Source organism: Ceratotherium simum, chromosome 9, assembly GCF_057802395.1.
Source record: "Ceratotherium simum simum isolate JZ-2026a chromosome 9, ASM5780239v1, whole genome shotgun sequence".
In the NCBI taxonomy this organism is placed as follows: Eukaryota; Metazoa; Chordata; class Mammalia; order Perissodactyla; family Rhinocerotidae; genus Ceratotherium; species Ceratotherium simum.
Window position 1 is genome coordinate 39,096,154 of NC_141908.1, and position 72,089 is coordinate 39,168,242.

Sequence of the window (72,089 nt, forward strand, 5' to 3'; positions counted from 1 at the left end):
CATATCATCAATCCCAGGGAGGTCCTGGTGGGGCTGTGGGGATGAATTAACTCAAACCAGAGCTTCTAGGATGAGTGCAAAGATTTCCTTTCCTAAGCTATCTTCATGTGCATGTGAGAAAACATTGTGTAGCAGCATTGACTTTTTATTTGCACTCTAACTCAGAGATGCAAAGAAATTTTGGCATATTTATTTCCTAAAATGGGTCTAAACTTCCTCCTGATTTCCACTCCACCCCCACTATGGGGGGTAGGGGTACAGCAAGTGGTAGGGTTGGGGCAATGGATGGTGACATCTACATTTGCCAACAAACAGCATCGCTGTCTCTTTCCTTTAAACTGTCTTTTAGGTCATTTGGCTTATTTGGGGTTGGTCTTTCAGGTTTCTTCCCTCTCGCCCTGCTCCTTCTTAAGATGGCCTTGAGTCTGTGTGCACAAGTCTACGTGTTATCCTATGGTGTTAAGTCTGGTCCTTGGCTGATGTCTGCTGAGTTACACTGGGACCTGTACTGCCTTTGGGTGCACAGACAGGTAATTTGGTCCTATCCTGGGGCTCCACTACTCCACCAATTCTTTCAGTTGCTCCTGTCCCTTCACTGAGGCATGTGGGAATTTTTTGGATTTTCTAGAGTAGGGATGGGCACACTGCAGCCCTCATGCCAACACCTGTTTTTGTAAATAAAGCTTTATTGGAACATGGCCATGCCCATTCATTTACACATGGACTATGGCTCCTCTCATACTACGACTACAGTACTGAGTAGTTGTGATGGAGACTGTCTGGTCTGCAATGCCAAAATATTTATTATCTGCATCTTGAGAGAAGAAGTTTGCTGACCACTGCTCTAGATCAGTGCTGTCCAATAGACCTTTCTGTGATGAGAAAAATATTTCATGTCTGCATTTTTCAATATAGTAGCCATCAGCCACATTTAGTTATCGAGCACTTGAAATGTGGCTCGTGTGACTAAGGAACTAAATCTTAAATTTTATTTAATTTTGATAACTTTAAATTTTAATTTAAATAGCCTTATGTATCTAGTGCTACCATATTGGACAGTGCAGCTGTAGACACCCTGAACAGACCTTGGGGAACCAGGAGTTCTGCCTCAGGATCTTCCTGGCCACTTCCCTTGGCTTCTGCATTATCGCTCCTGGGACATGTGTTCACCAAGGTTTTTAACCAAAGGTGTGGTTTTTTGTTTTTTTTTTAATAATTTTTTTCCCCCAAAGACCCAGTAGACAGTTGCATGTCATAGCTGCACATCCTTCCAGCTGCTGCATGTGGGACATGGCCTCAGCATGGCCGGAGAAGCGGCGCGTTGGTGCGCGCCCGGGATCCGAACTTGGGGCGCCAGCAGCGGAGCGCGCGCACCCAACGGCCAAGCCATGGGGCCGGCCCCAGGGGTGTGGTTTTTAACCAAGGGTTTGCAGCTTTCCTTGGGCAGTGAAGAGGAACATGCTATTAGTCTCTGTTGTTCCACATTGTTCTACAGCTATCAGATTTTACTATCCAGCATCAGTCCCCCGTACCCCAGGTTTTGACTCAGGGATAGGCTGCAAAGACAAAATGCTGTAACATTCTTTCTCTTCCACAGTCAACTGGGTCTGGGAGGGCAGGTGTTCCCCCCTTTCTCACGCGGCTGGGACCTCCCTTGCTACATCCTTCTTCTCCCTGAGATCACATTCATTCTTTTCCCTTCCCAGGACCACCAGATGGATGAGCTGCAGAGACAGAAACCGGCTTAACTATAAGGGAGATTCATCACACTGACATTCCAAAATACTGTTCTTGATAGGACTGCTATCTTAGCTTGATTTATATGAGGTTAGAAGCTTGACTATGCTCAGATTCAACACACATTTGTTGAGTACTGAATGTTTCAAGCCCTCAATCCATTGCTAGAAAGTTCCCAATCTGCTTCGCTCTCTTTTTCCTCTCTCCCACCCCCAAGTTGACAGTTTCACAATCATCCCTTTGAATCTGCTTTAGCAGTTTTAGAGAGAATGCTTGCAATATAAGAATAGCCTTTCCTTGAATAATTTACATTTTGCTGGGCTATTACCTTTTCTGGAAGGCCTTTCCTAATCCGCTCACTTAGAAACTCATCACTCGCCTGCCTATGGCAGCACCCCCATCCTCTTTCCCTGCTTCCTTGTTCTCTATAGCACTTATCACCTGTCAAACTCTGATTACATGATTAACGAATTTCTTGTTTTCTCCTTTAGAATATAGGCTACGTGAGAGCAGAATTCTCTGGTTGACTACTGTATTCTCAGTACACAATTTGTGCCTGACAGAAAGTAGGTACTCAAATTTTTGTTTGTTTGTTTTGCTGAGGAAGATTTGCCCTGAGCTAACATTTGTCACCAATCCTCCTCTTTTTGCTTGAGGAAGATTCACCCTGAGCTAACATCTGTTGCAAATCTTCTTCTATTTTTTATGTAGGTTGCTACCACAGCATGGCCACTGACCAGTGGTGTATGTCTGTGCCCGGTAAGCGAACCTGGGCCGCCTAAGTGGAGTGCGCCAAACTCAACCACTACGCCATCGGGGCTGGCCCTCAAATATTTTTGAATGAATAAAAACCTCAAGGTTATACCTCACAATATAACTTTGGTATTTAAAAACAAACAAAACTCCTTCCCTACTAGGAGTGTCAATAGTGAAGCCAAAGGAGATAAAGGCTAGAGAGAATCCCTCTTTACTGCCTTCGTGGGGATAGTGGGGGCAAAAGCTTTAAGGGAACTTCCATGGAATTCCACCTGCATCATCAGTTAAGAAACTAAGACTTTGAGACGTCAAATGATGACATATTACTGGCAAGAAGATATATAAACCCACATACCCTGTTCCCCAAATTCCAAGTATTCACCATACCCATTCTTTACTCGATTATAAATACTGCAACCCAGAATAATTTCTGAAACTCATTTATTTACCTAAAATTTCAATAGTTATCAACTTCTGGAGGTGTTTTTTATTTTTTAATAAAATAATTAGGTTGGGAGATTATTTAAGTTTTTGTTTGGAATTAACTGGAATGTTTTCTTAATTATGTTTTACCTTAGCATCTTTAAGCTGCAATGTATCTTTAAATTAGGCTTCTTTCTTAGAAAATAAAAGGGTACTGGCAAATAAAGTTTCAGAAAATTTATTTCAAATGAAGTAATGTATATAAAAGCATATCATAAACCATGAAGTATTCTGCATTAGGAAGGCATTGCTACCATCATCATTATCAGCAATTTTAAGAAAACTTTGAAATAAAGTGTTTTTTTCCTCACCTTGCAAAGAGTGTGAAATTATTTAAGATTTGGAAATCACCTAATATTTAGTTACTTAACAAAAATAGCATAGATTTCCCGTTCTGGTCAAGTGATAGGAATCTCTACCACTTCATCAGGGGGAAAGTAATGGCTTTGAAAATACAGGAGAAGGGATAAAATGGGAATCAATGGAATTATTTTCATAGGAGTAATTACAGATTGTGAAGTGCTGATTTGGTTTTAAGAGACTTTGAATGTGGTTTTACATGACGGCATACTTAATATCAGGGTAGTTAACCAAAGGAGGGATAAGTCTGGATGACCTCTTTGCTATTTTCTTGCCACAGAGAATTACCTGAACACATTTCTTCCAACAATCTCCTCATTTTATGTAAATGAGCAAAGTCTATGCAATACAAACAGCCCAATTTCAGTGCAAATATCCAGGACAAATCAGCATTAAAGACAGGTTTATTTATTACCTCCAATCTGTATTTTGTTTGAATATGACAGAGATGGGAGCAGGGACAGAAGTAGCTAGTTTAAGCATGTCCTTTCATTTCTCTGAGCCTTGGTTTCCTCATCTGTAAAATGAGCAGATAGATGGTCAAGGATCACAAACTCAAACAGACTTAAAATCACTCATCAGGTACTCCTCTGCCAGGTCCCTGTGATCATTTGACGAATACAAATGGAGCTGGTTATAATTATTGGCATGTATTTGTGTGAAGCCTGCTGCTGGGGTTAAGATTATATTATTATTATGATGGAGTTACTGAGGACTGTGGTAAACCAGAACATGCACTGCCTTTCCTAAAGCATTCACATACAAAATTTTAAAACTCTTTGCTGTCCATAGGGCCTGGGTTTGGTCAGCAGGCCTCTGGCTGGCTGCCTCTGCAATGAGTGATTGCCAAGGTACAAGAAGTCATAGTCTATGAAGCCATGTTTTTTATTTTAGGAAACTGCTTTTGATGTCCATCTGTGCAAGTTACTATTGCCTCTCAGCTCCAAATTTTCCCTTTTTGCTTGTTCTGTGAAAACTGAGCTGGGCCCTTTAAATGGTTTTCCTATACCAGCTGGCACAAGATTGAGCGATGGCAGTAGGTGGTGCTGGAGAGACATTGCTGGAGAAAGAGGTTTGCTTCCTGATACGGATGCTCTCTCTTGGTGGGCTGCTGCAGCGTGGGCAGCTTCCCCAGTGTGCAGCTCCTGCAGGTGCACAGCTTCTCCAGCACCCGTCTCCCGTAGTGCCGGTGACTCCTCAAGCATTTGGCTCCTGCACTGCATCCAGCTTCTCTAGGACCAGCGACTGCAGGGCAGTGACTCCTTCAGTGCCCTTCTCTGCATTGTGGGCGATTTCTCAAGCATCTGGCTCCTGCAGCATGGCAGCTTCTCCAGTGTCCAGTTCCTGCAGAGTGCGAAGCTTCTCTAGTACCCGGCTCCTACAGAGTGAGTGACTTCTTAAGCATCTCTCTGCTGCAGTGCACACAGCTTCTCTAGTGCCTGGCTCCTGCAGTGCTCTGTGGCCTGCAGCTTCCCCTGGAAGCCTTTGGGCACTTTTGTAGCAGAATACCTCTGGCAAGATACCTCCTGTGGACAGCTTTCTCTGACACCCTAGAGGGAGGGTTTCCATCAAGTTCCACTGGCATGGCACCACAGTGACTTCTTTGGCATTCTGTAAACCACAGCCATGCTCTCCAGGATCCATGGATCACAGTCTTTGGTGGAAGGGCTCTTTCCTGGGTGTTCTATCTTAGCCCTAAGTGTAGTGGCTGATTTTAATATCTGCTATTTCTATATTCTTTAGTGTTCATTTCTTACTAGCTAATCCTTTGGTACTCTAACCTCTTTTTATAGTGAATAGTTCTTTATATTAAACTGTCTCTTGTTCAAATTACTGTGTGGTTTCTGTCTCATGGATGGGCCCAAACTGCACTATCCTGGAGCTCTCAGCTGCTCTCCCGTTTGGGTTGGCGTCCTTCAGAGAGGACATCCCTACCCATTCCAGATAAGATGTCTCTACCTATCCCTTCCTAGAAATCAGACGTGCCTTATAATTATAGTATATGCCCAAGTCTCTTGACTTGAGTGAAGAATCCAACCCCAATTAATAGATGAGATACCTGAGCACAAGAAAAGTTATATGATTGTCTTACGATCACACAGACAGTTAATTATGGAACTGGGACTAGAACCCTAGTATCCTGACTTCCAATCTGGTGCTCCTTCCTCTCTGCCATACTGACATTATTCATCAAAAATATTAATTAAGCAACTATTTGCATATGGCCCTTTAACATATTCAAATTATAAAAATTTGATCCTAGATATTCTTCTCAGGTACAATGAGTAGGGGTTGGGGAACGAGAGTGGAATTTATGATGAGAGAGGCATGGGCTATTTACCACCTGAGGGTCCTGTGGCAAAAGGACTAACATTGTTGTGAAATAGAAATATCTACATTATGAAGCTGTTGTGAAGAGGAGACTAGATCACATACATGGAGCACCTATCATTAGACACATTTAGGGCAACCAGACAAATAAAAAAGCAATTAAATCATGCTGAATTCATTCCATTTCACTCAATTATTTTCCTCACTTGCATATTTCTTCCACATATATTTTATTTTATTTTTTTAATATTATAAAGGACATGATTTTATTTACACTGACACAGTTATATGATTTTATGTTAAGAAAAATTAGAGATACTACAAGTGTCTTCAAGAAAGAGGGCATTTTTTGGTACAGGAACATGTTTATAAGGCTACATTCTTTTTTTCCCCCTAGCTTTATCGAGGTATAATTGACAAAGAAAAATTGTATATATTTAAGGCGTACAACTTGATGTTTTGATATACATACACATTGTGAAATAATCACCATAATCAAGCTAATTAACATATTCATCACCTAACATAATTACTGTTTTATTTCTTTCTTTTTGTGGTGAGAACATAAGATTTACTCTGTTAGCAAATTTCAAATATTCAATGCAGTATTATTAACTATAGCCACATTGGTGCACACTTGATCTCCAGAACTTATACATCTTGTACAACTGAAACTCCCTACCCCTTGACCAACGTGTCCCCATTTCTACCCTCCCTGAACCCCACCCCCAGCAACCACCATTCAACTCTCCGCTTCTATGAGTTTGACTATTTTCGATTCCACATATAAGTGAGGTCCTGTAGCATTTGTCTTTATGTACCTGGCTTATTTCACTTAGCATAATGTCCTTCAGTTTCATCCATGTTGATGCAAATGGCAGGATTTTCTTCTTTTTTAAAGTTGAATAATATTCCATTGTATGTATATACCACATTTTCTTTGTCTAGTCATCTGTCACCAGACCTTTAGGTTGTTTCCATATCTTGGCCATTGTGAATATGGCTGCAATGAACACGGGAGTACAGATACCTCTTCCAGATCCTGATTTTACTCCCTTTCGATATATATCCAGAATCTCATGTATATTTTAAGAAAAAGAGTTGAAAAAAGGCTTTTCTAATATTGTCTCTCTTACCTGCCACTGTTTCTGCTCTCCAATAGTGAGTGGACACATAGTAGAGAAAGGCCAAATGAGTCAGAGTCATTGAGAGAGGGGTAAGCCACATGCTGCCTGATTCATTGTTCCTTCACATATCAGTGTGGATAAATGGAAAGCTACCTGTGTTCAGTGAAATGTATCATGGGAGTCACTTCCCTGTATGTCAGGCTCTATTTGCACAGAGCCTTCCAGGTCATTCAGTGTAATCACCTTCTGTGTTGAAGTCTGACTCTCTGAGGCAGTACAGCCACGTAAACACGTCTGGTCTTAGCTCTGCAGCTCTCCTGGACTCTCCCTTTCAAAGCCTTCTTATTTGACTAAGATTCACATTCCATTTCACATTTCTTTATTTGCATGTTCCATAATTTTTTTAAAAAAGAGTATGTTAAGATAATAAGGTAATAAATGGTATTAAGATAACAATTGCCATCCTTTATTATGTGCTTGTAAACCAAGTGTTTAATATTTATTTTCTCATTTTTATTTTCCCAACACTCCTGCATGGTAATTACTATCATTTCCACTTTACAAGGAAAAAACCAAAAAACTAAAGTTTGGAAAGATTATGAGCTTGCCCAATGATAAATGGACCCATTTGGCTTAAAAAGAGTTATCTTTTCAGTACACCATATTGCCTCTGTAGGTGCAATTTGTTAGTCTACCATTTTGAAATAAAACAACATCCATATTCTGTGATAGAATTGTGTTTACAGTTTCCTTCTGCTTCCAGAGCCAAGAGTATGGCTTTTTTCTGAATACAATGACTCGCCATTTATCCACACACTGATTATATTCAAGCACAATGCATCATTTGGTATATTGTTGGTCTATTTTTATGTCTTGATGCTCTACTCTCTTCAAGCTTCTCTTTCCTATCTAGGTCAACTCAAATCAAAACTTGCCAAACTTTGCAAATGTTTTTTTTTTTTCCTACTTTGAAACAGAGTTGGGACACTTTTCCCAAAATCCCAGCCTCTACATTTTGTTCACCAGACTACGCTTTCACTGGTGTGGGAAAGAAGAAGAGATTAAGGCAAAGAAGCAGAGAATTAGAATTAAGAAGGAACATCTCTGCTCCTTGTTTTCCTGACCCTTCCCTCACTCCCACAAAGGAGAAAGAGCCAGGCTCTGACAAGAAGAGAGAGATGTCCAGTAACCGGGTTATTTATTAGGGAACCACATGTGATAGCATTTTAAAAGTACTCATTTAAAAGCACTTATTTAAAAATATTTTCAAATAAAATTTAGTGTTAAAAAATGTAGTGTGCCATGCCTGTATCCTATTCTAAATTTTGATTTGCAGTGTTGTTATACCTCAAATGAGTTAGAGACATAAAAATCAAGCATTACTGGGAAAATAAAAGAATAGATACATTCTGATAAAGTAAACCACAGAAAATACTAGAATTGTGTAAAATGCTGATATTGGAAAAACATGATCATAAGTCCCAAAACTGTTTATGCCAATTCTTTAGTGCTTACCAGAGACAGAGGCTATTTTTAGTGCTTACCAAAAATCAAGGCAATTTTAAAGAAAAATTTGTGCCCTAAACCATATTCGTTGTATTGAACCATATTTTTCTTTTGCCTGAGGACCAAGTCAGTTAAAAAAAATCCTTCTCTAATTTTTATAGTATTGTCTTTGCTTATTAAACAAAGCATGTGCAAGCAACAGGAAATACTGAGTCACGTGGATGTCGCTTCTAAAGTAAACAAGAGAAGTATTGTGTACCAGTTAACATGGGTGAGCTTTAAGGAATGAAAGAGCCAACTCAAAGTTTCAGAAATGAAGAATGTCAGTTCACGAGCTGATGCCATCGTGGCCTAGCGAGGATCACCCTTGGAACAGACTCTCATGTCAAGGCCCTGGAGTTTTGCAGGACGCACACTCATGGTCCTGGCCGTTAGGAGGCGGAGTTGGACCTGAAACCCTGCTGGGAGCTTGGAAATTCTGTACCTTCAGCAAAAGAGGATTAAACATTGCGATGACCAGTCTTGAAATGCAAAGGAAGTTTGTCTCTGTCAGCAAACATGGATAGAAAAACAGTTTCTAGTGAGAAACAGAAGCAAAGTATGACGTGTGGCTGCAGAACGACAATTTTTGCTGGCTGCGTGGTGCTGAAATCCTCAGGATAAGAAGCTAATGTAAATCTGGTCCTAGACTGGGGATACCCTTGGGAGCTCCTGGCAGAGGCAAATACAAAACCACTCCCTAGGGACACTTTCATAAACGAACGCATACTGGACACACATAGAAAAAAACAAATATGGGCTCAAAAATAAAAATTATAGATAAAATGAGGAAACAATCTCTTATGAGAGAAATCAGCAGACACAAAAAACAGGAAGATTAGCACCCCAAGAACTTGAGATAATTAAACAATATGAAAGAAATTATAAAATAGCTATGTTTAAATGATTAAGTAGACAAACGATGGAATAGAAATAATAGGTCACAATTTAAAAAGAATAGGCAAATTTGAAAAATTAACAGACTATCTACAAATGAAAAAACATTCATTGAGAAGAAAAATCTCAATGGATGGTGTATCAGTTATCTATTGTCACAATACTGTTATTGCCTAGGACCTGAGAACATACAAGTGTTTGTTGCTCATGTGCCTGGGGTCAGCTAGGGCTGGCTAGGTGGCTCTGCTGCCCTTGGCTGGGCTTGCTCACTTATGGGGTCAGTTGGCTGTTGGCTGATCTAGGCTGGCCTCAGCTGGGGTGACTGGGCTCTGTTCTACATGTTTCTTACCCTCCAGCAACTAGCCTGCACATGTTCTCACGACAAGAGAGGTGCAAGGGCATGAACAAAGGGCACACTGTCACTTCTGCCCGATTTTCATGATCAAAATAGTGACATGGCCAAGTCCAAAGTCAAAGGGTAGGGTAGGTCACCTCATATATGGTGAGAGGGCATTGCATTGCACAGTCATATGGAAGAGGGTGTGGATATAGGGAGAAATGAGGAATTGAGGATGTTACTGCCATGGATTGCTGACAGGTGAAACAGCTGGTTAAACACACCTACATAGAGAATGAATGAAGAAGAAAGACCTGAGAAAGTCTCTCAGTTGGTAGCAGAGAAGCAGAGAGAGAGAACATATGAGAAAGTTAAGACATTAGGAGGACAGACTGAGATGGCCTAACATACGTCTAACAGGAGTACCAGAGGAGACATATATTCAAGGAAGAAATAGTGAGAATTTTCCAGAATTTATAACAGACATGCTTTCTTGTAACTTGGAAGCACAATGAGCCCTGAGAAGAACTTATTTTTAAAAAGTCACACCTAATCACACTTGACTAAAACTTCAGAACATAAAGAGAAAATCTAAAAGCCACCAGGAAGAATAGACAGATTACTCATGAAGAGACAACAAGTAGATGAATGCAAACTTTTTATCAGCAACAAGAGGTACCAGAAGACAACGAACTAATATCCTATGAGTGCTGAGGGATAATAACTGCCTATCCAGAATTCTATAACCTACGAAACAATTACCCAAAAATGAGGGCAAAGTAAAGATGTTTTTCGGACAAAAGCCCATGCCAAAGAACTGTTATATAATGTGATTTAGAAAGAAAGATCTGAGAAGCAATGGTAATCAAAGACATTGGCAGATGTGGATAATTTAAATTATTATCAACTGTAAATCAAACAGTAACTATAATAATGACTAATGGGGAGGGAGGCATGAAAACAGAGTAGATTAAGTTACTTCACATGGAAACTGTGAAGTAGTAACAAGAGTTACTGTTCCAAGTTCTTGGTGTTATTCAGGAGAAGAATAGAGATACTAATTAACTATAAACTTTGTTAAGTCAAGTAAGCTTGTTAAGATGTAAGAGTAACTATTAAACTAGTAACTATATATTCTATATATTTGTATATTACATATGAATATATATTTAATATATATATTTATATATAATTAGAAACACAAAACAAGATAGAAGAAATGAATAAAAATATATCAGTAATCACAATATTTGTAAATGTATAAAACTCAGATGAAAAATGCTTAACCTCACTAATAACCAGGGAAATGTAAAATGAAGCAAAGAGATACCATTTTATAACCACCACATTGGCAAAAGAACTATATGGCTAATAACACCAGATTTATTGCCAAGGATAGTGGAAAATGGGGCACATTATATGTTGTTGGCACAAGTTTAACTTGGTAAAACTACTTTGTAGGGCAGTGTAATAATATGTAGTAAAACTGAATACATGCAAACATACGACCAGAAGTTAGAGAAACTCTCAGGTGCATACTCAAGGTGATATACATGAGGATGTTCTCAGAGAAAAATTGGAAGCAACCTAAAAAAAACTAAGTTATAAAGCAACCTAAAAACAGCAAGTTATAAAGAATATATATTGTATACTCTCTCTATTTACACACACATGCACACACAAGCAGGTTTAAGGTATAGATATACAACCTGCTCATGTAGTTATAAGTACATACTTACAATTAAAAGTTTTAAAATGTGCCCCAGAAGAATCCACCAACTTCAGGGCAGTGGTTTCCTCTGGGAAGAAAGCAAAAGAAATCTAAAGGTAAGGAAGGTGAAGAGAGCTTCAATGGATTCTTTTTTTAAAAAAATCTATATTAAATATGGCAAGATGTTAGCAATTGTTAAATTTGTGTGGCAACTACACAGGCATCTGTTCCAGCTGCACATTTCTATACATTTGAAATATTTCATAATTAAAAATTTGAAGAACACTGACTAACATAAAATACTGAGAGAAACACCAACAGTCATCACAACAGAACATGAAATGCAAAGCCACAGTGAAATGTTCAAAGGACTCACACTTTCGAAAAGTCATGACATTCCTGAGGTGAGGCATTAACAGGAATGTGAATGGGACCCTGATTATGTACTCAAGATTTTCTACTTCTTTAAAAAAAAATTAATGTTTAACTCAATGTATTGCACTTAATAGCATTAGGAGAGCACCGTAAAACACGCTGTTCTCTGTCACTCAGCAAAACCCAAATTAGAATCAGTCAGCTTTGAAATTTCATGACTTTCTGGGCCTGCAATTCACCACCTCCATGATGTATTAGTGTTATTTTCCCATCTGAGTCCTCTTGGGCAGCAGCAGTAATAACCTCAGATTTTTGTTAGAGGTTAGGACTGAACATTCCTTGAGCTGAAAGGAAAACAACCCCCACTCTCATTCAGTGCGAGGTTTGTCAGACTCACAGAGCTTCTTTCCCACTGCGAGTCTGATTTCCCAGTGCGGTTCGCTTTCCAGTTGGGGCACTTTCATCGGGGGCTGAAACACAAACACGGGCTTTAATCTTCCAGTCACCGGGATGGGTGAGCCACAGGCAATTAGGAAACTCTCAGCCTGGTGCCTTTTAATTCCCTTTTCAGGGACTGCTCAGGAGCAGACAGCACTTGCTTCAGGCAGTGTTGAATCGGATCCAGCTTTTGGGGTAAAATCATAGAGAAGTGGTAAGCCAGAGATATTTGAACTGTAAATGTGTGTTTGAGGCACATTTTAAAGGTCAATTTCAATTTTGGCAGTGAGATGATTTTAAAATCAGCATCAGGACTGGACTATCATTTTAATGGGGCTGTTTCTTCAGTGGTATCCACAAAGCACACTCCTGCCATGGCTTAGCTATGAACTACTTTCTCATAAGTGAATGAAATCAACAACCCTTACGACCGGCAGGGTAGGATGTTGCAGAGAGACGCTCCTCACATCCCAATCCTATTTCACCTTTAAGACCCACATCAAACCCCCTTGTCTTGTTGATGCCACTCTCCTTGGACTCTTGTCTTCCTTAAAGCACTCCAACATTTAGAAACAGCGGTGAAATAGAAAGGGCTCCCCTGACTTTGTAGCTGCGTGGACCTGGGTCTGAATTCCAGTCTCAGTTTACTCATTGTAGGGTCTCAGGCACCTCATTTAACCACTCTGGGCTCCAATGTCCTCATCTGAAAATTAAGGAAATAATAATACTCATCTCGAGGTATTGTTGTGAGAGTTAAATGAGATAGTTCAGAGCCTGGCCTGGCATAATGCTGAATTAATCACTGTTATGAACAATCTTCATCTTACTGTTCTCTCAATTATTTTTCCTTATCCTGCAGACTTCCACTCTGAGTTCCATTCTGAAATTAGAGAAAGGCTTTTTAGTTTTATTCCGGACTGCTATTGATTCAAAATATCATGCTTCATTTCCAATAAAATAGCTTTTCTTGAACTTTTGTTTAATATCCTGCACCTCATATTTCGTTTTCTCAAACACGATTAAGAGCAGAAACTGTAAAAATTGAAGTGAAGCATATTCCCTTTTTTTTTTTTTGTGAGGAAGATCAGCCCTGAGCTAACATCCGTGCTAATCCTCCTCTTTTTGCTGAGGAAGACTGGCTCTGAGCTAACATTTATTGCCAATCCTCCTCCTTTTTATCCCCCAAAGCCCCAGTAGATAGTTGTATGTCATAGTTGCACATCCTTCTAGTTGCTGTATGTGGGATGCCGCCTCAGCATGGCTGGAGAAGCGGTGCGTGGGTGCGCACCCGGGATCCGAACCCGGGCCACCAGCGCACTTAACCGCTAAGCCATGGCACCGGCCCGAAGTCAAGCATATTGAGAAGTCAAGTGTTTTCAATCTTAAGTGCCTCTGTCGACCAAGCCACTTGAGGCACTGCTGACCTTCACTGGCTTCTCAGAGTGGTCTGTTGACTCGTTGAGGCACTGGTGTTGGGTAAGGTCAGCCATTGGGGAACAGGAAGTCTAAGCTTTGGTCACATTGTGGGAGTCATATTCCCGGTAAGAAAAGCCACCAAAGCAGCCAGGGCAGTTGTAAGTTAAATCATTTTCATTTGGAGGTTGCCAGAAGAATGAGCCTGAGAACAAGGACCGTTCTTTTACATCATCATGCAACTTCAAGCATGACCAAACTTAGCGCATAGCACATGCTTAGTAATCCCTTACTGTGTGATAAGTATGACACCTCCCATGTGGAGTCTTCATTTACCCCATAACAGATTATTATGGACTAAATGTGTCCCCTCAAAATTCATGTGTTGAGCCAAACCCAAGGTGATGGTATAAGAGGGGGGGCCTCTGGGAGGGGATTAGGTCATAAGGGTGGAGTCCACATGAATGGGCTTAGTGCCCTTATAAAAGGGACCCGAGAGAACTCTCTTGTCCATGTTCCACCATGTGAGGACACAGGGGGAAGACAGCAGTTTTTGAACCAGGAAGCGGTCTCTCACCAGACACTGAATCTGCCAGCGCCTTGACCTTAGACTTCCCAGCCTCCAGAACTGTGAGAAATAAATGTTATTTAAGCCACTCAGTCTGTGGTATTTTGTATAGCAGCCCGAACAGACTAAGAAATAGAATCTATCTAGAATGCTTGACAATAGTCTCGTCCTCCCTGCCACCCAGCCACCAAAAGCCCTATGAATAAATGTCCATACAACTTGAAATTTGTTCTTTTATCCATTACGTTTAATCATTATCCAAAGAGATATTCCTGGTTATATATACTTTAAATATTAGGAAATATAATTCTGGAAGGAAAAACAGATCAATGAAATTTTGTATATCAAGATGAGTTATTTTCCTAAAGCAAATTTCAACTTTATAAAGATCCCAGATGTTAGTGCTCTGTGGGTTCTGGAAAACGTGTCGTTGTTTTGTATTTTTAATCTTGTACACAGTTACTGAACTTTTAAAACATAACCACAGTGACTCTAGCATCCCCTGGGACTGAAAACAGAACGCTGCAGTGCTCTGCAAGGATTGGGGGATGCTGTCATCCTCCCCAGGGTCTCAGCATGGGTCACCCTCCACTAGAGGACACTTCAAGGGACCCTGCTCATGGCAAAGGCTTCATCTGCCGCCTTTCTACATGGCCTGCCTAGAAGAGTCTCATATAGACTGAGTACTGCATTTTAACAGAATCGTGGTGGAACAAGCGCTCCAAAGAAGAACAATACAAATACTGCAGTGTTTCTGGCATTTGTATTAGGGATTCAATTCTTATTGCTTATAATTGTAATGGAGATAGCACTTTTGAAACATATTACTAAGCTCTTTTTGCCTTTCTGTGTACATGACCATTTTCATATTCCATTTCCCACTTATCTGCTGGAAGATGGTAGTTGGAATAGGGAATTGGGATTCTTTGAATAGGAATTTTGAGTCCCTCCCTAGTGAGGCAATGTGAGGAAAAATAGGGATTTTAAAAATGTTTATGTTTCTATTAACATATCAAAAGCTAGGTCCAGTGGACTTGAACATGGCGATTGCTAAAAGCCAAAGAGAATTCAGGATTTGACATAAGGGTATTTCATATTAGTCAGGGAGAAAACATACAAAGAGGTCCTCACCTTCTAGTTATGAGAGTAAGATGGCAGGAGTAGTAGAGCAAGAAGGTCAGACAAGGGTCCTTGGTCACCATCCACCCCTGCAGATGAAATTCAAAGGAGAGAGTGCTATATAAATATCCAACTAGGAAAAGGTCAGCCTGCGAACACTGGAGCCAGAGGAAGCTCCATATTTGACTCAGGCCCATAGCCAACATGGTGTGAGGGAATTAGTGCAGCAACGGTGGAGAGAGAGGAATGGGGAGAGACAGCCAGAGACAACACCAGTGGCTTCCCAAAGCCTAAGTCTAGCCTGCGGTGGCCTGAAAGTTCCTAAGTGCTCTCATGAGAGAAGCAAAGTTTCTTGGATGCCAGTGGGCTGTCAGAGGCCTGGGGACTAAACAAAGAGACCACATGGGTGGGGGCTTTGAGGCTGGAGACAAATAGTAGAGGCCACAGATTTCTGAGGCGGGTGCCAGCATGATGTTCTATTAGTGCTAGATGGGATTAGCCACATAGACCACAGATTCCTCACAAAGGCACAGTGGACATCACCTGACCTGCCACCTCACAGTGGAGCCAAAGGACAGTCAAGGAACCAAGGACATGGATCTGGGAGCCCCCTCTTCCTCACTGCCAAGAAATCAAGTAAGCCCCTCCTCACCCTGCCAACTGAGTAGGTGTCATCTCAAAGAGGAGCAGTGGGCAGAGGCAGGAAATCGAAGAGACTTAGTGTGTATCTGAAAGAGAACAAGTCATCTAAGTGAGACTCTTTAAACCAAAGACAGGAAGATGCTGTTGACTGGCAAGTTTCAAATCACCACCCTCTGCCCCAAATTCAAGACAGTGGGCAAAGTGAGAAAGACTGGATGGCTAGCAGAAAATAAGATACATTTTCTTTGCATGTATGTGTAAAAATGGTAAGCTGCAATACGTCTACACCAAAAAGAAAATAATTGTGTAATTTTTAATACCTCCCTTCTTCAAAAAAGGATTTGAGGCAGCTACAATCTATGTACTATTGGAAAATAAACACTTAAGGAAAGATTCAAAAATTCAGTAAGTTTTAGTCATTAGGCATGAAGAATAGAATGAGGAAGATACACTTAATATATGTGTTTCAACGTATAGAAGGTTAGCATGAGAAATGCGGTAATTTGTGTCTTCTCTATTCACACATGTCAATATTTTGGTGGAAGAAATCAGAGAAGCAAGAGCTGTCTTAGCATACCTATGTCTTCAGCACTTCCTAGACTTCCTGGAGCATAGTGTATGCTCAGGAAATATTTGTTCATGAATAAATGAAAAAATAAACTGCTTAGCATCAGAATGGATAACTTTAGATATTTTTGAGCTCTTCCAAGCCATTGATGGTGCTATGGGCCAAATAGTGGAGCGAGGGGATCTGGTGTGGCAAGAGATAGGGGCTCTTTGTTACCTCATCCCCACTCTGAGAGACCTGCCACAGAAAGAGGATAAAGGAAGGAGTGGATGTGAGGACTTTGCTGTGCATCCCACCCCTCTCTCCCAGAAGCTGTGAGGTTGGCTCTGGGGAGGTGTGTGTGTGTTTGTGTGTGTGTGTGATTGTTTCCTGGGCAGGGGTGATTGCTGCAGCCTTAGGTGAATTGATACGACCTTCGGTGGGTACCTCACAGAGAGGCACCCTAAGAGCAGAGACTCTGGGTCCGGGGCAGAAGGGCTCAGTCTGGAAGGAAGAGAGCACCCAGGCATGGCCTCAGAGAGGCAGGCCTAGCCTGGTGGACCCAGGGGGCTGTTTGGTCAAAAATTGGACTTTATATACATATCTACATAAAGTCATTGAAAGCACTGCAAGAAGGGGAAGAACATAAAATGCCTTTAAACTTGGGTTCCGTTAAACTAACAACGTGTGATGAATTAAGAAATATTTTTTATAAGCCCTTCAATGTCTTTGTGAACAGCACAATTTGACTGTATTGTTTATTAAAAATGTGAAGATGCAAATTCATTATAAATGTAAACATTTAAAGTAAATTACAACCAGTATAACTCTGTTTTGGCCTTTCTTTATCTTTTAAAATACCAGAAATCTCAAAAACTAAAAGCCACCAAGGCCCCATCTGAGACATCCTGGTGCAAATATGTGGAAGTAAAACCACATAGTGCTACTGATAGTTCTCTAAATGTGATGCTTTTTCTGTCACTTCTGTGCATTTTACACACTGTTCCCTGGACCAGGAGCACAGACTTCTCATATTCACCACACCTCTACCCTCAGCAATATTTTGGGGGGCTACATCTTTCTTCAAGACTCAACCCAGGCATCACGTCCTCCCAGGAGCCCCCTGCAGCCGCCATTCTGGGTTTGAGGCCTCTCCTCTGAGTTTTCACAGCACCTGTCATATTCTTCACTAGTCATCTCTCTCCCCACTAGAGTGTAAATCCCTTTAGGGCAGACACCATCCATCTCATCCTCTGTGTTCTCAGAATTGGGCACAGTGTGTGGCATGTGGTAGATGCCCAGCCCTTACACAAAGGCTCTGGGAGCCCCACATTCCTAGCTATGCCCCTCCCCAGAGTGATAGTAGCACTGTTTTAGCACTCGTGTAAGTCTACACGAGTGAATCTCAGTGATTCAGCAGAAAGCATACCAACTGGGGAGAGACCCAAATGCCATCCAATTGCACTCCAGGACTCTGATTTCTTTTTTCCACCATTGGAGTTTCAGGGGCAAAATTATCCAGATAGAAAATTGTCATGGGTGCAAGAATATGAAAATGCTGGTACTGTGGAGGAAGACAGTGGGAAGTGAAATGTTTTGTCTGAGGAGACACTGTGGAGCGTGGATTTGGCAGAACTGAAGCAGCCCCCACTGATGTCAAGGCTGTGCTGAGCCATGGGGCTCTGCCTGTCACATGGCCTTCTTTCCACAAATGCCCAGTGACAGACTGAGTTTGCTTTGTGTAGTCCCGCATGCATGCTTTCTGAATACGAAAACTTTTTCCATTCCCATTCAGGTAACTGGCCTCTCGCAATATAGTCAACAATGACAAAAAAATCATTAAGGAACAACCTGCCATAAGAGTAGGATAAAGTCTCTAAAAGATTGAAAACAAGGGAAAATAATTTAGATTTAGACTGAAGATATTAATTAGTACTCTACTTTCATAGATTCTACAAGACTATTCTGCACTTCACCCAAGTGATGCCCACTAGCCTTAACGTCCTGGGGAGTTCTTATACGGAGGCCATAAATCTTTGCTGGCATTACCTGGCACTGTTCGTGATCAAGATCTTTGGCTGACAGAATTTGCACTGGAAATAGGCATGTTAATTCATCTAATTAATTCACTGGAGCAATTAATTATCTAACACTTATCTAATTAGCTAACACTTTCACCTGTCGGAGCCAGAGGTAAATGCCAGACTGGAATTTGGTGGTCCTCCTCATTATACCCTAAAAATAAACTGAGAGATACAGCATGAAATGCCAAATAAAAGTGTGACGCCTCCAGTGGTGGTAAGTGGGCATACTGAGTCTCAAAATCGCCAGTGGTTGCTGGGGAAGAGCAGGAGGTAGATCAATTTGAGGTGAGTCATGAGGTAAGAGACATATGGACTATTATAAACTACGAACGCAAACAACTGTCCCCAGGTACAAAAGCAACACACATGTGCAGGCCTAGTTTGCCTCAGAGTTGTCCTTACCTTTACCAAGATCATTTTTTTGGGAGATTTTTGGATACCCTGGGCAAAGTTACAAATGTCTATTTGGTGGTGGGAGTGGCAAGATTGAGGCTGCTACATTGGTTCCCTATCTCCTTTCCTTCTCGTTCTGTAAACTTTGCTAGCTGGCCAAGATGGACTGAAGGAGGCCAGCATGGAATTTGAGGAGTTTGTCCAGGGTGACTATCACCGGGAAAAGGAGTATCTTCCAACAAGGAGATCTCAGTTGAGATATGGGCATTTGATTCTTCACTGTTATGCACCTTCTTACAGAGAAATTCATGCACACTATGAAATGCCTCGTGTCTGATGCTGTTTGGGCATTTATAAGCATTTTAGGCTCTGATTTGCTTGAAAGCCATGAGACTATTGTTCTTTTTTTTTTTTTTTTTTTGGTGAGGAAGATCAGCCCTGATCTAACACCCACACCAATCCTCCTCTTTTTGCTGAGGAAGACTGGCCCTGAGCTAACATCCAGCTGATCTTCCTCCACTTTTATGTGGGACACCGCCACACCATGGCCTGACAAGCAGTGCCTCGGTGCACGCCCGGGATCCGAACCCAGGCCACCAGCAGTGGAGCGTACGCACATAACGGCTAAGCTGTAGGGCTGGCCTGAGGCTATTGTTCTTGAAGCTCTCACCAGCATAGAACTTCAGCTGACTGCCATGGGACCTTACGTAAAAAAGGAACAGGATGAAGTTCCTCTCAAGTCTTAGATTTTCCATCCCATAAGTGTAAAGGGAGAAGCAACAGCAAAAGTAGTGAATTCATGGATTTCTTAACAGAGACACTCTGTTTTTTGAAAATATTAGGTTGTACTTTGTTATTCTACTTGGATTGGCCTCCCACACCCAGTTCATTGGATTTTTATAGGCAGCCTAGTGTTTAGCTAAATGGAGCCCTGGGAAATAGGTCTTGTTTAATTATCTGACCCTCTGTGTAAATTTGAATGGGCAAAGTTCAGATGACGGGTATTCTGAGGTTCCGACTTTGATGTTTTTCTCACTTGTGATCATAAAGAACGAAAACAAGTTGGTGAGGGGTAGGAAGGGGTGGAAAATTGAAATGTTTGGTAACTGAAAGTTCTCATGTGTACTGGACTCATTTTTGAGACAACCGGGTGAAGTTGTTACGGCAACCAGTGGAGGACTTGCATCTATATACAGCTGTCCCAAAGTAAATCAGTCTGTGTGCTACTCCAGACGCATGCTGGGACCAAGACCAGATGCGGGGGAAAGGCTCACTGGTCAAGTTAACAAACTGACTAACCTAGTCAAGGAGATAGGATGCTGTACCTTCAAAGGGAGCCTGTCTTCTTGGAGAACTGTTGCTCTAAGAACTTGGCTGTAATATAAAAGGTCATGTCAAGGAGGATATTTTTGAATTGATAAAGAAGTTTAGAACACTAAGAGAAAAGTTCCATTAGCAATTTCAGAAGACAAGCTTTAAGGGAGGATGTCATTCTAACTGGGAGCTGAACTATTATGATTCGTTCTATAATTTAACAGCAAATCACAATTTTTTTCTTTCCTAACATTGACTTAAGAGTGGCTATCCACATAGTACAAAGGATGGCTTTGATTTTACCTGCTTCCAATAAAGCCATGAGATCTGACAGGAATACATACATTGAGTGAGTAACTTTGATTTTTTATTTGTTTTGATCAGATGGATGTTCCTTGGATTTTATATTAAATGCTCAGAAGATGGACCTCTACAGTTATGTAAGTTTCTTAAGTTTAGGGATGTTGTAGTTGGAACACAGCTCATAATACAAAACAAAATAAAAACAATGCAAATTTTCTTCCCAATGGCATTTTCATTCCTTGGTTCTTGGAGGGGGGTTGGCTCATCTAAGAAAGTGAGGCAATATGTCAATTATATTCCACAAAAAAAAAAAAAAAAAAAAGAAAAGAAAATGGGGCAAAAGAAGTCACCAAAAACATGCAAAAGTTTAACCAATCTGCTTGAGTGAATAAATTCAAAATTCAGCCTGGAATTCAGCCTGGAGTTCAGCCTTTAATTCCAAGACCATGGGCTGTGTCTGAGAAATAATTAAAGGGGCCTCCCAGTGCCTAAGGGAGATTTAACTGTGTTGCAGCATATTATGAAGTGAGCTCATATGCTTTGTGATGGACTTTACATAGAATTCACTTCTAAAATCCCGTGTATGTTATTCATCTCAGGGGTAGACATAAATCTGCCAAAGCTGTCTGCAAATTTAGCTCCAATTCTTGTCCCAGGTTCACAGAACATAATAGAGCGTTAATCTTCATGAGGCTTAAGGAATTTTTGTGAATTCCTTCTGATTTGCTGAGAGTTGTATGAAAGTTCTGGCTTAGAGCCTCCATTATGTCAGCATTTCAAAAAATGCTCCACTTACCTTCCCAGACAGAGGTAGCCCCCTACCACCTTCATTTCTTCAGGGAAGCTAAGGAGACAGAAGAGGGAAAATTATGAAAATGAAGGTAATGGTAAAATGGAAAGACTTCTTCTCAGCCAGCACTTTTCTTTGGTTACCAATATTTAATACTGACCATGCTGTGTAACTTGTCATGGTTTGCTAAAAGACTTTATACCCAGCCCCACTTTTCACCCATGTTTTAGGAAAAGAAAAGAAAATGCAAAACAAGGCTGAGGAGGAAACAGTACACCCAAGTCTATTTAGTAAAAATTATATATTTTGGAAAGATTGAAGTATTGCAATTGCCAGATTGATGCTGGGTTGAAGTTACCCCAAATTAGTCTTTCCCTTGGTCACTGATACAGTGATCATGTTAGAAGTGCTTCTTGATGAGCCTAATGGGATAAAAATCATCTACAGACATGTCCTCCAATTTTTTGAAGAAGGGTTCATCAGACGTTGGGATAGACATCACAAAAAACTAAAGAATATCCCCTAATGAATTAATATAATGAGTATTATAATTAACACAAGAGAATATAATTAATGGTTATGCTGGTTTGAAAATTTCTTCTTGAAGGTAGGAAAAGTGGAGTAGATCAGTGACTTTAAAAATATCAAGGTCCAGATCTCCTTGACCAACTGAATCAGAATTTCCAGGGCTGGGGCCCAGGTATCATTACTTTTTAAAGTGCTGCAGGTGATTCTGATATGTAGTTAGAGTTTAGGATCACTGCAGTAGATGAATGACACTCTTTTATAGAGTAATGATTCATGGATTCAGTTGAGAATCCCAAGGAAAATCTCTAGGTAGTGACAGATAGACAGTTTGGGCAGAGTAAAACAGAAAGTGTAATAGAAGTTGGAAGAGAAAGTGAATGGCAGTGTTTCTCAAACTTTCATGTGCACAGGAATCACATGAGAGTTAGTTAAAATGCAAATTTTGATTCAGTAGGTCAAGAGTGGGGCTGGAGATTTTCCATTTCTAACAGGCTTCCCAGACAACGCTGCTGATGCTGCTGGTTCATTGACCACACTTTGTCTAACAAGGGACTATGGGTAAATGTCCTCTTGCCTCTTCCAAGAGAAGAAAGGAGATGTCCTTTTGCTTTGAGGTCTTGAGGCTTATTCTGAAGTAGTAAAGTGTGCTAATATCATGAAATATTTTATTTTTGAAACCAGCTATGATCCGCTAATTAAAAATCTGTTACTCTAAATGGTTTTGAGAAGAAAATTAATAGTATTTCTGTTCCACTTCCTGAACAGTTAAATTTAATTCAACAAATAGAATTTGTTAAGACTTAGGGATTAAAAAAAGATATATGAGACAGCTTGCATGAGGGAATTCACGATCTTTCTGGAGAGACAGAAAATTAACATGCAAAATGCTATCTATCAGCTTAACATGAAAAAAATGCTTTAGGAGCACAGTGGGAAAGGGGGGCGGGAATTTATACTGACTGAGGGGGAACGATGCTTGGAAAAACCTTCATGGAGGAGGTGATATTTGAATTTGACCTTGAAGAATGAGTAGGATTCCAATATATGAAAAACAGAGGGGAAGGGGAAGGATGTTTCAGGAACAAAGGCCTAAAGAGGGGTTCTCAACTTTGCCTGCATATCAGATCGTCTGAGAAGATTTAAAAAATACTTTCAGAGTCTACATTCATTGGGGCCTGTGCACCAGTGTTTTTTAAAAAGCTTCCTGGTGCTTTTAACAGTCAAGGATCACTAGAGATATATAAAGACACAAGGTTTTTGTTAAGATGTTTAGAGGTATTTCGTAGGAAATGGGAAGAATGTTGTGCAAAGAAGTCTCAGATGTTTCTTGGCAAAGAAGGCTTGACCCACTGTGGTGTGGGGTAGATAATTTGTTATCACTAATCATAGAGCAGTAGATAATTATTACTGAAATAAGCGAAGGCTGTGGATGATGTGCTTCCTAAATATGAATTAGGTTGAATTAATGTCATTTCTGTAGCAGCAGTCAGCTCACTGTCTCACGTTCCATGACTTACACTACTTTACTGAGAGAGATGGAGGAATGGTGGCCCAGCTAACACTGCTGTGATAGAGGCCTGGGTTGGGGTAGTGGCCACTGGGATGGAAAGAAGGTGGTGTATTCAGCATGGTTGGTGGAGTCCTCAATGGCAGTGCTACTCAAAGTGTGGTCCTCGGATCAGCAACATCAGCACCAAGAAGGAGCTTGTTAGAAATGCAAATTCTGACACACACATCTCCAACCTGCTGAATCAGAATTTCTGGAAGAGGAGCCCATGAAGTCTCCAGTGATTCTTATGCATGCTAAACTTTGAGAAGCACTGGTCCAGGGAGCTGAAAGAGACTATGGGACCTAAAGATTATATACACACATACACTCAGACACAGACATACACAAAACCTCCTGGAAAGCCGAAAAGGAGGCAAAGATGTGCAGAGATGTAGAGACAGCGGTGAAAATGGGAGGAAGAGCACGTGGAAGGATTGCCACTGGAGCATAAGGCTGTCTGTGCAGGATGCAATGTTCATGCAGTAGGGAGGGGAAGGGGCAGGAGGGCCGGCAGCCACAGTACGGCTGGAATGGATGGTGTGGGCAGTACTGGGATGTCACCAGGATGAGTGGGAGTGAATAGGTAGTCACTGGACTGCACGGGGTAAGGAGTCACGAGGTGACACCAAGAATGGCTTCAAGGTCTTCTAGCTATAGCCCTTGCTTTTTGGCAAGCTTATCTTTCCATTGGCTCCTTAGTAATCTCTCCCACATTCTCTTCTAGGCATCTGGTGGAAGGATGCTGCTGGACAGAGGTTCTACATTGAAGTGTCCTGCTTTTTATCTTACCTTTTGTTTTGAAGTTTCTTTACCTTACTACAACAATTTTGTACTCTTATGGTTTCATGTCTTTACTAAAATCAGGTCTTTCACTTTATCCCTCCCCCTTTCTCCAAGCTCTTTAGTCTCACTTCTCCTCCTTCATGCTTTTTCTTGAGCATTCCTTCTTTTGATAAGCTCTAATTCCTGTTTCTCCAGAACTATGTGTCCATTCATTCATTCTTTGCCCCTATTATACCTGAATTCAGACTCTCCAGGTTCCTACTCAGCTGTCTGCTTCCACCCCATCATCTTGCTTCATTTATTTCTCACTTAAATCTTCTAATGGGACAAAGATCCTTTCCAAGTATGTTGACCAAACTGAGAACCTCTCATTGGTTGGGTAGGCTAATGCTGTTTAAAATATCAGTGCCTTCTTGCTCAATCCAAAACAGGTTGTTAGGGTAAAGAGGGGTGTCTATTCCACGCAGCCATTCAGAGATCCAGAGATTTCCACCTAGTGGCTCCACCATCTTCTGCATTTGGCCAAAAGACAAGGAGAGAGAGAGAAAGAGAGGGAGAGAGGGAGAAAGAATCAGATTTGAATGAGATACTATTTTTCAGGAGCCAGGCCTAAAAGTAGATGTGTCATTCTCATCCACATTCCATTGTCCAGAATTCAGTCATATGTCCTCTCCTTACTGCAAAGGAAGCTGAGAATATAGTTCAGCATTGTGCCCAGGAGGAAAAAGAATTGGAGTTTGATGAACACATCGCATTCTTTGCCACATCCTACTTTTTCTTGTCAGTCTCGCTAAAGCTAGTACCTTTCAGGTTTTCGATGTTGGGAGGTGAAATAGTGAGATCTGGTTATTCTGTGTTCACTGTATATCAGGTGTGTTACAGAAATTATCTCATTCAGGCCTCAGGGCAATCGTACAAGCAGTTATAATTTTTACTATTCCCATTTTATAGATGGAGAAACTAAAGAACAGAGATAAAATGACTTACCCAAGGTTGCACAATTAGTATATATATGGTTGAACTGGTAGTGGAATCCAGGCAATCTGACTGTAGTAGTCCAGTAGTTTATGTTATACAGCCTCCCATGCAAAGAAAGAAGATGACTGTTACAGCCAGACAGAACTGGATAGAAATGACTATCCGGTAATCCACTGGTGGTGTAATCTTGCACAAGTTTCTCAACTTCTGTACGCCTCAGCTTCTTCACTTGTAAATTGGATTGTTAATGTTACTTACCTAATAGAATGGTGATGGGATTAAATGAGGTAATATAGTTATTACATGCAGTTTTCATGCTATCGTGCAATTTTCATGCTTAGTGCTCTGCCTGGCCCATGGTAAGTGCACAGCAAATATTAGCCATTATTGTTATCATTATTATAGCACAATGCTTCCTGACAAATCAATTTATATTTACTGCAGGTTTGTATCCAATATTTGGGCTAGCAGTGATCATAGGTGTAGACTGATATCCTTTCTATTTTGTGTGCTTTCTCTCCAAATTTCTTTTTCTTATTTGTTTTTCCGGAGTAAGAATTGTTCATGTTAAAAATCCTTACCTGATGTGCAACTATGTCATACAACTATCTACTGGGGCTTTGGGGAAAAAAAAAAAGGAGGAGGATTGGCAATAGATGTTAGCTCAGAGCCGGTCTTCCTCAGCAAAAAAAAGAGGAGGATTAGCATGGAGGTTAGCTCAGGGCTGATCTTCCTCACAAAAAAAAAAAAATCCTTACCTGGATTCTATGGATAAAGACATTCTCTATCATTTGGATTTAGGAACAAAAACACACATCTACCACCAATGCATAGAGACAGAGATTGGATTGGTAGTTACCAGAGGGGAAGCGGGGAGGGAGGAGGGTGAAAAGGATAATTTGGCACATGTGTGTGGCGATGGGTTGTAATTAGTATTTGGGTGGTGAACATGACGTAATCTATGCAGAAATAGAAGTATAATGATGTACACCTGAAATTTATACAGTTATAAACCAATGTTACTGCAATAAACAAAAAATTTAAAAAATAAAAAAATAAATAAATAAAAAAAGAATACCACCAATGTCTGGGGATATAATGGCAAAAGTATTTCTAACTTTAGGGAAAATGATTGAGTTTCCTTTGCTAATATTTTTTCTTATTTTCCCAACACAAACTTATACCTTTGGCTAGAAAAATGTCAGAGGTCCCAATAGGAACCGAAACCACATTCATTCTCTGAAACAATTTAGAATGTGTACATCATGAACAATTATTTCCACCCCAACAAGACATAAAGGTTCCCAACCTAAGTCTAATACAAACATGATTATTTGGCTGCTCTGGGCCCTAGAGATAAATACAATTTTATTGACAATGTTGCTGGGTGTTCAGAATTCATTATGATTCAGTTCACTGCTTAACGTCTACATTTACAGCTGAATCTCACTAATTCTCATTGTATTAAATCATAAAGTAACTCAACAAAACTAACAACAGTATATTATTCCACTTCTTGAAAATAACCACCATCCAATATTTCGTGTTATTAAGATTTTTGTTATTTCATAAGAAATATTTAATGAGAAAATTGTTTATAAAATACTTCTAGGAGCGTTGTACTTCTGTATTTGTTTTATCTTAAATATATTTTAATTATAAAAGTGGTCCACACTTATTTAAAATTGAGAAAATGTAAGAAAGAACAATGATTTTTAAAAACACACCTAAAAAAAGTCTACCACCTAAACATCAACCTGTTTTCTTTTCTTCCAATTCTTTTTAATGAGTAGATTTAAAAATAGTTGGAATTATATAACTTTGCATCCTGCATTATTCACTTAACTGTATGTCATTAACATTTTTCCATATTATGAAATTTTCTTTGAAATACATTGTTTATGGATGTCAAGTGGCTGTGCCATGTATTATATAGTCTATTACTGACTTTTATATTGAAGTATTTTCCATTAATAAATAGAACTCAAATGGATAGTCTCCTCCCTAAAGATGTTTCACATTTAAGTCTATTTGCTTAGGATGATTCATAGAAATGATCAAAGGCAATAAACTTTTAAAAGAATTTTTTTTTTTAAATTTTTGATTTTTTAAAAAAAACTTTTTAAAAAAAATTTTGAATAGGCCTACACCTATTCAAAGTCCCACCAGTAGAGAATTGTGCAGTTTTCATCTGACTTTTATTTACTTCTTTGCAATTACAAGAACGAAAATAAAAGCTCTCACCTCCACTATCTTGATAAATCTTTCACCTTAGCTCTTTTAGGTGGGTTTAGCAGATATTCATTTCCTCCATAAAACAAGGAAATTGAGTTCAGAGAGGTTAAAGTAGGTTAAATTATATCATACACTGGCAGAGCTAAGACTTGGACCAAGGACTTGCTTCTTCTAAGTCCTATTTCCAGGGTTCTTGCCCACTGCACTAGGTGGACTCTTTGAGTCATAGTAACTGAGAATAGTTCATCAATTGGGAAGGGGGGTTGAAGAGAGGGGAGGAGGAAGAAGAGGAGGTTAGCAAGAAGAAGAAGAAGAAAGGGAAGGAGGAGGGAGGGAGAGATAGGAGAGAGGGAAGGAGGAAGAGAGAAAGAGAAGAAATAAATCTAGGGTGTTCATTAACAGTAGGTGCTACAGTGCTTCCTCCTCCTCCCATCTCTCCTGGGTTATGATGTGTGAGGGTATAGGCTGATTTCCTGGCAGCAACATGACTCACTCCTTTCTCCACTCCCTTCCAGACTGCTGCTCCTTGCCTTTCAGTGGCCTCCTTCTATCTTTTGCTCTATCTTCTCAATGTAACGTCTCCTCCTACTTCTGTTTCTGTTGTTTATGCTCCAAGATTCATTGAACAAGGCTGTCTTTGATACTCATTAACCAGACTTTACCTGAATTCAGATGTTATATTTGAGGTTCATGCTTCACAATGATTTTCCACAGACCCTTGTCGGCAGATAACTCTGATTAATTAAAAGACTTGTGATAATTAATAAACATCTAATTAATAAACTAAAAAGACTTAGAATATGTTTTTGACACAGAAAGTGATCTATTATCTACATATCTAGGTATCTATCTCTCCTCTACCATTGGTGGAGCACTTTCCATGTATCAGACTCAGTATTAGGCATATGCGTATGGTATATCATCCAATCCCCATAGCAACTAAAGTAGTTAGTTATTATCCCCATTTTACAGATGAGGAAACTGCGGCTCAAACACATATGTAGTGTTATAACATACAGTGTTATAACATATGTCTGTACATATGTATGTACACATGTACATATATGTTACAATATATATCTGTACATATGTCTATAACACTATATACATGTATCTCCACAGATATATATCTATAACAGGTATAACACAGCTTCTAAGTGAAAGAGCTGGGATTAAACCTTAGGTTTCTCTGATCAAAAAAGTAATGGCTTTTTCTCTATTTGAAAGAAAAAGCACTACATTTTGGTACTTCAAGGATTAGTTTCTAGGAAATCATTGGGAGGGGCAACTTTGTTTTCGACATGAAAATAAGGCGACTTGCACACACACACACACACACACACACACACGCAGAGTTGTTTCATGTCTGTTACAATCCCAGGAATCAGGCCTTTACCTCTCTACCTGACTAGATTTTATCAGCACTTATGCTCACACTCAGTCTATCGTAACCACTGTCCAACTTTATAAGCTCACCATCCACCTGTTTGTGGACCCCTTCAGTAGATTCTCTTTTGGATAGAAAAACATGCTCTGGTTTAGAACCTGTTTTGTCCCACTAGAGAGCAACTCTATTGATTGGGCCATTTTGATGGATAGGAGGGTGTGTGTGTGTGTTTATTGGGGAGCAGTTAACGTCATTCCAAATGATCAGACCTGGCTGCTTAACCTATACCAGGGTTATTCAGAAGCAGCAGGTAAATTCTGACTGATATTTACAGATGCTTTTCTCAGAAACTTGCCTTCTTCTAGCCATGTTTCTATCTTTGAATGGGAACATGCTAGGCTCAATTTCTTGACTCCCTTAAATCCCAGGGCAGCAATCCCAGCTAAGAAGAGAGAATATAATTCACCAGCACCTGAAAATTCAGCCTTGTCTTCACAGAGGTGATAATAATTATTAAAAGCATTATCTTCAGAGGAAAGGAGGACTCTGGGTGTGTAAAATTTAAACCCTAGAGATTCTGACAAAAGGTATTGCTAGCTGCTATTGCAAAATATCAGTGGCTTAACACAAGGTAAGTTTATTTCTCACTCACATTGAGTACAAAGTGGGTGTTCCTGGTTGAAGAGTGGCTTTTCTCCAACTGATGATTCAGGGACCCAGGCTCCTTCCATCTTGTTGCTCTGTCACCTTCAAGGAGTATCTTGCAAAGTTTCTCTGGGTGTCAACACCCATCCAGCAGATGGAAGAAGACAATCTGGAGGATCACCAGTGGGAGATTCCTATGGGCTAGGACTGGAAGTGGCACCCATCACTTCCGTTCACATTCTAGTGACTGGAACTCAGGCATATGGCCTCATCTAACTGGAAGAGAGGCCGGGAAGTTGAGTTTAGTTGTGTGCCTGGAAAGAAGGGGAGATAGCTTTGGTGAACAACTAATTAGTCTCTGCCATGCTAACTGGAATTGGTCAAACAATTGAAAAATATAGTGGAGGATCTTTAGAAGTTATCTATTCAAACTCAACATCCAGATATGTCTTTTATAACGTCTTTTATAAAATTATTAGCTGGTACCCTCCAATCTTTCCCTGGAAATTTCAAGTAACATGGAAAAGCATTACCTTGTAACACTCTGTAATATGCATTTTAAAAGTATTTGTATTTTCTTGTTAACATATAAAATACATAAACTGTAATAAGACCAGATTAATACAACATGGCAAAGTTAAGTCTTTTAAGACACTAGGCATATTTGAAAGTGAGTTCATTCTGGCAGTCATTAGGCAAAGTCCTTATCATATTTTTGTAATACTTCAGACTCTTTCCCAGTACATTTCTATCTTCTTTGATAAAACCAGGACAAATGATAATTTTGTTTGTGATGTAAATCACAGAAAGTGTCACTTAAGGTCAATGTTTGTTGGTGGTCTTCAGTCATATTTTACTTCTCATTAAAGCAGCAGACTAAAAATTGTGTCTAGAGGTGATATTTAGTAAGTCTGATTTAGGAGGAAGGATTCAAGAATGAAAATGCTTCTGTCTATACATATCATATTTATGTGTACAGAAACATTCAGAAATTCCTGTTGATTATAGCAATATCTACAGTTCAAAGAAGAATTCAAACCGCAAGCTATTCTAACATCTGTTTCGGTTTTATGGTCAATCTGAAGAGTTGTAATTTACATTCACTGGTACCACACAATGAGGTTATTTTCAAACTACTGTTTTTTGTAAAAAGAAAACCAAAAAAAAAAAAAATATATGACCTCATTGTACTTAGATCTTGAGCCAAGTCTTAACTATCCATACGAACAGAGGGAAAAATTTTATGAATAATCAATAATAATTTAAAAACTCATCTTAGACCATGGTCTTATCCTCTTTGCTACCCAGCCGCATGGCTAATGTTCATTGCGGTTCACTACCAACTTTAGGCCCATCAGAGAAAATCATAAGAAGGCACAGAAAAGACAATAACGAGGGTAGAAGAGAAGCAGAGGGCATGGATAAAAAGATAATTACATCCCATAATTGAGAATGAGTGTGGCAAAGGAATTATTGCTAAATGGAAACAGAATGCATCATGTAATCAGACCACCCAATAGTCATAGTAAATCGTTTGTGAATGGAGGCGCCTACTCTACAAACTCAGTTAGGTATTTCCTTAGACAGATCTTCTTTATCCCTGTGAGGGACCTCACCAGCAATCCTCTGATCCTCTGCCTAATGCTGCCCACATCAGTTGGGCACCACCAACTGCCTTTTCCTTACTGGATTTGAACAGCTTCATTTATACTAGGTTCTGCAAATACAGAAACAATAAGAAAGCTCAAAAGCAGGGCCAGGAAATTGCTATATGATATTAAAAAGAGTAGTTGATCACTCAGAAGGTGCCTGGCTTTGTGCAATGTCCTCTGCCATATTCAGTCCCATTTTATCCTTACAAAACCCTCCAAAGGGTATTGTGTTTCTCTATTTTGGAGATGATGATCTGAGGCACGTAGAGATTACATGCATAACAGTGAGCAAGTTACTTATCAGTGATGGGTTTGGGGTGCAAAGCCAGATTTATTGAACCTCAAAGGGCAGGTCCTTAACCACTGTCAACTTATCTTTCTGACTCAGAGCTTCTTCAGACTCTGTGCACCTCATTGCTTAGCTGAGATTCCCAAATGGCTTTGAGCCTGGCGCCCTTCTGTGGGCTGTGCTTCCTCGGGTCTCTAACATCTGCTGCTGCTCATCCTCCACTGCTGACCCCTGGTACTCGCCCAGCTGGCTGCTTATCCACCTGCTGTCAAGCCACTCCAGTCCTCTCTCTGGCATCCTCCTCTCCCATCCCTGGGGCTGATGTACCCCTAACAGGCTATTACACAAGCAACCAGCAGACAATTTTATTACCATATTTTATTAGACTTGACACCCTTGACTTGCAACACTTATTGTAATTTCAGAGATGCTAAATATGAATAAAACAAAACTAAAGTCAAATCGTTGGAATTGATGAAATACCGTAGTGAGATTTGCAGTCTACAATGATAAGGCTAATTCCATGAGAATTTCCTCTAAATGAGAAGTTGGAAAGTCTCAACGTGATTTCTTTAAAGCATTAAGTTAACATAATACATTTCATAACAAAAACTTATGATTGGGGATGTGGAATCAGAAAACATACCTAAAACTCATAGCCGTCCTTTTGTTCTCATGTTACTTACACCCCACGTCTTTGGTACTTACACACCTCGCATACAGCCTGCTAATGCCCCACAATAGGATGTCTCTATTAACTTAAGATGCTGGTTGATATGTTCGCTGTAAACAAGAACACCAGGAAACACCTACTGGAACAAGATGAACTCTTACTTTGATTTTGCGATTATCTTTTTCTTTACTAATTATGTACATCAAACTTTGTGTCTGGTTGCCTTATTTACAGGTTAATGATGCAAATTAGTTAACTCCTGAACATTACCTAACATCTACACATACTCTTAAGTAAATTACTGAAAAATAAAATAAAAACATTAGCGTTGAAAGCTGACCCTTGGTTCTTATCCTGGTTACTAAGGCAGGTATTGTTTATTTTTATTAACAGTTTGTCTGCATTTTTGGGAGCCCCAAGAGAATGAAAGTGTTTGCACTGTTTACGCACAAGGAGCTTGGGTTGGAGGAAAGTGTAGGGGACATAAGGGACATCTGTGCTCTGTATCTACACCCTGGTCCCGTGCTCTCCATCAGAGTAAGCACTCAATGGTTGCACTTCAGGTAGTCATCTCAAGCTGGAGAGAAAAAGTAGGGACTTCTGAATATAGGAGTTCTTTCCCCCCTGTTTTGCATTCTTACACAATCATATTAAGTGTCCAGGTGTGACATTCATTATTGGAAAAAGTCCTAGGGGCAGAACATAGCATTCAGTGTCACTTTAGTTTAGCTGATTAGTTACCACTTAGCTATTCGAGTTAGGAAAAAACCCTCAAAGCACACCTCCTCTCTCTTTCATTTATAACTGATTAAGCCACCGGCAATTTTCTTCCTTCTATTCCTTACCCAGCTTTGGGAATGTTGAGCTTTTAGTACACAGGGGCCAATTTTCAGAATTGCCAAAGTGGTGCCGTTTAACACTATAATAAGCCTGCTGAAAAGCTGCTAATGCGTGTCCACGGAGCTCTTGTGAATTGCTCCCCTATATTTAGAATATGTTAACGGCTCTGGACACACACAGTGTCCTAACACAAAGTGAAATGATTTGCAATTTTAGGGAACACGTAGACCATTTGCCCCTTGGACTCAGGGTTGCATGCAGTTAAGTTATGAGAGTGTGTATGCATGGGCACCCAGTTCGCCTAAGTTTGACTTTCTGCACAGGGCTGTATTCTGAAACAACAGCTCTGAATTTGTCACATATCTGGACACTGTAGCCCTCTTAAGGGGCACAGCCAGGCATGCCAGGGGACAGGGGAAGAGTCGATTGCAGAGATGCGACAATTCCAAAGAACTGAGTTATAAGTGGCTCCTGCACTGGGGAATAGCCACCCTCCATCGATAGCTCTGTAGCTGGTGAAGGAAGAATGGATGATCATCACTGGAAGCCGGGAGTAAAGAAGGGAAAATTATGCAACGCTGACGGGGAAGCTAAGCTGGTCTCCTCACTGGGCCAAGCATGCCTGAAATTTGCTTTGGGCTCAAATGGGAGAATCCATTCATTTATTCATTTGTTCATTCAACAAACAATTATAGAATATCTACATTAGACAGAAACTGAATATCCTCTGATCTTGGCAAATTTTGTCTTACTAAATTTTGCTTGACTTTTAGACTACAACTGTTTGTCTTTTTTTGCACAGTAAATGGGTAAGGACAAAAAAGCAAGGTTTACAAAAGTATGAAACTATCATAAATAAACAGTAAAACTTGAGAGTAAGATCCAAAAACAGCAGTAGACTGATCCTGCTGTCCTGTCAGGGAAAAAGAGCTGAAATATGTATCAGGCCCAGAGGTCAGCCAATTAGGAATGGGCCTCACTAGGCAGAGGATTTCCAACTGGGACACTTTCTTTGAAAATTCTTTCTCTCCAACAGCTGTTGAGAGGCGTGTGAGGGGCCAGGGGGAAGAGAGAGAGATTAGCAGAAACACACAAGCACATTTGGCATTTTATCACTGTGTGGCATAATAAGTGATAATCTTAAACCTATCAAATATCTGATTTAGAAGGAACCTAATAGATCAAACAATGGTTCATTCTCTTAATTTACAGTTGAGGAAAATGAGATTTAGAGAGTTTACTCATTAGTGGCAGAGCCAATGCCAAAGCCCAGACTTGTTAATCTCGGACATACAAATTAACACGGGTTTGATTTATGTCTCCAGAAGACTTACAATGCATTTGGACATCAGGACATGTTCAATGGAAACCAAAAATGGGGAACCCAGAGGTGCAAAGTTTCCATAGTTCAATATTCTTGGTGCGAGAGGGAGGGAACTGAGGAGAAAACATCATGATCATGGCTGCAATGGTTTTCCAGATTTGTTAATGAGAGAACTAGTGACAGACATCACCTAACTGCCAAGATTCCCCTGGTGTTTTCCTGCACGCAGAGTCTTTGTGCCCAAGAGTAGAATACATTGAAGAACACATTTGAGTCTCTGATGTTATGTTAGGAATGAAATCACCACTGATTCTAAACTTAGCTCCAGCTACTACAAATTCCAGCATAGAGGATCTTTCTGGAAAGTTATTAGGATGTACTGTAACCACCAGGAGTCACTAAGTCCTCTAACCTGTGTTGACCCCTATTCTGGTGACATTGATTCTACCATTCCAAATGCTGAACCAAACTGGAGTTATGGTCACGATCTATAGCAACTTAACCTCCCCTACACATTTAGCATACGCTCCCAATTGTTAGGTGTGGATGTAACCCACGTTTCTACCCTTGTACCTCTCAGAGCTCACACAGAATTAGCACCAAATGAACGAGGCCATATGAAAGCAATGAAATAGATTTACTATTTCATTTAGTATGGTGGAAAAGGACTAATTACATGGTAGCCAAATTTTTATTTCCTCAAAATCAAGTTAATCTTGCAAAAACCTCTTCTTCAAAGGCTCACTGTAAAGAGCCCAGTGGGGAGATGAGAAATGGCACTGCCCTGACACACCAGTACACCACACCATCCCCACCTTCTGCTCTTAATGATGAGGGCTGAACTCAGTTTAACTGGCAGGGAGATGCCTCTCTCTGATCCTCACAGATGGACACATCCATCAGCATGTCATGTAGGCGTCAGTTAGAGCTGAGTTACATTTTCCTTAGCTTTGGCACAGTCATAATGATTATGTAAATTTATCTGAGGGCTGTTAACTTGTAATGAAGGAAGAAAATATGTCCTGTGCATATATCAGTTTGCGAGATGTAAATGACTTTCTCTTTTCTCTCAACAGCATGGCATGGGCATCCCCTCCATTTCTATTATGCTTCATGAACTCATCAAATTACTGTACCATGCCAGTGCTGTGATGTTACCATGGTCAGAATTGGTACATTAGGGGATCAGATGGATTGATTTCCACTATTAAATCCAAATGATTGTTCCTTACAGGGTAGCTGCCAAAATACACCAACATACTCAGAGCCCAGCAGAAACACAGATGGGCTAACAAGTGTCAGGAGGCTGGACTTGAGGAAATTTAAAGAAATTTAAATTTACAGAAAATTAAAGATATATTTCCTTTTTTTCTTTCTTTTTTTCTCCATGTAAACCTGGCGTGAGAGATCCCACTGCCTGTGGCCCAGATGGACTGAGGTGTTCTTAAGGGGAAGAGTGGAAGAATTGCTAGGAAATATATTTTGAGGATAAGAGTAAGTTTTGAGCATTAGAATAAATTTTGAGGCTTAAGAATTTTATAAGAGACAGAAATAAGCACTTTCAAGTAAAAAAATAATCACTAGGATTTGCCTTGTTTGTCAGCTAAATAAGCAGACTTCATAGCTCTTAGGAAAACATTGCTTTCAGCTCCTGTCAGTGACTGTGTCTCTTTTCTTGGCAGGGTCTTTTCCTCATTAACACACCAGAAGAGGTCAGGCTGGGCTTTTAGGGAAGGGCCCAGTGATGCTTCCTAAGGTTTTCCCAGAGCCTCTCCTTCTACTGTCTTCCCTGGCTGGTGAGGCAGCTGGTCAGGGGCCTTGTATATGCTTCCACACGGGGCTGAGGTCAAGTTCTGAGGAAACTTCTTTCTTTTTCAACCTTTTCTTCAGGAGCAGATCTTATGACGGGGATGCTCTTACTGTGTCACCAAATGCAAAAACAGACAGGGCATTGTAACTAGAAAGGTTTGGTTGACAGTGTGACAGAACTGAATGGGAATTATAAAAAAAAAAAGCTGAGATCTGGGAGAGAAAGGGTATTAGAATTACACATTTTTGGACCAAGACTGGATCTCAGAAATCCTCAAAGAACTAGAGAGATGACTTGTCCAATATCACAGAGCCACAGGTGGTTGAGCCATGCTTCTCTAGAAACAGACAGGTTCAAAAAGACAGTACCATTTCCACATCACAGGTACAGGAATAAAGTCCAGCCAAGGCCTCAGGATGAGCTAGAGAACGACAACTGTGGATGTCCATCTAGCAAGAGGAGAATGTTAGCAATCACTGTTGGATCAGGCATCCTTCTGGACTGTAGTTTATCCAGTGTTACCCCAAATAATCAATAGTAGGGAACAACGCATTTGGGGATAAAATGGATAACATGTTGTTAAGTTTGCTTATAATTCTTGGGTTGTGGAATACAAGGATCTGTCTCTATAGCCCACGCCCATGTAGTGTACCATCCTGTGTGGTGGTTGCCACTTGATATTAACAAGTATCTAGCATGGGCAAGGTACTCTGCTGACCATCCAGCTCACGGCCTTGGAACTCTAGGTTTTTTTGTTTCATGGCAACATGATACATATAGGCAGTACCAGCATCACAATGAAGGCCTAGGTACGGTGGCAAATTAAAGCACTGTGCTATTGTGGATACCTTCATTTTGAAGTTTTGTCCTCTTTAAGAATTCTTAGTTTATCAATAAGATGAATCAGATGTGTTTGTTCTGTTTTAAGCAGCATTGCACTTGGAGATGAAGGAGGCACAGCTTATTCCTTTGCTGATATTACCACTCCTTAGAAGAGTCAACAAAACTTGGTGAGGATAAAGTATTCAATTAAATAGTATTTCAGCCTTTGAGAGATTTTAACCACGATGTAAATGTTCTAATGCATCTAAAAATTAGGATGGCCTGTGAATAACATCATTTTTTTTTACTGCGGTAACATTGGTTTATAACATTATATAAAATTTCAGGTATACATAATTATATTTTGATTTCTGTGTAGATTACATCATCTTCACCACCCAAACACTAATTACAATCCATCACCACACACATGCTCCTAATCACCCCTTTCACCCTCCCACCTCCCGCCTTCCCCTCTGGTAACCACCAATCCAGTCCCTGTCTCTACGTGATTGTTTGTTGTTGTTTTTATCTTCTACTTATGAGTGAGATCATACAGTATTTGACTTTCTCCCTCTGACTTATTTTGCTTAGGATAGATAACACCCTGAAGGTCCATCCGTGTTGTCACGAGTGGCTAGATTTCATCATTTCTTATGGCTGAGTAGTATTCCACTGTGTATATATATTCATCCCTTGATGGGCACTTAGGTTGCTTCCAAGTCTTGGCTATTGTGAATAATGCTGCAATGAACAGAGGGGGGCATGTATCTTTATGCATTTGTGTTTTCATGTTCTTTGGATAAATACCCAGCAGTGGAATAGCTGGATCATATGGTAGTCTATTCTTAACTTTTTGAGGACTCTCCATACTGTTTTCCATAGTGGCTGCACCAGTTTGCACTCCCACCAGCAGTGTATGAGAGTTCCCTTCTCTCCACATCCTCTCCAACACTTACTATTTCCTGTCTTGTTAATTATAGCCATTCTGACGGGCGTGAGGTGATATCTCATTGTAGTTTTGATTTGCATTTCCCTGATAGCCAATGATGTTGAACATCTTTTCATGTGCCTGTTGGTCATCTGTATATCTTCTTTGGAGAAACGTCTGTTGAGATCTTTTGCCCATTTTTTAATTGGGTTGTTAGTTTGTTTTTGTGTGTGTGTATGAGGAAGATTAGCCCTGCGCTAACATCTGATGCCAATGCTCCTCTTTTTGTCAATTAAGAGTGGCCCTGGGCTAACATCCATGCCCATCTTCCTCTACTTTGTATGGGACTCCATCACAGCATAGCTTGACAAGCAGTGCGTTGGTCCACGCCCTGGATCTGAAACTGCGAACCCCGGGCCGCCCAAGCGGAGCACGCGAACTTAACCGCTACACCACAGGGCTGGCCCCTAGTTGTTAGATTTTTTGCTGTTGAGATGTATGAGTTCTTTATATATTTTGGATATTAACCCCTTATCTGATATATGGTTTGCAAATATCTTTTCCCAATTGTTAGGTTGTCTTTTCGTTTTGTCGATGGTTTCCTCTGCCATGCAGAAGATTTTAGATTGATGCAGTCCCATTTGTTTTTTATTTCTATTGTTTCCTCTGCTTGGTCAGACATAGTACTTGAAAATATGCTGCTAAGACCAATGTTGAAGAGTGTACTGCTATGTTTTCTTCTAGAAGTTTCATGGTTTCAGGTCTTACATTCAAGTCTTCCATTTTGAGTTAATTTTTGTGTATAGCATAAAATAATGATCTACTTTCATTCTTTTGCATGTGGCTGTCCAGTTTTCCCAACACCATTTATTGAAGAGACTTTCCTTTCTCCATTGTATGTTCTTGGCTCCCTTGTCGAAAATTAGCTATCCGTACATGTGTGGGTTTATTTCTGGGCTCTCGATTCTGTTCCATTGACCTGTGTGTCTGTTTTTGTGCCAGTACCATGCTGTTTTGATTACTATAGCTTTGTAGTATATTTTGAAATCAGGGAGTGTGATACCTCCAGCTTTCTTCTTATTCCTCAGGATTCCCTCGGGTATTCAGGGTCTTTTTTGTTCCATATAAATTTTAGGATTCTTTGTTCTATTTCTGTGAAAAATGTTGCTGGAAATTTGATAGGGATTGCATTGAATTGGTAGATTACTTTAGGAAGAACGGACATTTTAACTGTGTTAATTCTTCCAATCCAAGAGCATGGAATCTCTTTCCATTTCTTTGTGTCTTCTTCAATTTCTTTTGGCATTGTTTTATGGTTTTCAGTGTACAGATCTTTCACTTCTTTGGTTAAGTTTATTCCTAGGTATTTTATTCTTTTTGTTGCAATTGTAAATGGGATTGTATTCTTAATTTCTCTTTCTGCTACTTCGTTGTTAGCTTATAGAAATGCAAGTGATTTTTGTATGTTGATTTTGTATCCTGAAACTTTACCATATTCGTTTATTATTTCTAAAAGTTTTTCGGTGGATTCTTTAGGGTTTTCTATATATAAAATCATATCATCTGCAAATAATGACAGTTTCACTTCTTCCTTTCCAATTTGGATCCCTTTTATTTCTTTTTCTTGCTTGATTGCTCTGGCTAGGACTTCCCACACTATATTAAATAAGAGTGGTGAAAGTGGGCATCCTTATCTGGTTCCTGTTCTTAGAGGTATAGTTTTCAGTTTTTCTCCATTGAGAATGATATTAGCTGTGGGTTTGTCATATATGGCCTTTATTATGTTAAGGTACTTTTCTTCTATATCCATTTTATTCAGAGTTTTTATCATAAACGAATGCTGTATCTTGTCAAATGCTTTCTCTGCATTGATTGAGATGATCATGTGATTTTTATTCTTCATTTTGTTAATGTAGTATATCACGTTGATTGATATGCAGATGTTGAACCATCCCTGCATCCCTGGAATAAATCCCACCTGATCATGGTGTATGATCATTTTAATGTATTATTGTATTCAATTAACTAGTATTTTGTTGAGGATATTTGCATCGATGTTCATCAGTGATATTGGCCTGTAATATTCTTTTTTTGTGTTGTCCTTGTCTGGTTTTGGCATCAGGGTAATGTCAGCTTCGTAGAATGAGTTAGGAAGCTTCCCCTCCTCTTCAGTTTTTTGGAAGAGTTTGAGAAAGATAGGTATTAAGTCTTCTTTGAATGTTTCTTAGAATTCACCAGGGAAACTGTCTGGTCCTGGACTTTTATTTTTTGGGAGGTTTTTGATTACTGTTTCGATCTCCTCACTGGTGATTGGTCTATTCAAATTCTCTATTTCTTTTTGATTTAGTGTTGGAAGGTTGTATGATTCTAAGAATTTATCCATTTCTTCTAGATTATCCAATTTGTTGGTGTATAGCTTTTTGTAGTACTCTTTTATAATCTTTTGTATTTCTAAGTTGTCTGTTGTAATTTCTCCTCTTTCATTCCTGATTTTATTTGAGCCTTCTCTCTTTTTTTCTTGGTGAGTCTAGCTAAAGGTTTGTCAATTTTGTTTATCTTTTCAAAGAACCAGCTCCTTATTTCACTGATTTTTTCTATTTTTTTTTAGTCTCTATTTCATCTATTTCTGCTCCGATTTTTATTATTTCCTTCCTTCTATTGATTTGGGGCTTTGTTTGTTCTTCCTTTTCCAGTTCCTTTAGGTGTACTATTAGATTGTTTATTTGAGATTTTTCTTGTTTGTTGAGGTAGGCCTGTATTGCTATAAACTTCCCTCTTTGAATGGCTTTTGCTGTATCCCATGAATTTTAGTGTGTTGTATTTTCATTTTCATTTGTCTCCAGGTATTTTTTGATTTCTCTTTTGATTTGTTCATTGACCCAATTGTTGTTCAGCAGCTTTCTGTTTAATCTCCACATATTTCTGGCTTTTCTGATTTTCTTCCTGTAGTTGATTTCTAGTTTCATACCATTGTGGTCAGAAAAGATACTTGGTATTATATCAGTTTTCTTAATTTATTGAGACTTGTTTTGTGGCCTAATATGTGATCAATCCTGGAGAATGTTCCATGTGCATTTGAAAAGAATGTGTATTCTGAAGTTTTTGGATGAAATGTTCCATATATATATATCTACTAAGTCCATCTGCTATAATGTGTTGTTTAAGGCCAATGTTTCCTTATTGATCGTCCGTTTGGATGATCTATCCTTTGGTGTAAGTGGAGTGTTAAAGTCCCCTACTATTATTGTGTTACTGTCTATTTCTCCTTTTATGTCTGTTAATAATTGCTTTATATATTTAGGTGCTTACATTGGGTGCGTAGATATTTACAAGTGTTATATCCTCTTGTTGGATTGTTCCCTTGATCATTATGTAGTGCCCTTCTTTGCCTCCTGTTACAGTTTTTGTTTTAAAGTCTATTTTGTCTGATATGAGTATTGCTACCCCAGCTCTTTTCATTGCCATTTGCATGGAGTATATTTTTCCATCCTTTCACTTTCAGTTTGTGAGTATCTTTAGGTTTGAAGTATGTCTCTTGTATGCAGCATATACGGGTCTTGTTTTTTTATCCAATCAGCCACCCTAAGCCTTTTGATTGGAGCATTCAATCCATTGACATTTAAAGTAGCTATTGATAAGTATGTACTTATTGCCATTTTGTTACTTTTTTTCTGGGTGTTTTAATAGTTCTTCTCTGTTCCTTTCTTCTTCTCTAGCTCTCTTCCCTTGTGGTTTGATGGCTTTTTTTAGTAATATATTTGGGTTCCTTTCTCTTAATTTTTTGTGTATTTATTATAAGTTTCTGGTTTGTGATTACCATGAGGTTCATATGTAATAACCTATGTATATAGCAATCTATATTAAGTCGATGCTCTCTTTGGTTTGACCTCTTTATGAAAGCTCTACTCTTTTATTCTCTTCCTCCCACATTTTATGTTTTTAATATCATATCTAACCGTTTTTTTGTATGTGTGTGTATCTGTTACCCTTTTATCATGGAAATAGGTAATTTTAGTACTGTTCTCTTTTGACCTTCATATTATCTTCATAGGTGGTTGATCTGCTACCTTTTACTAGTGATTTTATTGACTTTTTTTTTTTTATAATTTTCTTATTCCTATTTGTGGTCTTCTTTTTACCACTTAAATAAGTCTCTTTAACATTTCTTGTAAGACTGGTTTCTTGGTGATAAATTCCTTTAATTTTTGCTTGTCTGGGGAACTCTTTATCTCTCCTTCCATTCTGAATGATAACCTTGCTGGGTAGAGTATTCTTGGCTGTAGGTTTTTTCCTTTCAGCACTTTAAATATATTGTGTCACTCCCTTCTAGCCTGTAAGGTTTCTGCTGAGGAGTCAGCTGGTTGTCTTATGGAGTTTCCTTTGTATGTAACTTATTGCCTTTCTCGTGAGGCTTTTAGAATTCTCTCTTTATCTTTAATTCTTGACATTTTACTTACAGTGTGTCTTGGTGTGGGCCTCTTTTGGTTCATCTTGTTTGGTGCTCTCTGTGCTTCCTGTACCTGGATGTCTGTTTCCTTCCTTAGGTTAGGGAAGTTTTCAGCTATTATTTCTTCAAATAGATTCTCTGCCCCTTTATCTCTCTCTTCTCCTTCTTGGACATCTATAATACAAATGTTAGTGTGCTTGATGTTGTCCCAGAGATCCCTTAGGCAGTTCTTGTTCTTTTTAATTTCTTTTTCCTTTATCTGTTCAGCTTGGGTGACTTCCTCTAGTCTTTTGTCCAGCTCGCTGATCCATTCTTCTATCTCATTTACTCTGCTGTTGAGTCCCTCTAGTGAATTTTTCATTTCCAGTATTGTATTCTTCATTTCTAATTGGTTTTTTTTTATATTTTCTAGTTCTTTGTTGATGTTCTCACTGAGTTCATCCATTCTTCTCCCAAGACCAGTGAGCATCCTTATGACTCTTTTTTTTTTGGTGAAGGAGATTGGCCATGAGCTAACATCTGTGCCCATCTTCCTCTATTTTATATATGGGACACCACCACAGCATGGCTTGATGAGTGGTGCATAGGTCTGTGCCCAGGATCCGAACCTGCAAACCCTGGGCCGCTGAAGCGGAGCACGCAAACTTAACCATGATGCCACCAGGCCTGCCCCCCTTATGACTTTTTGTTTGAACTCTTTGTCAGGTAGATTATTTCTGTTTCATTTAGTTCGTTTTCTGAAGTTTTGTCCTGTTCCCTTACTTAGAACATATTCCTTTGCCTTCTCATTATGCCTCTTTCTCTGTGCTTATATCTATGTATTAGGTGGGTCAGCTACATCTCCTGATCTTGGAGAGGTGGCCTTATGTAGGAGATACCTTATAAGGCCCAGCTGTGTGCTTCCCTTTTGTCACCAGTTCCAAATGTTCCAGGAGTGGCCCCTGTGTGGACTATGTGTGCCCTTCTGTTGCGGCAGGGTTGCTCTTGTTGCAGGCGCCCAGGGAGGCTGGACTGTCCCCTTGGCCAGCTAGTCATAATGCTCAGCTGCGTATGGCTGCTATGGACCCTTCAGTCACTTTATTGCGTATGGGGAGCCCAGCACATTTGGCTGCAAGGTCTAATAGCACATTTCTGTTGCAGTTTTTCTGTTAAGTGAATAGGACCCCAGCATGAGTTGTTGCTAAGCTCAGGGGCTTACAATTGTTGTAGGCCTCCAGCCTGCAAGACTCTACAGTCAGCTGTCTCAGGACTGCAGCTGAGTGGGGCTGGCCCCAGGCACCGGAGCATCCAATTACTTCAGGCTTTGGGAAGTGGGGCCGATCCCCTATGTGGCTGTTTGATAAGCACAAGTCTTCTGCAGCTGACAAGCACCCCCATCCACAGGGCCACACACACTGTTTAACATAGTCCTACCCCATGCACATGTCCCGGCCCCCTGAAGTGGACCCAGTCTCCCCACAGCAGAGGCCCCACCTACTCCACCCGCTTCTCACACATGCTCTGTCCCACAGAGGCAGACCCAGTTACCCGGCTACAGAGGATCCAGGCACCCAGCCTAGGCAGGCCCACGAGTTGCCCAAGGGCTTGCTGTTGGGTGGGGCCAGTCCCTAGGGTGGCCTGCCTGCCCTGGCTGAGTTTGATTAAATTGGTGCTCTAGTAGGTGGGGCAGACCCTGGGCTAATAGGCTAGGGGAAGAACTCCAATGGTGTTTGCCAGCGTCTGTGTCAGCATGCCTGTGCTAGGTCACAATAATGGCTGCCACCAATGTCTCAGTCCCTGGAGAGGTCTCACCTCTCACTGAGATGCACCTAGAGCCTATCACTTGAGTCTCTTTTCACCAAAGGACTGCATCTTTCTTTCTGGTGATTTTAGGTTGCTTTCCAAAGTGGGTGAATTTGTGCATGGGCACTTTAAAAGCTGGCTTTTTTTGCCTTATTGCCCTATGTCTGACAGCTCTTGTGGGAGTATTCTCTGTTGTAGTTAATAGCCAGCAAAGCCAGATATTATGACACTTGTATTGATTGTGCTGAGTCCAAAAGATGCTTATAGCAGTAATGCATCCCCCCTCAGGTCTCCCACCCTTCCAGGGAAGGCTGCTTACCTTAGGATTGCTCCTGGCCAGCCATGAAGTGCTGCGGCTTGCAAAGGTGGCTTTTTTTCTCTCCAGAAAGGAATTTCTGCCTCTTCCACCTCAGTCAGGACTGTCCCTTGTTATGGAGATTCTTTTTATCCAGTTTTCTGTTCTCTCTCGGGGGTAATTGTTCCAAGAGTACTTGTAAATTTGGTATGTCCATGGGAGGAGGTGAGTTCAGAGTCCACCTATGCTGCCATCTTGACACCTCTCAAATAACATCATTTTTGATGCACACATTTTCAACTTCCTTCCCAACCGCATTCTTTTTTTTTTTTTTTTTTTTTAAGATTTTATTTATTCAGTTTTTCCCCCCAAAGCCCCAGTAGATAGTTGTACGTCATAGGTTCACATCCTTCTAGTTGCAGTACGTGGGACTCGGCCTCGCGTTGGACGGAGAAGTGGTGCCTCGGGGCACTCCCGGGATCCGAACCCGGGCCGCCAGCATCAGAGCGCGCGCACTTAACCGCTAAGCCACGGGGCCGGCCCTCCCAACCGCATTCTTATTCTTAGAACATTGTGAATAATTCAAGGAGTCACTTGTTTGACTTACTTAAAAAGTATCTGACCCACCAAGGCTCTATCATCAGAGCCCACCTTGGGTCTCTAGCTGGATCTTCTAAAGTTTTCTGTAATTACTCTGTGTTGATTAATATTGGAATTTATAAAAACCCAGAACAATATGGCTATGTTCTATGGCAGGTGTTGGTAAACTTTTTCTGTCAAGGGCTAGATAGTAAATAGTTTAGGCTTTACAGACCATATGGTTTCTGTCACAACTTCTCGACTCTGCCATTGTAGTGTGGAAGAAATCATTGACAATATATAAATGAATGAATGTGGCTGTGTTTCAATACAGCTTTATTTACAAAGTTAGGCTAGATTTGGCCCATGGATTGTAGTTTGCAGATCTCTGCTCTATGGCATCTCTATGGACGCATTCGCTTAATCAACAAATTTTTATTGAATACCTATACTGTAATAGGCATAATGCTAGACCTGGGGAGATAACAGTGAACAGATATTGCTCTTGCCTTTATAGAGCTTATGTTTTATCAGGCAAATAGACAAAAGAATGAGTAATTATAAAAAGTGTGATGAATCTTAGGACAGAGGGAGTCTAGGGCACTCTTAATATATATCCAGGCTCTAAATAGAAATCAGAATGGGTCATAAACTAGGTCAAAGCTGGATCTGGGGAAACTGAATATATCCTATCTGTGTTGCTTTTAACTTTTTATTCCCCTTCCATGGATTCAGGCCTTTTGAAGGAAGTGGCTTAAGCTGACACCTAAAGAATGAGTTGGTGTTAGTCTGATGAAAGGATGTGGAGGGAGGACGAGAGAGCATTCCAGGCAGAGAAAATGATAGTTGGCAGAAAATGGTTTATCAAGTAAGCCTGTGTCCTATAACCAAGCCAGATTTTGTAGCAATGGAAGGTCAGCCAAGAGACCTAATTTACATGGGGTCTGAGAGGGGAGGAGGGAATGGACGTGACAAGAATCGGAAGAAAGAGGGTATAGAGATGCAAAGAAATTACAGTAATCAAGGAGTTGCAGAGAAGATGAAATATCAAGTAGCCACATCACTTTATGAAAGCTACTTGCTGGCAGGCTCATTTAGTTTATTCCTGACCCAATTTATTCAAATTTGAGCCTGAAGGCCGGTACTAATTTGCATGTCTAAGAGTCATGTTTGTCTTGAAATCTAAACCCCATCACATTGTAAATGTGAATCTGGAAAGACAGCAAACGTAAATGCCTGTTCTGAATGTTATTATTTAATTGCATTTGGAAAAGAAAATAATTTAAAAGATGAAAGTAGGGAGAATCATTAGCAACTAGCATTAATTAATGTTGGCAGAATAGATTACAGATTATGTGCCAGAAGTAAACGCTAAATGACATTCTTCTGTAATCACCTATTTATTCCCACGTTTCAGGGATTGCACGGGGGTCTGCTGTAATAATGGATACAGTCATAGACCTTCTTTCAGCCCCATTTGAACAGGTAACTTGGTAACATCGTCATTTGAAGTACTGAACTTGACAAGGAACTGGCTGAGGAACTATTCAACTGAAACAAAGAAATTGCCAACTTCCCAACCCTCGTTGGACATACAATGTGTACTTATGATTTTTATAAAAGTGAGAATAATTTATAAACTGTGAAAGCAACAGAAAATTGCCAGCAACTCTTTGTTACTCAAACCCATGATTTATATTAAAAACTCCACTTTAGAAAATTAATAGTTGGGGATTAAAAAAGGAACTGAAACAGCCTTTTTAACTTACTAAAGCACAGGAATGTAAGGACATAATAAGCAGCAGAGAAACACCCGTAATGAATTTATATTGAGAGTGAGTTTAATCCTCCAAGAACAAATTGAATACTAAAATGCAATTAGTGATGTTAGCAAAATCTTATCTCTGTTTACGCCTTTAACTTAAATTGCTGACTCTGGGAGAAGGGGAATATTTTGGTTCTATGTTTCTGCTATTTTGAGGTACATTCACCTGTACCTGAAAAGGGATCTGATACCCAGGAAAGAGGGAGGACCAGGAAACAGGGAGAAATGTTTGGGGGAGGAAATCCCAAAGCGATGGGGTGTTGGGAGAGCGGTTCTTTTATCTCTTGGCCATGAGCAAAGAGTCTTCATATCAAGTTAGGGACAAATTGAAGGTGACTGCCAAGTAGCAGCTCTTTCTACAAGGGGAGAGGGGCCAGGAGAACACACCCTCACGGACAGACCCTGCTCGTTCCAGAAGAAAGAATCTAACCAGGGTTGGTACCATTCCTTGCAGGGCATTCTAGAAATCTTGTAGTGTAGTTGTGTTTGAGTATGTTCATCAAACTATGTATTATTTCATTTTAAGTTATTTTTCTTTTCCCTTTGGATCAAACTTAGGGTATCATATCAAATTTTTAAAAATTGTTTATGGAGGTAGGCTATACTATCTATAAATTTTACTTCAAGTTAGTAAAGGTGGTGTCACTACATATGTGTTATAAAATAGGAGCAATGTTGGCTCTTATAGGGTTGAGATCCTCTCTCGTTGGCCACTGGCCCCTTCATTGGGAGAGCCTCCAGTGAGTTTAAGCCAGAGCTTGCAAATGACAGCCTGTTAGAGTTGATGTTTTCTTTGGCCTGCACAGTATTATTTTAAAATGTGAATTATTTTGCTAACATTTATAATTTCGGGAGATTTCATATGAAAATCCAGATTTGGGGGCTTCTTGAAATAACATAAAAAATATAAAATAATATATTCGTGGCAGCCCTGGCAAGCCCTGGCCCACATCCAGGGCTACGTTCCCTGAAGCTGAGGTGAGGCTGCTCCCCCCAGAGCCGGCAGACCTTGTTCACATTACCTGCTTGTTCTGGGACATCTGAGTTTGAATCAGCTTCAATAACACTGCATTAGGGGTGTTGGCATTAGAGGAGGGAACAAGGAGAAGCAGACAGCCAGGGTGGAAGTGGCATGAAAGAGATGGAGGAAAGGGAGGAAAAGAGAGGAAAGGGAGCCAAAAGAGGATTGTGGAAATAATGGATGGGGACAGAGCTTTGGCCCACCTACTTCAATCGGGCCATCCTTGGGGGTGGGGAGTGCGGAGATCTGTTCCCAGTACATGCAGGGTGGAGAAAGAATAATAGCATCAAGATTTCCTCCACCTCCTTCTGTCCCCAATAGTCAATATGGGTGAAATTAAGTGAACACTAAGAACAGCCTAGAAGGGAAACAGTGATCACAAAAGGGTGGCATGCAGCCAGAGAGGCGGGTGGCAGGGAAGAAGGTGGACAAATCAATTGTCTGTAATGGCTACCACCATCATGATGGCATATGGAGAGCTGCAATGCCCACACCACCGTCCTGATCCTCAAGTAGCTTATGAGCATCACTGAGGCTTGAAGCCTCTTCTTCTCCCCCAGCACTCATCCCTGGGCCATCCTCCAGTCACAGAAGCAACCTGAGAGGTTCCTCAATGGCAGATCTCTCAGCAACCCTCCAGTTCATGCTGGCCCTGACAGTGCTGGCTGCTGCAACCACTCAATGGTTACTTGCCCAGGAGCTGGGGCGCTCAGCACCATGGAGACTCCTCTCTACATATGAGACTCTTGAGCTGAGCACAGCCTTGTTCCAGGTCCTCTGATGGGAAGATTCAGATGGCTGGGTTTATCCTACCTTAGGAGCAGGCCCAAGAGTTAGAGACAGCTACAGAGCACTTGGGCTGACAGCGAGCCTCCTAGAGGTGCCACTACCACCATGGTAGGACATCAAGTCACTGAATGTTTTCCATTCTCTTTCAGGCCTTGGTCAACTAGATGGAGTGCTGTGCTCCTTTTACAGAGAAAAAAGTTAGATTATTTGAAGGGAGCGTAGAAAGCCAGTGTCAGGCATATTGAAACAGAATCTACAGTGCTTGTGGCCATGTGTAGACTTTGTGGTGTAAAGGGTAAGCTGTTCATGAATACCTAGGGTCAAACTCTCCTCTTTCATGAAGACATTTTCACTCTGCAGGAGAAGAAAAAGGAATCCAGCCATATATTACTTTGGGCTGAATGCATGCCTTATAATTGTTTATAGTATGCATTATCTTCTAATGTCATGAGTGGGCAAGACATTATTCCCATTATGCAAATGAGGAAACCAAGCGTCAAGGGTCAAAAATGAGTTGCCTTCCATTACCAGCTAGTGGGTTATGTACTGAGGACTTGAAAGCAAGTTCTGCTTTCTTCATCCTGGCAGTGGCTATTTTCTATCACAGTTGAATTTATTGAGACATGATGCAAATAAAATATTTGTAAAATAATCCATCAAGGGGCAAAACATCAGTGGAATAGTGTGTTTTTAAAGTTAAGTTACATGTATTTTTGCTTTTCCCAACTTTTTATTCTGAAAAATTTCAATAATACCAAAAAACTGAAAGAATAGTATAATAAACACCTAGGTACCCTTTACCAAGATTCAACAATTTTTAATATTTTTCCACATTTGTGCGTGCTCTCTCTCTATATATATACAGACATATGTATGTGTATGCATACATATGTCTGTATATATATACACACACATCTATTTGCCTTTTTCCTGAATCATTTGTAAATGAATTGCAAATATCATGCCACTTAACTCTTGCACCTCAGCATCATTTCCTAAGAATGATATTCTCCTAATGACCACAATACCAATATAAAACTGAAAAAAAGCTAAGAAAAGTAAAAATAGTTTCATAACATCACTTAACATCCATTCCACATTTAAATATCCCTAAAAATATTTTTTATAGATCTTTTTCTTATCCTATATCAACTTAACTTCATACACTGTATTACTCGGTTGTTATAGCTCTGTACCTTTTACATCTAGAATAGTCCCCTTATTTTTCTTTTATCCCATGACAATGGATTTTTTGAAAAGTCAAGGCTGTTATCTTGTAGACTATCCCAGGTTCTAGATTTGTTTGTGTTTCATCACGGGTTTCACTTGTTCACATCTGCATCTTTCCTGTAACGTGGAAGTGAAGTCTAGTGGCTTGATTAGATTCAGCCATGTGGCAAGAACACTTCATAGTAATGTAAACTTTCCATTGTATCACATCAGAGAGATGTCACGTGAAGATCATCCCCTAGGAGTCATTTTGAGTGGGATCACTTGGTTCAAGCGGTAACTGCCACCTCTCTCCACTGAAAAGTTAAAGTGTTCTCTTTGTAGACAGCAAGTAATCTCTGGGTGATAATTTGGCACTGTGTGAATATCCCGTAACCCGACAGTCTTTCACCCACAATTTTAGCATGGGTTGCAAAATGATGATTTTCTAATTCCATCATTCCTCCTACATTTGTCAGCTGACATTCTTCATTAAGAAGAGCTTTTCTTCTTCACACTCCTTTCTCTCTCTCTCTCAATCTCTTTTTGGTGGGGGAAGTCATTACTGTTTTGTGAATTTTGTTCAAATCAATGTTATAAATGGTTTCTGTCATTATTCTTTTTTTTTTTTTTTTGGTGAGGAAGATTGGCCCTAAGCTAACATCTGTTGCCAATCTTCCTCTTTTTGCTTGAGGAAGATTGGCCCTGAGCTAACATCTGTGTCCATCTTCCTCTTTTGTATGTGGGATGCTGTCACAGCATGGCTTGATGAGTGGTATAGGTCCATGTCCGGGATCCGAGCCCGGGATCCCAGGCCACCGAAGTGGAGCATGCCGAACTTAACCACTATGCCACCTGGTGGCTCCTGTCATTATTCTTTTTGATACTCAAATTATCCCAAATTTGGCCAGGAAGAACCCCTTCTAGTGCACTCTTTTGTCCTCTTGACATAATCCTATTAGCTCTTGAGAATTTTCTTGCTTTCAGGCACAACAGGATTCTCAGGCACAACTTGCACTTTCCTTGCCTCAGGTATGGAATCAGCCATTTCTCCAAGAAGCTGTGGTTCCTTTTGGTGGAGAATGGTATTTAGAAACCAAATATGGGTGTGGCATGCATTTTTATTTTTGGTGAAATTATTCCAATAGAATCACTAACCTTTGACCAGCACTAAGGAAACCTATTGAAGAAAATATAATTTTCGTGAGCACCAATCAGTATAACTATTCTTTGTGATTTTGAATTATTTTCGTAGTCATCCTCTAGATAAAAAATTGTAAACATTATTGATGGAAGAGAGAAAAGCTGCAAAGTGAATAAAATATTCTTTATTAAATTGACCATGAAAAATTCCAATCTAAAGCAGAATAGCATCATCTAAAATAATGTTTTTGAGTGGGAAGCAGTCCTCAGGTATTAACAATGAGGTCCAAGATAACGTTGGAGCAATTCTTTTCAGACTGCAGTGTTTTGCATTTCACACAGCAATTATCTTTTTTTCAGAAAAAAAGTCCATAAGACATGTCATCGATTCGAATGTGTTTTATAGCATGCCTACTGAGTGCATGACACAATACTAAGAAGACTTTTTTTTAAATTAGATCTTTGGTTGATAAGATTTATCTTAATCGTTTTCTTCCTAAAGAAAGAAGGAATTTCTCCTGTGCATCAACTAGCGGCTCGAGTGCCCAGGCACTGGGGATACAGCAGCGGACAACACAGACAAAATCTCTGCCTTTATGGAGTCTAGTGAGGGAGACAAACAACAACAATAAAGAGTAAGGTATAACAACATAGTAATATGTTAGACGCTGAAGAGTGCTATGGCGAAAAATAAGGCAGGGAAAGGAAACAGGGATGATGAGGTATTAGACCATAATTTGAAATAGCATGGTTGAGAAGGGTGCACAGAGAGGGTACCATTTAGGAAAATGCCACATGGATATCTGGCGGAAGAGCAGTCTGGGAAATGCAAATCTATGGACAGCAGGCAGAAGCATATAGAATGTGTTGGAGGAACAAGGAGACTAGTGTGGCTGGAGGAGAGTGACAGCAATGGAGAGTGGTAGGAGATGGCGGGGGTGCAGATTTTGTGGTCACTGTGACCCTCACTCTGAGCGAAGTGGGAAGCCATTAGAGGGCTTTGAATAGGGAGGTGACTAGATGTGACGTGCTTTTAACAGGATCACACTGGCTGCTGAGTTGGGACGAGCCTACTGGGGCTAAGGGCAGAAGCAGGGAGAGGAGTAAAAGGGCTAATGCAGTAGAGATGATGGACCAGGGTGATAGCAGTGGAGGTAGTGAGAAGTAGTTAGACTCTAGATACATTTTTAAGGCAAATTCAACAAAATTTGTTGACAATTTGATGTGAATTTTGAGAGAAAGACAAGAGTTAAGAATGACTCCCAGGTTTTTGCCCTGAACAACCACAAGGATGGAGTTATCATAATTGGGATAGAAAAAAACTAGGTGAAAATTTGGGGGTAGTAGACATCAAACGGAGGCCAAGTAAACAGGTGGATTTATGAATCTGAAGTTTACATGAGAAATTTGGACTGGAGAAGTAAAATTATAAGTTGACAGCATATAGATGGCATTTAAAGCCATGCAATGGGTGAGATGGTGAAGAGAATAAACATAGAAACAGATGAGAAGACGTCCTTGGTTAGATGTTAACAGTTAGGGGAGATGAGGGAGATCCAGCAAGGGAGACTAAGGAGGAGTGGCCAGTGAAATTGGCAGTACACCTGGAGAGTGTAGCATCCTGGCACCCAGAGAAGAAACTGTCAAAGAAGTAAAGAATTATAGCATGATAATGTTTCATTTGATCACAAGTGGAATTTTAATTCCAATATTTATCCTTATAGTCAATCAATTTTAATGTACAAAACTACAAACAAAATGTATGTGGTGACATTTCTAAAAATACATTTTAGAGGAAAGTTATATTTCATAAGAAGAGATTAATTGTAGAACCACTATCCTTAACTACTCCCATCTTTCAGAATATATGTACATGCAAATCCCTGTAATATATGGGTGAAGAATATATGTACATGCAAATCTTCACAATATATGGGTGAAGAACAGCAAATGCATCCTTTTCCTCTTTCGGAGGTCATCGTTAATACTTTCTTTCAGAGAAACAATAACATCTGCTTTTCTCCCCATAAGTTAGTGAGAGTGGGAGCTCCAGCTGGAGGCAGCTTGACTTTGCCTGAGCAGCAGTTCAATCAGCAGCCAGTCTGCAAGAATACCTGAATTCAGATACTTCTGCTCCAGGAAATGCCTCCTCACATTTCTTTATTATAGAAACAACAATTCGTCACTGGAGTCATGTCTCCACATAATTTATAAATGGACCAGAATTTGTTAACCAGTTTAGTTAAACATAAAATGCCTACTTACAAGCGTGCTGCCCTCATGTAAGTTTGATGATGACCATCAGTTCTTTCTTAAGAGGTTCTGATTGGCAGCCAGGGAGAGTTCTAGGCTTGTGAACCCTGGACCCAAGTCCTTCTCTCTTTAAGGATGTTGCCAAAACCTCAGAGAAGTCATTCTGTTATGAGGGACTTTCTGTCCTTGCTGCAAATCCTTGTGACCTTGCTCTCTCTGCCACCTGCAGGCGCCCTCCTAGACTCTTTCCTCTCTAGCTTTCTGTAGTTCCTGCTCTCTGCTGCATTTTCCTTTTTCTGTGGCTGCCAGTAGCTGATTTCAGCCTGCCAATAGTTGTCTTCCAGGCCACTGCTGCAGGCTTTTTGTTCAGCCGACCCCTTCTGGGCTGCCAACATTCACTCAAAATGTTGCATCTGTAACTCTGTAATTCTGTAGTTCTTTGGCATATTTCTGTCCAAATTTCTTCACGGTGGCAGGGACTCTTTATCTCCCTCAGACACCACTGTTTTAAAAGATGAATTCCTGGTACAGCGCCCCTGGAGGATCAACCACCAAGGACACAGACAAAACCCCCATGCATATGATTCTATCATGTTCCCATCTTCCATCACCACTTCATAACATCCTTCCCCCATAGCAGTGAAGCTTGGAAGCTGGCACCTTTTGATTGTAACCCACTTACAACCCACTCTGTGTGGGCTAGAAAAGCTAGCTTTGGGGTAGGGCTGCGAGAACCTTTGCAAGCAGCTTTTGAAACATAGAGGAAGTTAGGGAGGATATACCAAAGGTAAGCAACACAGAAAAATAGATTTCACCTGGCACCAAGAACGCAGGGCTCACAGGCTGCGGTTTGCCCCCCAGGCCTGTACTTCCTCCCTACTCCATCCTACTCCCACTGTTAGTAACAGCCCACCACACCCTGTCTTTCCAGGCACACTTCTTTAATGGCCATTTCTGTCTCTTTAATACTACCAGACGACTGGATAAGCAATCTGACTTCTTACTAAGGTGATGATGGCTAATGTTCTCAGCTTATAAATAACAACATTTTATTTAAACAAGAGTCTTCTAGAAACCCATTGTCCTAACTCAGAGGAGTCGCTCACTGAGTTTGCACTGGTGCAGAAGCAAAGCTTTCTGCATCCACCTGGTACAAGGAGGTCTTGGGTCCATGTGGATTACTGCTTCTTATATTTATAACTGATATTAGATCTCACCATAAATCTCACTTCCCCAGAGAGGCCTTGCATGACTACCTAAAGTAAACTCACTTGCATTCATTCTACTCACTAACTCACTCACTCATTCTGCTTCATTTCTCTGTATCATATTTACTGCTATAGACTATAGTTCTGGTTTCTTTATAAATAAACTTACACATTATTTTACATATATTAATGCACGAAGGTATGTATATAGTATCTCTCTCCATTAGAATGTAAGCAACATGAGAACAGGGACCTTGTTTGTCATTTTCTTGCTATGTCTCCAGCACTTAGAATAATGTCTGCCATATGGGCATTCAATATATATTTGCTAAATGAATGAACAAAAGAATTAGTGAACAAATGAATAAATGAATGAAAAGAATGGCTACCAGACTCTTATAAATCATGGAAAATGACTGTAGCAAACTAAGTTTGGTTTGAAGAATGGTTCCTTCATTTTCCAGCCACGTTAGTGGCTTGAAATTGTCTAAAGGGGGCTTTGGAATTCCTCCTAATTGTCCAAATAGGAAGAGGCACAGCCTTAAAGTTAAGCCTCTGTTTGCTGTAAGGTTCATGCAAATACTTCTGCTATATCTGTATCCCCTGGATCTCTTGATATTGGATAGGTGGACAAACTGCTTAAAATGAGGCCACAGACACCCATAAATCACTGTTGCTATCCTGATTTCGTCATCCTGGAAATGAGTTGTGGGGATCCATTCTTGCTTTAACAAAGATTCGGGTGAAAGGAAATAGTGGCATTCACAAAATTATTCTACGTTGAAAGGCTGAACCTTCAGAATAATGTAAAACCACTGTACAATGCTGCATAAATGCATTCATCTATGATTTTATAATGTGCATACATCTGTTCCTCTCTTAAAGCAAAATCTGCTTTAATTAAATCCTTAAAAGCCTGATTAAAGATGATAATCCCTGTGAACTTGTGATAAGTATGTTCAATTTGTATCCATTTTTAAAAGACAGTGCTGCCTTTTGACACTCAATTGCTTGCATGGCCATATATGAAACCTAATATTTATCTAAGATTAGGTTCTGCTTAAATCCTCTTCTGTGTCTCTAGTTGTTTGCAGCACTCACAGTGGTTTTTCTTTAGGGTAAAGGAATAATTCAGTGTTATTTCTTTTGACAGATACTGGTAACTCTGGGGATATATTCAGTCTTCATGATATTACTTTATTACAGTTCAACGAAAGGGAGCAGAATCTTGACTTTAACTCCACTTCTATGTTCTTATGCTGGTCCCAGCAATAAAGGATACTGGGCTCTGGGAACTACACAGTGATACAGATAAAGTAAAAAAGATGTTACAACAGGATTAAAGATCATATTCAGTCTGGAGCTGGAGCATTTCCTAACACTAAAATGGAGAAAAATCAAGGTTTTGAAAAATTATTACATAAGGGAATGAGGCAACCAAATGCAGCTCTCTTCACCCTCACAAGAGAACAAGAAACTGTGGTTGAGAGGCTAACTTTCCCAAGTTCTCACAGTTAATAAGTAAGTCGCTGAGCTGGAATTTGAACCTGGATCTGCCTGACTCGAGGCCCCTTTGTACCACGCTCTGCTGCTTCTCCCAGCAGCCTCCATGGGTACACAAGGTCCCTAGTCTCTGTTCAGAAGAACCAAAAAAAACAATGTCTATTTTTCTATTTTAAAAGTTATGAGCAGATAGTTGTGCTACTTCAGCAAGCAAACCCTAAGGGCTAAGCATATATCAAGATGGTTAGAGTTGGAATCACATAAAGCATTAAGTTGACTTAGTAGCGTGAAAGCCATTATTTTGCAACAAAATCAGTCAGTGTATCTGGGGAATCAGGCATAAATGGTGAGTAGCTCATTTATTACTTTTACAAAGACAAGATTTAAAAAAATATTGTTTCCTCTTGCTTCATTATTTTTCACATATTTTTAATCAAGGTCAGTGTCTACAGTTTTTTTTGATTTGTTTTAATTCTACTCTCCTACCCTCTATCCCACTCCTTCCTCCCCAACTACCAACACACTCACACATTAGAGGACCCCTTAAGCCCACAGATTTGACCCTTTGTGTGATGGGCATTACCTGTGACCTCCCTCTCTGACCCCAGTGAGGCTGCCTGGGTTCCCCCTGCTGAAGCCCCCACCCGCCCATATCAGGCCCCATCCTCTGCCCACCCTGACTCACCTCTGGTTGGGAGTCCAGCATCCAGCAGCAACTCAAGTCCCCAAGGTTGAAGCTGGACCTCCTGGAGATGACAGCATGGTCCTCACACCAAGAAGATGATGTGAGGCCCACAAGCTGAGGGTGTGGACATGGGAGAGACATCCGAGATCCAACCACTCCTTTCTCAGAGAACGAAATGAGGTCTAGAGAGTGTAAGAGACCTGCTTGAGGAAACGCTGCTAGACCAAAAGAGAGATGGACTAGAACTGAGGTTTCCTGTCTCCTGACCCCACTCCCTCACCTATTCCATAAGGTGTAGGAAAGTAATGTATTTATTTATTGACAGATTATTTGCACAGTCCCCTCTTTTGAAAATGCATTAGCAGAAGCTTTCAATAAAAGATGAATGTATTATATCATTTAAGCAAAGGTAAAGAGAATAAGAGGCATATATTTAAGGGAATGGTTGGGGAGTTCTCAATATCAAAGAGGATACCTGGGAATGTAATATTAAATCTAAATACTTAGATTTTCCTAGAGTTTCCTAGAAGTCAAGCTGAAAAAAGAAATACTTTGAGTTACACAGCTTGCATTATCTAATAAAAGAAAGCATTTGAGGTAAGAAAACCTTATCCAAATGTTAAACTTAAGTGAAATTATTAGCTATATTATAATGGACATTGTCTTCAATAACACTTTTACAAAAGATATGGGACAATTCTTGATAGAGTGTAATGCTAAATCTTGATTCTGTCCAATTCAGCATTTCTTTGAGAAACTAAAATACTAGGGTCCTGGTATGTACATTTGTTGTAATTTGATTAGATTCAGGGACAGAGTTAAAATCTTTAAAGCAGTAGTTCTCAAATATTAATGTGCAAATAATTTAACTGGGAAGGGGTTTATTTTTTTAAAATGCAGGTTCCCTGCCCTGTCTTACCTCCACCCCTAATTCTCTATGTCCGGGATAGAGCCTAAGAATCTGCAGTATTAACAAGCTCTGGTTCTCAGGAAGGTGGCCAGTGGAGCCTGTTTTCAGAACCACCAATCTAGAAGAACAAATTGTTCCTATGCCTCTTAGCTTTGATCAGCCCCTTGGAATATAAATGTTCTCTGCTTGGTTTTTGGTCAGCAGCCAACAGCCTGAGATTGATGTCTCAGAGGAGATGAGGAAGTCCAAGGCTCTGGATTGCTAAGATTCCTATGCTTTATATAGCAGGCATACAGGGAGTAAAGATGGAGTCTGCTTAATAAACTCAAAGCTTGAGGAGTGAAGGGGGCCAGGAAAAGGGTCAGGGAGAGGTGGAAAAGCAGCAGTCATGAGGGACAGGCTGGGAACTCCAAGTCTCGCCTTTGCTGCCCTGCCTTTTCCAAGGCCCAGCCCTGTTCCAGCTCTGCTGTGCACAGGGGAATGCGTGCCCAGCCCTGCTATCTTTGCCTCCAGTTCACGGGAAAACCTTCCCGGAAGTCCATTCTGAATCAGAGGGCTGGGCTAAAGCAGGGGGCCATGGGGTCCATGGATTCCTAAGGATTCATGAGTGAGCTTCAGGGACCCCTGAACCCCCTAAAATTATACATGACTAGGTTGTGTGTATATGCATATCTGTATTTTTATGAAAAGACGTTCCAGATACAACTTTCGTCAGTTTCTCAAAGGGGCCATAAATGACCCCAAAGAGTGGAGAGTCACCAGGAGTTCCTGGTACAGCTGAGCTTCATGTTCATACTGGTGTGTTCCCATCACATTGCAGCCTGAGGTCAGTTAGCTGACAACCGCCTTGGTGACAGCTTGCTCACTGAGTGTCCCTCCACAGGAGCCACCCTCTCTGCCCAATCTGAAGATTATGGCAGCAAAGCCGTCAGGCTTAATTTTGACAAATTGTTTTGGGTAATTAGTCCCCTTTAGTTACTCCTAGAAATAGTAATTTTTGGTGACAAGATTATCATATGCTGCTTGTTAATGGAGCCTCCGGGGTCAAGACAACACCACTGAGATTGCTATGACCTGCTCTTTTCCATCTTTGGCATTACCCTTGAAATCGCCAGAAAAGACGTTTAGTAAAGTCAGCTCCCACTCTGGAAAGTATAGAGCACGGGTTTCCTTTTATCCTTCTGCCAAGTGAAGGATTCGAAAAGGACTTTCAACTTTTCCCTGCTACCACCAGCCCATGTCAGGCTTCACAGACTTGCTGATCATTAACTTGAAAAGCTGGGGAAGTTTCTAGCCCTTCCATTTGCTTGTTTACCTGCTCAGCCAAGTTGCTTTACAACCGAGTGAGTTTTGAATAAATAGGGTCTTGGGTGATGAAATATTTGACTCAGCTCAAGTTGAATATTTTCATTGCTTTTCACTTCACTGACTAGAAGGGTCAGTTTGACCGATAGGTCAGGGCAGGTCTGCGTAATGGTTCACCATATGCCAGCTCAGGGGAGGAGTGGATGGAAGGTGGAAAGCTCTTCTCAGAACTTTAGAAAGCTGGGAATTGATTGGCTGTTTACTAGCTGTGTCATATGGGGCCATCTGTTTGACCTCCCTAAGCCCTTGTTTCATCATCTGTCTTAAGGAGATAAAAATAATACCCAACTCATGGTACAGCTGTAAGGATTAAATGATATCATAAATGCCCAGCATACAGCAAGAACTAAACTAAACAAAAAAAATAGCACCCATCATAATTACAGTACAATTCTCCTTCCCAAGCCCAGATCTTATAAAGAAGTCTGAAACAGTGGGGAGGTCAAAGAAATAAATATTACCTGCATGCCCAATTTTATCTCCGTGCCCTCAAAGCTTGTTAATGTGGCCACATCTAATCCCATATACACTGAAATCCTTTGAAAAACGATACAGATGGAGGTTATTACACTGCTATCGATTCAAAGTCGTTGACACTGATTTCAATGTGTGTAACCACCTTCCTTGAAATCAGAGATTTCACGTGAAACTGAAAATAAAGAATTTGTAGGGGATCCAATTTTTCCCTCTGGTTCTTCTTGATGGACCAAACCAAAGATGCTGCATTCATGGTGACTTTTCAAAAATGACGGTTTCTTTTTTTTTTAGAAAAAGGTGTTTGTTCTTTTCCCCTAGTACCATACCTATCATGAGATTTTATTCCTATTCTTTAGAAACTAAATGTGAATAAAATTGCTCCTTCATGGAGCTGATTCTTGTGTATAAGCATTTCATTTCCTATTTTTCTTCTCAAATTTCATAAGAGTCAGTACTCACCTTTATTGGTATTTCCTGAGGTCAGCATTCTCTATCTCCTCCCTATTTACTTTACTCTTCAGCAAGGGTTGCAGCAGCCAACTCAAATATTGCACCAAGGAGTCAAATGTCATCTCAGGAATAATGGCTAGCTCTCCAGTTATATCCTTAAGTAAGAAATGCCTTCTCGAAGAACTGGAAATAGGATGGAAAGCTGAAGGCTTGTATGTCTTAGATGGCAAAGATCTGTCCTTGTTCTTATCTTGAACACAAAGCTTTCGCAAGCTTTAATCTAGCCAACTGTAGGGGAAAGGAGAAGGGAGAGTGCTTAAAATTATTTCAATTAACTTATTTAGATAGAGTGTTTGGTGGTAGTCCACAGAAATATGAATTATATAGGAGGCTAGAGGGTTCAGCAGGTTGCATCTACGTGACAGGGAAAATAACACAAAGTACAGGTGCAAGGGAGACTGCGATGTTTCGCTAATGTTTCTACACAAAGGATAAACCCATTTGTTCAGTAATGGTGTTACTTGCTCTTCTAGCCACCATAGTCTGTGTGACACTTCTCGACAGACTTGAATGTGACAAGATCAATGTGCCCCATGATGTTCTGGTAAAGTACTAGCAACAGCTTCAGTTCCTATCTCCAACTTCATCAAACAGTGGCTTGGACTTCATGACCAGACATCAGAACTGGGCAGCTCCATCTTTTCCTGCAAGTTTGTAGTTCAAGTTGGAATGTTGAAGTCATGTATTTTTTGTGGCACGTTCATGTACAGTCCTGTGCCACATAATGATGTTTCAGTCAACAGCAGACCACATGTAGAATGATGAGCCCATAAGATTAGTACCATACAGCCTAGGTGTGTAGTAGGCTATACCATCTAGGTGTGTGTAAGTACACTCTATGATGTTTGCACAATCACGAAATCACCTAATGACGCATTTCTCAGAACATATCCCTGTCATTAAGTGACGCATGACTGTAGTTCTCATCCACACGCTAAAATCATAATAGAGTGATTTTATAAAACCCCTGTCTCTTAAAAAATGAACTTATTGTAAAATAATTTAATACTTCCATTAAATTAAGTTAAATTCAAATTTCATTTTAGAATCAGTTAACTAAGTCAGTCCAATAATTAAAATTTTAAAACTCCTGGATTGTGACATTTGGAGCTTCATAGGCAGCATTAATTAAGCCTACATCAGAACAGATCAGCCACTTGTAGATACCCAGTTACCCGTCACTCTGTTTCTGAAACCAATCCAGAAATTCATGTTAGAACGTTGTCAGGCACTTCCAGGTATTGGACAAGTGACAGAACTTGATCACGCACATTCAAAATATTTACAGAAAAAAGTGTCAGTGTAATGTAGGTCTGTATGAAAAAGCTACCCTTTGGGAAATATGACCAGACTTCTCTTTGTCCCCTGCAGGATGTCAACGTACCACGGAGTAGGATCAGAGGATTACGTTTGCCTATGTTTGTGATTTTATCACGGAATATGACAACTCTAGATCACAAATTTATTTTCAAATGAAAACTCTTGGTAATGCAAAGAAAAAGCCTCATTTTTCTTTAGAAATCACACATGATTAAATTGCCTTCTAGCAACTTTTTTTTTCTTTTAAGGAAATGCATTTTAAGAAGGCTGTATTTTTTATTTCATTTCAATATTAACCCAGTAGGCTGAGGAATTAGTAACTGAATTGGGACTTGAGTTCAAGATGTTAAAGTCGTCCTTTTTTTTTTGTGAGGAGATCAGTTCTGTGCCAACATCTGCCAATCCTCCTCTTTTTGCTGAGGAAGACTGGCCCTGGGCTAAGATCCGTGCCCATCTTCCTCCACTTTATATGGGACGCCCTACAGCATGGCTTGCCAAGCAATGCGTCGATGCGCGTCTGGATCCGCACCAGTGAACCCCGGCCGCCACAGCGGAGCACGCACACTTAACCCGCTCGCACCACCAGGCCAGCCCCTAAAGTCGTCCTTTTGTGTGACTTTGAAGCAGGTCTTGCACACACCCTGTCCATGCCCGTATTTAGTTCGACCCTCTGGGAGGCACGGTGTCATTTAGAGGTCATACCATGCTCTCTATGAGTTGATACCGCCTGGGGTTCTTCAAAAGCTGCTTAGGAGTCGGGAAGCGTGGATGGGGGATGGGTGGAGGAGGATGGCTTACAATCTTGTACGTATGTATGTAATGTTGTGTACATATATTTACAGGGTTGTGGTTCAAATAAAGTTTAATTCCAACCATGATAGAGATTATTTGCACCTTTTAATCAATGACAATAAACAATCTCCTGAGAGTTTGGGAACTTCTTTTGGCACTAGATATGCTCAGAGTGCAATTTTTTTTTTTTTTTTTTAGATAATTTTTTGTGTGTGTGTGAGGAGGATCAGCCCTGAGCCAACATCCATGACAATCTTCCTCATTTTTTTTTTTGCTGAGGAAGACCGGCCCTGAGCTAACATCTATTGCCAATCCTCCTCCTTTTTTTTCCCTTTTTCTCCCCAAAGCCCCAGTAGATACTTGTATGTCATAGTTGCACATCCTTCTAGTTGCTGTATGTGGGACGCCGCCTCAGCATGGCCTGACAAGCGGTGCCCGGGATCCGAACCTGGGCCGCCAGTAGCAGAGCACATGCGCTTAACTGTTAAGCCACGGGGCCAGCCCCTCAGAGTGCAATTTTTAAGGTACCCCAATAAGTGACCATCAAATACAAAGAGCAGAGCTAAAAGTGAAGTAGAATAACATTGTGGTCATTAGTGGGGTTTTTACTTTGTTGCATACTTTTTTTAAACCAAGTAGAAAGTACTTCTGAGTGCTCTCCATAAGCCTTCAGTCTGAACTTTTATCTGTCTGCTGCTGGAAAATCTTCTTCATTTTCCTTTTTATTGAGAGAAGAGGAGGCTATGAGAGAGAGATAAGAATGAACTAATTACAGTTGATTGTCTTCTCAACTCCTGAGTAGGGGCTTGTGTGTGTGTGCCTGCAAATGTTTATGTCTGTGTGTTTTCTCTGCTAGTATTTCCTATCTCAGTGAATGCGATCAGCTGCACAAGTCAGAAACCTGGGAAACTTTTCTGATGTTTTTATCTCCTTCATTTCCACATCCAATCAATTGCCAAGTCTTATTAATTGATTCTCCTAAATATTTCTCCAATTTGTCCACTGATGGAAAGCTTTCTTGGTCCTCAAACCAGATTCCTCCCAGCATCGCCCATGGCCTCCTACAGCGCCCCCTACTGCCTCTTTAAAGTACTCATCACAGCTTGTAATTATGTCATGATTTGGGTCACTAATTAATGTCTAGTACCTAGACTATAAGGTTCATGAGGGCAAAGACTGTACCTATTTTATTTACTGCTGTACCCCAAGCACCCAAAACAGTGCCTGTCACATACAAGATGCTCAATAAATATTTTTTAAATGAAGGATGAATCCTCTTCATAGCATTTCCCTTATAAAACTCTCACTAAAATGCACCTAGTTTTTGCAAGACTCATCCTTTCCTTATTCAATTCCTCGTCAGCACAGCTCTCCCTGGCTGTCCCTGCCACTCCATCTCACTTTGTGGGGAGGAAAGCCCTCTGTACCATCAATGTAGAGTTGCAGCGATGTCTAGAACCTCTTGTTTTCTCATACAGCATATGGCTTTCCCCTCTGTCAAAACCAAGACCCAAATTCACCTCTTTCAGGAAGGCATCCAAGTTTAGTTCTCCCTCAGTGCATCAGACTTTCCCCTCTTGTTTCTTTAGAACTAGGGTTGGGCTAGGAAGATATCAATTTGTTCTCATTCGTATATTATTTTGAGAACATGCGTCCTTTTTCATGAACTTGGGTTACGACTGCCCAGCTTGTCTTCATTTGGGAGCCTGTGTCTCCTCTCTACCCTTAGATTAACTGCCATGCAGTTTGTCCTCTGTAGGCATTCATTGACTATCCTCCTATGCCTGCCCTGAGCCTTTCCACTTCACCTCTATCCCCACCTACTCCACCCATTCAGTTCTGCCCTCCCTGAATGCCCTTCAGGAAACAGATAGGCTTGCAAAAACTCTCTTCTGGTTATTTCTATGTATGAGTGTTTGTGTGCATTTTTGCATGTTTTTTCCTTTGTTCATTCATTCATTATAAATACATATCCCTCCTTCTTCCCCAAAAGAATCGGAGACAGTTTACAACAATAAGTTAAAGCACATCAAGATAGCATAAATTAGAATAAGTGGAAAAGAAAAAGGAAAAGCAAAGGGAAGGGGTGTCACTGACCAAAGCCTGAAGCTAATACCAAGATGCATCGCATATAGTGTACGCATTGGCAGACGGCAGGTCCTGAATTGGATCTGGGCTAGCTAGTGGTTGTTTCATAAAGACAAAAAATTTACAGTGTCTCTAAGATAAAGTGTGAACTAATGATCAGGAGAAGAACAACTAGGCCTGATTCTAAAAGGTCACAGTGTAGTGTGGTGATGAGCATGGGCCCTGGGGCAGACTGCCTGGGTGTGGCAAGGGCTGGGAGAGGGCTGTGTGTGTGTCAGTGCGTTCCTCCAGGACACCGCCCTGTGGCTCTCCACACTGGTGCACAGTAAGATCTCCAGGGACGCCTTTAAAAAAACACCATTTGGGGCCCCACCTCAGACCAACTAAGTAAGAATCCCTGCAAGTGGGACTGAGAAGTCCTATTTTAAAAATTTCCTTTGGTGATATACAGCCTGCCTTGAGAGCTACTGATTTAGAAGAATGGATAGTCCGTGAATCTGGCAGGCACTCTACCTGCTGAACTTCTAAAAGTCCTTAGATGGTGTCTCCATTGAAATAGTTATAGAAAGATCAAGCTCTTTTACTTGACACTTACTCCCTGACATCAGACACAGTATATATATTTTTTAAACTGAGGTATAATTGACAAATAAAATTGTATATATTTAAAGTGTACAAAGTGATAATTTGATATGTGTATACATTGTGAAATGATTACCACAATCAAGTTAATTAACACATTCATCACCTCAAATAGTTACCTTTTTTTGCAATAGTCAAGATATGGAAACAACCTAAGTGTCCATTAACAGATGAAGGGATAAAGAAAACATGGTGTGTATGTATGTGTATATATATTTATAATGAAATATTATTTAGTCATAAAAAAGAAGGAAATTCTGCCATTTGTGACAATATGGATGAAACTGGAAGGCATTATGCTAAGTGAAATAAGCTAGGCAGAGGACAAATACTCTGTGGTATTACTTATATGTGGAATCAAAAAAAAAATGTCAAACTTGTAGAAACAGAAAGTAGAATGGTGGTTGTCAGGGGCTGGGGAGTAGGGGAAATGGTGAGATATTGGTCAAATTGGTCAAAGGGTACAAACTTTTAGTTATAAGATGAATAAGTTCTTAGGATCTAATATACAGTATGGGGGTTTGTAGTTAATAATGCTGCATCATATACTTGAAATTTGCTAAAAGAGTAAACCTTAAGTGTTCTGACCAAAAATAAATAAATAAAAGGAACAGTATCCTAATCATTTTATATCCCAAACAACTTGCACAGTACTTGGCACACAGTAAAAGTGAACGAATTATACATATTATATACATATATATTTAATAAAATGCATTTATATATATTGTTATGCACTGAATTTTTGTGTCCCTCAGTGTGGCTATATTTGGAGATGGGACCTAAAGGAAGTAATTAAGGTTAAGTGAGGTCATAGAGTGGGGCCCAGATCCAACAGGATTAGTGTCCTTATAAGAAGGGACACCAGAGAGCTCACTTTCTTTGTGTCTCTGCACACACGCGTCTAGGGCAGGCCATGTGAGGACACAGTGAGAAGGTGGCCATCTGCAAGCCAGGAAGTGGGCTCTCATCAGATACCGAATCCACTGGAAACTTGATCTGGGACTTTTAGTCTCCAGAAGAGAAAGAAAATAAATTTCTGTTGTAAAAGCCACCCAGTCTATGGTATTTTGTTATGGTAACATAAGCTGACTAAGACATATATCATTTGTGACGGATATACACACACACATATATATATATAAATAAGGTATTATATAATTCATTATAGTTCATATAATTCATTGTACTTACTCTGTGCTAGGCACTGTGCAAGTATATATGTATTGTGTATAAAATGATACATATACAAAAATGAACAAAAAACAAACAAAACTACAAAAAATAGACAAATAAAAACCAAATACACAGCTGCCTGCCTGCCAGGTTAATTTTTTCTGTGTTACCACTTGACCAAGCTTTCAGAGTAATACATGTGTATTAGTCAGTGTAATTCGCTATGTGAGCCCATTAAGAGCCATGACCAGCTCTTCTGTTCCACATTTCACTCCTAAACACCAACACACTAAACAATTGACACACTTAACAACCACTTAGTAAAACTCAATATTTGGCCTAAAATATACTAAATAACTTTTCTTGGGTTATTTTTGTCCAATTGTAGAATGTTATTTAGTGCTTTGTATACCCTGTAGGTGCTTAACCAGGGCTATAAACTATCAACTTCAAGAATATAACAAAGTGAATTTGAATTTTATTTCCTTCTTCCAAAAATGTAGATCTTAGCATTTGGGGCTATTTCGGAGATCGTTGATAAAAATCTATGCACCTGTTCTGCAGGAAAAGGCACATTCACATGTATACCCCTGAATTTGCATATAATTTCATGGGTTTGCAAACCTTCATTAGGCTGGGTCATGGCAGGATACCTGTGTCCCCTACCACAGGCCACAGCTCCTATGGGTGGCCCTTGCTGTACTGCTGTCCTCTCTAGGTTCTGGTCATTGCTCCCCTCCCACTCCCTCAAATCAGAGCTGGGAACAGCTGTTCCCAGCTGCACCATCCTTTGTTGTTCCTTAAATCCTGCCCACCCCTTTGTAAATAGTCCCTGCAGTGAGTTCTCTCAGTTCCCCAGTTTAATTGTGCCATCTTGTTCCCGCTGGGACCCAGTTATGCAGCTTCCAAAATACATCTGGGGACCCAAAACCATTTTGAAAAACACTGACTTAAGAAACTGCAGTCATTCTATATGAAGAGCTTTCAATTACAATCTTTTACTGCCAACCAAAAGTTAGTTTTTTTCTTTTTAACTGATAGAATACTTTAAAAAAGATAATCCTCTATATGACAATGTATTCCTGTGTTTGAACGTTCTCATGGAACTCTCCGGGGCTTGCAGCTTGAGAAACACAGTGTTCGACTTATTTTCCTGCCTGGCTGCTGGGCATCACATGGATGAGAGAATTGAAAGCTTGAGTAAAAGACAGATAAATGGCCTCTATTGCTTGCCTGCAAGCTACATGTCCTGTCATTCTGTTATGGAAGGAAATTAAAATTGTCTGACACATACTGAGTTGCATAAAGCCACACTGTTCCTCTAAGGATCCTGTGTGCCTCTAGATGTTTATACCACTTGTACATTTTTTGAGGATTTGATCTACAATCTTATTCTCAGGATTAGAGCTAAGTAAATTAATCTTTAGTTATTAGGGTCTCTCTTTGTCCCTTTTGAAAAATAAATGACTTATATAAATATTTCTTTCCTTAGTCTTCCAGGACTTGCTCTATCTTCTAAGAATCCTAAAATAATAGCCAGTGGCTCTGTAATCCAATGTCTAAGATAAATAACTAAAAATATTTATAATTTGCAACCTGCCTCATTAATTATTCCTCAATGGTTTTTCCTATACTGATTTGCTTTTTTACTCCTCCCAGATAGGTGTCACTCAATCTAGATTCAATTTGACATTTATTTTTCTAAACACTGAGCATAGCAATTTTTGCCTGAGAACAAAAGCCCACCGTTAAACCACTTTCGGGCCAGCCCAGTGGCGTAAGCGGTTAGGTGTGCACGCCCCGTTGCGGCGGCCCGGGTTTCGCCGGTTCGGATCCCAGGCGCGCACCGAGGCACCACTTGGCAAGCCATGCTGTGGCGGTGTCCCATGTAGAGTGGAGGAAGATGGGCACGGATGTTAGCCCAGGACCAGTCTTTCTCAGGAAAAAAAAAAAAGGAGGAGGATTGGCAGATGTTAGCACAGGGCTTCCTCACAAAAATAAATAAATAAGTAAAAAATAAAAAAATAAACCACTTTTTCCCCCTGAAATCTTAAACAGGATTTAAATATTTTTTATAAGTATAACATAGTTTAAAAAATCATCAGGTAAACAGCCTAGAAACCAGTATCCTACACTTTGTAGAGGATTAGTCAAAAATTATCCTACCCAAAGGTAGTAATTTAGGATTGTGTCTATTTTTTCTAAATTTCCAAAATTTCTTGGAAAATCTGTTATTCTCTACACTAGCTTAGTTGTTAACCTCACGAGGCACTGTGGACATTCCAGAGTGATAGAAATCATCTGAGTAATCTGATTTTGCCCCATCCTCTGTGACAACAGAAAGAACAAAGGTTTAAAATCTGGATTCTTCTTTTCATTTCCATATCACTTTATTTCTTTCATCTGAGTTTAAGGTCTTTTGCATTTACATTTCCTCGCAACATTGCAACCAACAAAAACTAATGATGAGGCAAGCAAGTGTCACCCACGTCCCACTTACTCTGGATAAATAATCAGCAGTGGACTCCAGTTCACCCTGAGATCTGTTTCCTACACTTCGTGGTCCTACTTTCTCCTTCCTTCCACTGGGACTCCAGAGGTCTCACCTGTTATACAGCTGGTTCCATGATTGATTTAAGGTTGCAATGCCATGGACCAGCTCTAAGTAAACAGGCAAATGATAGAACAAATATATTTATAAAGGACCTACTTTGTGCAAGTCACAATGCTAGGTGTTATGGGAGAGCAAGACACAGTCACTTCCTTCAAACAATTTACAGCCGGAGTTTGAGGCACTAAGAGAAATGTGTGGATAACTATAATTCAAAGGATAATCTGATAGACTCCAAAAGAGAGGTAGAAATAGAAGTGTTTTGAGGAGTCAACAGAGGGAATGATCCTATGGAGATGGAAGGATTTGAAAAGGTTCCTTGGACAAGGTGGATATTTGAGATGAGCTTCTTTTAAGGGCCATAATTTTGAAAGAGCCTCTGGGGAGGATGTTACCATCAAAGTGAAAAACATGAAATAAGACAAAGGAGGAAAATATAGAACATACGACTAGAATAGTGAGGAATCCTATTTGGCTGGATCTGAAAAGGTAATTTGGGGTTCTATTATGTGGAGCCCTAAAAGTCAGGTTAAGGAGACTGAACCTTATTCCTACGCAAAGGGAAGTGGCTCAAAGGCATACAGCAGGACTAATCAGAAGTCTGTCAGGGGTAATTATGTTGGGAGGATGGGGAGTAAGGTTAAGATAAGTGCCAATAAAAAGAAACTGCGCCTGGATGTGGATGACCAAGACTTGACTGGCCACCTTTCACAATATCCCAAGGTTAGGAGGAGGGCAGAGATGGATTAAAGATAAGCTGAGGCCCCAAAGACATCATTTTCTTGTTAGACTAGTCAGCTCCCCTACTTGTGAAGGTCAGTGCCTTCAAATTTTCACCTAATAAGTTAAGCAGCTTACATATTTCAGAATAAAAATATCTTTTCATGTGCAGATGATGTGTTTCCAAAGTCTTACTTTTGTTAAAAGGCTAAGGAAAGTTCAAATATGATAGGTCCAGAGCAGTAGCTGTGGGAGAGAATGGCATTTAAAGGGCTGATGAGTGAGAGATATCAGCAACGATCTCAGCATCTATGCAGATAAAATGCTTTATGGTTTTGTGCCTAATAAAAAATTATCTTTCCCAAAAAGGGTATATGTATAAAATTCAATACATTAAAAAGTAAAGGCTCAATGAAATTCTGACACATGCTACAACATGGATAAAACCTGAGGACATTATGCTGAGTGAAATAAGCCAGACACCAAAGGACAAATACTGTATGATTCCACTTATGTCAGGTACCTAGAAGAGTCAAATTCCTAGAGAAAAGAAAGTAGGATAGTGGTTTCCAGGGGCTGAGGGAAAGAAGGGGGAGTTACTGTTTAATGAGTACAGAGTTTCAGTTGAGATGATGAAAAAGTTCTGGAGATGGGTAGTGGTGATGCACAATAACGCACAATAATGTGTATATACCTAACGCCAGTGAACTGTACACTCAAAAAATGTTAAAAAGATAAGTGTTACAGTGTGTATATTTTACTACAATAAAAAAGAATAAAGTCTGAATGAGGTCTCTGTTGTGTTTTTATAACACCAAATTCTAATTTACTAATTTTTAGAGAGAAAGTTCACACTATGTGGCCTGATAAAATTATGCCTGCTAGTTGGCATTCTACATGGGCTTCTTGTTCTACAGGAGGAGTCAAATGGCTCTAAGAAGGTTGGCTGGTGAGTGAGAATCAGAGCAAAGGAATTAGGTATGGTAATGGCTACCAGTAGAGAGACTGTTTGGCCTAATGTTCTCATCTTTAATATAGGAAAATATCTGCCAAGGAGGCCTGAATCTTTGCATCAGCCAATCTGGGCCCTCTTCCTCAAGATAGTGGAGCTGACCAAGGTTATTTTTCAAAGCACAGTTCAGCAGAGTCAGGAATGCAGTGAGAAACTATGACTAACACGTCAATAGCTATCAGAAAGAATGATTAAATCTAAAATACTCACTAGAGAAAAGAGAAGAAGAGTGACATCAGGGAATATTTCTACAGGATCAAAGTCTGTGATTTTAAAATGAAATTTTCCCGCATCAACTCAATATGCATTGCCCTTGCTACAAATGCTTTGGTGTTTCAGTGACAGTAGAAGACCAATTAATAAGGCTATTTGTCTTTTCAGGTTGACATAGCACATATGGGACTCTGCAGGGTCAAAATACGCTACCAGAAAAAGAAAGTAAGTGGTATGAAGTAGAGGCAGATAATAAGAAAAAAAATGAAAAGAAATATTGAGAGGGAAGGGAGACTAGTAAGGAAAGGAAGATAGTTGTAAAATAACGTTGATAAGAAGGAAGAAGTCTACTGGGGGTTCTGCAAGATGAAGAGCTAACAAACCCTAAAGCACTAGAAACATCTACAAAAGCTGCATGAAATATTTTTGAGAGAGAATCAAAACATGCTAATAAAAAAGAGGAAACTTAGGGGCCGGCCCGGTGGTGCAAGCTGTTAAATGTGCGTGCTCCACTGCAGCGGCCCAGGGTCCGCCAGTTCAGATTCCAGGTGCGCACCGACGCACCGCATGGCAAGCCATACTGTGGCGGTATCCCATATAAAGTGGAGGAAAGATGGGCATGGATGTTAGCCCAGGGCCAGTCTTCCTCAGCAAAAAAAGAGGAGGATTGGCAGATGTTAGCACAGGGCTGATCTTCCTCACAAAAAAAAAAAACAGGAAACTTAAAGCCAGAGTAATGACCTGAGTGGATACCTGATAACCTGGAGCCTTGGGTTTAAACCTCATGTAGACATGAGGCCTCATTTTGGGTGAGGTGAGGTGTTGGGACTAAGACTCAAGAGGAAAAAAAAATCTTCCCACCTGCACAGGAGACCCTAGTCAATCTCATCTGTCTGTCTAGGCAACCAGTGGGAAAAAACAAGGAATTTCCTGAGAAATCCAAACTCCTGGCTTGGAGTTCAAATTTTTATCACATTCCAGGAAACCTCATTTCAAAATACAGACAGAAATTTGGTTATGGAATAGAGATGTCCCCATGTTGTTGATGATAATAATAATAGTACAGCATAGACCACTTGCTAGGTACTTTTCTAAATGCTTTGCAAATATTAACTCATTTAATCCTCACAACACTATTATTATTGTATTATATTACTATTATATATTACATATATACTATTATATTACTATAATACTAGAGGTATTACTATTTTTTCATTTTATAGATGAGAAAACTGTAGCACAGAGAAGTTAAGTAACTTGCTCTGCGTCACAGATCTGATTAGTGACAGAGCTGAAATTTGCACAAGGACATTCTTTATCCAAATGTCTTAGTCCATTTGGGCTGCTATTACAAAAATACTATAGACCGGGTGGTGTATAAAAAACAGAAATTTATTTCTTACAGTTCTGGAGGCTGGAAGACCAAGGTCAGTGTTGGCAGATCTGGTGTCTGGTGAGAATCCATTTCCTGATTCATAGATGGTCATCTTCTCACTGTATCCTCACATGGCAAGAAGGGGCAAGAGAGTTCTCTGGGGTCTCTTTTACAAGGGCACTAATCCCATTTATTTAGGCTCTACCTTCATGACCCAATCACCTCCCAGAAACCCCATCTCCTAATACCATCACATTAGGGATTAGGACTTCAACATATGAATTTGGGTGGGGGGGGGGGCGGGACACACACAAACTTTCAATCTATAGCACCAGAGTGTATGGTCCTAATCACTCACTACACTGAATTGAGAGCCAAATTTCATTTCTAAATGAAATTTCAAATTTCAAAAAATTTGGA

At 40.2% G+C, this 72,089-nt stretch overlaps 1 protein-coding gene across 1 annotated transcript; it reads left to right on the forward strand.

Moving 5' to 3' along the window:
- Positions 1 to 20,455: 20,455 nt before the first annotated feature.
- Positions 20,456 to 60,479, forward strand: UPP2 (uridine phosphorylase 2). Its single transcript, XM_004428405.1, is given in 12 exon segments — positions 20,456 to 20,525; positions 25,835 to 25,923; positions 26,180 to 26,209; positions 32,383 to 32,526; positions 35,230 to 35,293; positions 35,296 to 35,337; positions 46,216 to 46,306; positions 46,308 to 46,441; positions 48,604 to 48,642; positions 48,645 to 48,749; positions 60,191 to 60,286; positions 60,289 to 60,479. Coding segments are annotated over 12 exon segments (1,086 nt in total). The 5' UTR covers positions 20,456 to 20,464.
- The last annotated feature ends 11,610 nt before the right edge of the window (positions 60,480 to 72,089 follow it).